At 42.1% G+C, this 72,089-nt stretch overlaps 1 protein-coding gene across 1 annotated transcript; it reads left to right on the top strand.

Annotated features, from left to right (window-relative positions):
* Positions 1–649: 649 nt before the first annotated feature.
* LOC124775621 (chymotrypsin-like) lies at positions 650–32,809 on the top strand. The gene is made up of 8 exons (XM_047250450.1): positions 650–694; positions 4,136–4,193; positions 13,985–14,126; positions 19,802–19,983; positions 22,517–22,609; positions 29,515–29,627; positions 31,817–31,966; positions 32,669–32,809. The coding sequence occupies exons 1-8, from the start codon at positions 650–652 to the stop codon at positions 32,807–32,809; spliced, it is 924 nt and encodes a 307-aa protein (XP_047106406.1).
* Positions 32,810–72,089: the final 39,280 nt, after the last annotated feature.

A 72,089-nucleotide genomic window follows, 5' to 3' on the forward strand; every position in this document is an offset into this window, starting at 1 on the left:
CAAAATAAAAGAGGAAATACGTAATTTAAACTAGTTTAATGGACGCCAACGTTGTGATAGAGACAAACCACTATCACTCACTTAGGTTTTACAGCAGCTCTAGATTGTAACTTCGTCTCATAGCATTATGGTTTCGGTTAGATGCAATATTTGTAATTTCTGTATTAAAACGAGTTAGTGTAACGCGTTGCACATGAAACTCACAAGATTACAGATTTGAAAATGATTGTACCTAGGAAAAAGGCATAATGATGTGATACTGCGATCCACATGACTAACAGAGTAATTGGAAAATAATATTTTTATTATTCCAAGAAGTGGTAAAGTTAGCGGTGGAGATACAGATTAGACGTGCATCGTCGTCTATGCAGGTGGAAGTGATAAGACAGCAGTACATCGATTCTTTGGAGACACTGTTGCAAAATAATCTAGTTTGACACAGATATTTATTGCTGGATTATCCATTGATGACACAAAGACCCAGAGTCCAAATAGCACCTGCCATTGATGTTAAGCCGCTGTTACCTACCTCAGCTGCAGTAGCTGCTACACGGACAGAGATAAAGGCCACGAGCGAGTACACGTGACTGGAGCTATATGTGGAGCGGCTTCAGCAGGGCGGCGCCGCAGTAGCGGCAAACCATCGACCATGGCGAGGCTGGTGGCTCTGCTCCTGACGCTAGCTGCGTCTGTGGTGAGTCCTGTCTCTGTCACAAGTGCCTCGGTTACGGTTATGCGACCACCACGGTAGTAGTAGAAGATAACAACGTTTTTAAATGTTTTCAGTATGGGTACATTTAAGTACAATGATATGTTACATTAAAGCTGTTAGACAAGCAGGGCCCTTTCGGTAAATAACTTTAACAGAGGTCGAAAATAAAACCGTTCCGTTATAACAAAGCTCAAATGGCAACCAATTCAAACTTCAAAAACTGGCTCTGAGCACTATAAGACTTAACATCTGAGGTCACCAGTCTCCTAGAACTTAGAACTAGTTAAACCTAACTAACCAAAGGACATCACACACATCCATGCCCGAGGCAGGTTTCGAACCTGCGACCGTAGCTGTCACACGGTTCCAGACTGAAGCGCCTAGAACCGCTCGGCCACACCGGCCGGCTTCAGACTTCATATTGACCAATGTTACAATTATGTATACAGTGTGTCTCAAACCTTTTGGGTCATATTCAGACAGGTGATAATGGGTCCGCAACCGATTATATTGAGACAGGAAACCAATGGTTGAAAACGCGTATTTATTGTGTTACGAACAAACACAGCGTATACCGCATTACAACGTAGCTCACAGTAATAGTTGAAAGTGACAAACGCCACTCTCAGGGCATGCATGGCAATGGCGCATGAAATTCTACCGCACTCTCTCAAATATTCCTAGTGTTTGTTGTACCAGGAGGCAGGCAGCATGGACCCTGCCAAGCAGGTCTTCATCCGCTTCTACAGGGGTTTGTCACCCCAACGTCTTGACTTAGCGCCCGAGGAAAAAAATCCAATGGTGTGATATCAAGCGGCCGCTCTGGCCGTGGGACAAGACCTCCCCTTCCAATCCAGCGATGAGGGTACATGTTGTTCAGGTGTTCGCTGACAACATCGAAGTGAGTTGGTGCACTGTTCTGTTGAAACCGTATCCTTTCCTGGACAAGAGCTCAAATGGCTCAAATGGCTCTTAGCACTATGGGGCTCAACATCTGAGGTCATCAATCCCGCAGAACTTAGAACTACTTAAACCTAACTAACCTAAGGATATCACACACATCCGTGCCCGAAGCAGGATTCGAACCTGCGACCGTAGCGGTCGCGCGGTTCCGGACTGAAGCGCCTAGAACCGTTTGGCCACAATGGCCGGCTGACAAGAACTGTGGCAGCACATCTAACGCTAACACTAGGTAACGTGGAAGAGTCAAACGGGGAAGCAGCAAATAAGGTACAATCAGATGCTCTTGGACAATGCTCACCCCTGCGTTGTCAGAGAATCGTTGCTGGCGGCCATCGATGTGGGTGGCGTGAAGGTTGTCCTCACTGCAGACATGGTTTTTGCAGCTGTTGAAAATACCATCACCGGTGAATGAGACCACATCCGAGAACAATACAAACTGTACGAAGTTCGGCACCAGAACAGTGTGGTGGATAATCCACTGCCAGAAGTGAACGCAGGACTCAAAATCCGTTGAGCCCAATGCTTGCAAACGTTCTTCATCGTAGGGGTATGATACATGTTCCACCAGTATTCTCCACATCGTGTCATTCGAAGAGTGCTTTCAAGGGCAAGTTGAAGGGTGTTTATTTCTGTGTGGTTGGACACGCGATGCAAGTCTGGTATTCGGACATGTCTTTGGTGGGAACCTTGGCTTTCTCTTTGTAGCGTGAACGACCCCATCCCTCGTAAGCTGGTATCCACTGAGATAAACCTCTGCCATTTACGAAGACGCCTGTTGGGAAAGCGTTCTCAGTACATTCGTTCTGCTATATCCTGCCAAATCTTGTGACGAGGAACGTTCCATATTTGGCTATGCGTCACGCACTGTACACTGTAATACACCTCCATGGACACATCGCAGGTTGTCTCATGCGATGAACAACTGACACCAGGGATACTGGTATGCTTGCGGCACAGGTTACTGCACCAGTGCGATGATGATGTCTGGTTTGTGCAACGCTCAACTGCGCGCTTCTCAGCGCCCCTACAAATTCCCAATCTTTACTCAGTTCAATATCGCTACTTTCATGAATGATGATGATGATGATGATGATGAAATGATGATAACACAAACACCCAGTCCCGTGGCGAAGAAAATCCCCAACCCGGCCGGGAATCGAACCTGGGACCCAGGTAGGCAGAATTGCTGGCCACTTTCTTTTATTTCATTTTGTTCTATACTGTTCGTTGAATTTGTTTAGGTCGGACGTCCTTTGACACCAGTTCAGTTTATTCGTTGATACGTTTGATGAGTTTTTTTTTATTACAAAAAGTAGCTAACCCTCTGACCGAACACGCTGAGCCATCGTGCCGGCTGTCAGTAGACTACGAGCTGCGGATAGCCGGTGCGATGCATAAGGTCGTCACATGGCACACGTACTGTGGGGTAAGCTGTATACACTATATTTGTTTGGTGGGTAGAGGTGTACGCTGACACCAGGGATCTTTGTGAGAACTGCATGCTCCGTTACAATACAACCACTGAGACAAGTGGTAGTCGGTTTGAACAGGTACCATGAGCTACGCTGTAGTTATGCCGTGTAGACTCTGTATGCAGATAGCAATAGATATGCGTCTCTGTCCACTGGTTCCCTATCCCAATATAATCAGTTATGGACCCACTATCACCTGTTCCTATTTCACGCAAAGGATTGAAACACACTGTAAATGAACTATAAATGCTTAGCTTTGGTTGCGATTAACTCTGGAAGCATGCTTGCGCGCATAAAATTCAAAGGGTGGGTCGATACCTGAGCGACACAGAATTTCATCTGGTAGTTAACATGGCTTTCACTGTAGATAATTTTTTCACTTTGATTAGAATTTAACATTAAATTGTCGACCCTTTAAAACCATCTAGGTGACCCATAAGGTCGTAGGAAGGCAAGAGGAAACCGCCTACTACATAACCAAACCTTGTACATGGCAGTCGAGTTCAAATCGTACGTTCGAGTAATAACTACTTTGCTATTAACTTAGAGATAAATAGGTGTAATGTGACTGAATACTTAATCTATAAAGGACAGTCTCTTGAGGGCTGCGACTGTTGATAAATACAAGTAAAACAGTTCTCTGCCTCAGTCACTTATTTGTTTTGCCACCATGGGTTTCAATGGCTGACACCGTCATTCTCAGGTGGCAAATTGTTTAGTTACATGGAAAATAATTCTCCACTTGAAGGTGAACCATCGAAACGTCTAGTTTCAGAATAAATGACTGACGCAGAAAACTTTTATATGTAGGAGTAATGTAATATTTTCAGTGTTAACTGTCCATCGAATTAATTACCAGAATAACCAAGAGCATTAAACTCTGGTTTCCGAGTAGTGTTCTCGTGTTGTGTTAACCCCAATTAAATTTTGTAAGAAACTGCATATATTATTACACTCAAGAATAAGTGTTGACTGTTTTTTCCATTAGGTGGCGATGCAGATGCCCGAAGGAAGAGTGGCAGCCAACAGCAGCTACGTGCGTGAGGGTAAGCGTGGCAGCTAGATTGCCGATACAGACAGCAATTTTTATACTACCTTTGTTTCTACCTAGTACCAGATTCTTTTTGGGCCATCAGTCTTTTGATTAGTTCGATGCGGGTCCCACGAATTCCTCTCCTGTGCCAACCTCTTCATTTCAGAGTAGCTCTTGCAACCTACGTCCTCAATTATTTGCTAGATGTATTCCAATCTCTGTCTTCCTCTACAGTTCTTGCCCTCATGTCCCTCATGTCTTAACAAATGTCCTATCATCCTGTCCCTTCTTACCAATGATTTCCACATATTCCATTCCTCTCCAGTACCGCGCAGAACCCCATCATTTCTTACCATATCGGTCCACCAAATTTTCAACTTTCGTCTGTAGCACCACATCTCAAATGCTTCGATTCTCTTCTGTTCCGGTCTTCCCACAGTCCATGTTTCACTACCGTACAATGATGTACCCCAGACGTATATTCTCACAAAATTTCTTCCTTAAACTAAGGCCCATGTTTGATACTAGTAAATTTCTCTTGGCCCGGAATGCCCTTTTTGCCATTGCTCGTCTGCTTTTAACGTCCACCTTGCTCCGTCCGTCATTAGTTGTTTTACTGCCTAGGTAACAGAATTCCTTAACTTCATCAGCTTCTTCACCATCAATCCTGGTGTTAAGTTCCTCGCTTTTTTCATTTCTGCTCCTTCTCATTACTTTCTTCTTTCTTCTGTTTACTCTCAGTCCATATCCTGTCCTCATTAGATTGTTCATTCCGTTCAGCAGATCATGTAATTTTTGTCCACTTTCACTCAGGATAGCAATGTCATCAGCGAATCGTATCTACATCTACTACATCTACATTTATACTCCGCAAGCCACCCAACGGTGTGTGACGGAGGGCAGTTTACGTGCCACTGTCATTACCTCCCTTTCCTGTTCCAGTCGCGTATTGTTCGCGGGAAGAACGACTGCCGGGAAACCTCCGTGCGCGCTCGAATCTCTCTAATTTTACATTCGTGATCTCCTCGGGAGGTGTAAGTAGGGGGAAGCAATATATTCGATACCTCATCCAGAAACGCACCCTCTCGAAACCTGGACAGCAAGCTACACCGCGATGCAGAGCGCCTCTCTTGCAGAGTCTGCCACTTGAGTTTGCTAAATATCTCCGTAACGCTATCACGCTTACCAAATAACCCTGTGACGAAACGCGCCGCTCTTCTTTGGATCTTCTCTATCTCCTCTGTCAACCCGACCTGGTACGGATCCCACACTGATGAGCAGTACTCAGGTATAGGTCGCACGAGTGTTTTGTAAGCCACCTCCTTTGTTGATGGACTACATTTCCTTAGGACTCTCCCAATGAATCTCAGCCTGGCACCCGCCTTACCAACAATTAATTTTATATGATCATTCCACTTCACATCGTTCCGTACGCACACTCCCAGATATTTTACAGAAGTAACTGCTACCAGTGTTTGTTTCGCTATCATACAATCATACAATAAAGGATCCTTCTTTCTATGTATTCGCAATACATTACATTTGTCTATGTTAAGGGTCAGTTGCCGCTCCCTGCACCAAGTGCCTATTCGCTGCAGATCTTCCTGCATTTCGCTGCAATTTTCTAATGCTGCAACTTCTCTGTATACTGCAGCATCATCCGGGAAAAGCCGCATGGAACCTCCGACACTATCTACTAGGTCATTTATATGTATTGTGAAAAGCAATAGTCCCATAACACTCCCCTGTGGCGCGAGAGGTTACTTTAACGTCTGTAGACGTCTCTCCATTGAGAACAACATGCTGTGTTCTGTTTGCTAAAAACTCTTCAATCCAGCCACACAGCTGGTCTGATATTCCGTAGGCTCTTACTTTGTTTATCAGGCGACAGTGCGGAACTGTATCGAACGCCTTCCGGAAGTCAAGGAAAATGGCATCTACCTGGGAGCCTGTATCTAATATTTTCTGGGTCTCATGAACAAATAAAGCGAGTTGGGTCTCTCACGATCGCTGTTTCCGGAATCCATGTTGATTCCTACAGATATCCTTCCTACTGATATACTTTCTCCTTGTTCTCCTTGAATTTTAATTCCACTCCTGGACATTTCTTTAATTTCTGTCATTGCTTCTTTGGTGCATAGATTGAACAGTAGGGGGAAAGACTACATCCCTGTCTTACACCCTTTTTAAACAGAGTACTTCCTTCTTGGTCGTCCACCGTTATTTTTCTCTTGTATGTAGTATATATTACCCGTATTTTTCTCAGAATTTCGAACAGCTTGCACCATTTTACATTGTAAAAGGCTTTTTCCAGGTCGACAAATCCTATGAACGTGTCGATTTTTCTTACTTCCATTATCAACCTCATCGTCAGAATTGCCTCTCTCGTGCCTTTGCATTCCCTAAAGCCAAACTGGTCGTCATCTAGCACACCCTCAATTTTCTTTTCCATTCTTCTGTATATTATTCTTGTCAGCAACTTGGATGCATGAGATGTTAAGCTGATTATGCGATAATTATCGCACTTGTAAGCCCTTGCAGTCTTCGGAATTGTGTGGATGATATTTTTACGAAAGTCAGATGGTATGTCGTCAGATTCATACGTTCTACACACCAACATGAACAGTCGTTTTGTTACCACTTCCTCCAGTGATTTTAGAAATTCTTAGGGAATTTTATCTACCCTTTCTGCCTTATTTGATCTTAAGTCCTCCACAGCTCTTTTAAATTCTAGTGCTGGACCCCCGTATATTTACTATTCGAACGGTATCTGAAGGGAGTGATCGCTCGACACGAAAATTAGTCTTCTTTACTTATTTTCATTCCCTTATGTCGTATGGTATTATATTTTGGGGTAACTATTCCCATTCTAAAAGGATTCGGGTAATAAGTGGTGTAAGTTCACGAACCTCTTGTCGACCCCTGTTCACGAGTCTGAGTATTTGACGTTGGCCTCTAAATATATATATTCCGTACTGTCATTTCTTGTTAACAATATTATCTTATTTCCAAGAATAAGCAGCTTTCACTCAGTTAATACTCGGCAGAAATCAAACCTGTATTTGGATCGGACTTCTTCAACCCTGGTGCAGAAAGGTGTGCAGTATATTGCTGCATCCATTTTCAATAAGCTGCCACTCGAATTCAAAAATCTTAGAAGTAATCCACGCGCTTTCAAATCGAAACTGAAGAGTTTCCTCATGGGTCAATCCTATTCTGTCGAGGAGACCCTTGAGAGATTAAGCTGATTCTTGTTGTATTGCTGATTGTGTTTACTTAAACTTATGGACGGACGTTTTTCGGGTTCATAAACAATTATTTTTATCTATTATTACTTTTATGCTGTAATTTCATGTACTGACGCTTTCCATGACCTTGGAGATTTGCTCCTCAATTTTGTCCTACGGAACTTAACGTGTAAATAAAACAAAAATAACAAATCTCTTCTAAATCGATTTCTGTTTCCTCTGTCACTTCATACAAATCTTCCCCCTCATAGAGGCTTTAAATGTATTCTTTCCATCTATCTGCTCTCTCCTCTGCATTTAGCAGTGGAATTCCCGTTGCACTCTTAATGTTACCTCCATTGCTTTTAATGTCACCGAAGGATGTTTGGACTTTCCTGTATGCTGAGTCCGTCCTTCCAACAATCATTTCTTTTTTGATTTCTTCATATTCTTCATGCAGCCATTTCGTGTTAGCTTCTCTGCACTTCCTATTTATTTCATTATTCAGCCACTTGTATTTCTGTATTCCTGAGATTCCCGAAACATTTTTGTACATCTATCTTTCATAGATAACCTGAAGTATTTCTTCTCTTACCCATGGTTTATTCGCAGTATCCTTCTTTGAATCTATGTTTTCCTTCCCAACTTCTGTGATGTCCCTTTTAGAGATGTCCATTCCTCTTCAGCTGTACTGCCTACTGAGCTATTGCTTATTGCTGTATCTATAGCCTTACAGAACTTCAAGAGCATCTCGTTATTCCTTAGTATTTCTGTATCACACTTCTTTGCGTACTGATTCTTCCTGACTAATAGCTTAAATTTCAGCCTACTCTTCATAACTACTATATTGTGATCTGAGTCTATATCTGCTACTGGGTATGCCTTATAATCCAGTATCTGATTTCGATATCTCTGTCTGACCATGATGAAATCTAACTGAAATCTTCCTGTATCACCCGGCCTTTTGCAAATATCCCTCCTCCTCTTGTGATTCTTGAACAGAGTATTCGCTATTACTAGCTGAAACTTGTTACAGAACTCAATTAGTCTTTCTCCTCTCTCAATCGTTGTCTCAAGCCCGTATTCTCCTGTAACCTTTTCTTCTACTCTTTCCCCAACAACCGCATCCAGCCTCCCATGACTATTAGATTTTCATCACCATTTATGTACTGTATTACCCTTTCAATATCCTCATATACTTTCTCTGTCTCTTCATCTTCAGCTTGCGACGTCGGCATATATACTGGAACTATCGTTGTCGGTGTTGGTGTGCCATCGATTCTCATAAGAACAACCCTATCACCGAACTGCTCACAGTAACATACTGTCTGCCCTACTTTCCTATTCATAACGAATCCTACTCCCGTCATATCGTTTTCTGCTGATGTCGATATTACCCTGCACCCACCTGACCAGAAATCCTCGTCTTCTCTCTATTTCACTTCACTGCCCCTTACTATATCTAGATCGAGCCTTTGCATTTCCCTTTTCAGATTTTCTAGTTTCCCTATCACGTTCAAGCTTCTGACATTCCACGCCCCGACTCGTAGAACGTTATCCTTTCGTCGATTATTCAATCTTTTTGTCATAGTCACCTCCCGATTGGCAGTCCCCTCCAGAAGATCGGAATGGGTGACTATTCCGGAATCTTTTGCCAATGGAGAGATCGTCATGACACTTTTCAGTTACAGGCCACATATCCTGTGGATACACGTTACGTGTCTTTAATGCAGTGGTTTCTATTGCCTTCTGCATCCTCACGCCGTTGCTCACTGCTGATTCTTCCATCTTTAGGAGGAGTTTCCCACCCCTAGGACAAGAGAGTGCCCTGAACTTCAGTCCACTCCTCCGCCCTCTCTGACAAGGCCGTTGGCAGAACGAGGGTGACTTCTTATACCGGAAGTCTTCTGTCGCCAATGCTGATTATTAATCAAAATTTAAGTAATGGCAGGATTCTAACCCAGGACCGAGAAAGTTTTGATTACCAATGAAAGAAGCTACCCCTAGATTACTGGTGCTTTCCAAGTAAAGGAATAGTCCAACTAACTTGCAACCTAAAGATACTATAATTCCCTCTTCTGCGCTCAACCCTAATTTCGTGCAAGAATATGACTTATTTCTCGACGCCTGAGAAACCAATACGAGGTGTTTTCAAAACGTGACAGGTGTCATCGCACTCTGAAACGATTGCGCAACAAAAGTAGCGCGTTGTCAGAAGAGAATAAATTTCAAAATTTAAACATGGCTGCAGCAGCAACTTTTGAAAATCTTCACGGTAAATGATGGCAGCCAAGAAGAATATGGCTTGAGGTTTGCAGATGACATGGCACTTCTAACAACAGATATAGTGGACGTGGCTAAAGGAAAGATTTAAGGAATGAAAATCAGTACAAACAAAACGAAATAATGGTGCAAGGAGGAAATAAAAGGGTAAAGGTAATATAAAATGGAGAAGTATTAGGATATGTGCACAACTTTAAACATCTCGGAAGCAGGATAGAAACCCACTGAAAGAGTAGCACAGAAATTAAAACACAATGTCGAAGGCGAAAGAGGAATTCTATAAGAAAAGGAAAAATTTTCTGCTGCATGATGGACAAAGATTTGAGAAACAGACTAACAAAATTCTTTGTATGGAATGTCCTCCTGTATGGTGCTGAAACGTGGGCACTGAGATAGAAAGATAGAGCAAGGCTGGAGGCTTTTGAGGTGTGGACATGGCTGAGGTTGGAAAGGATAAGATGGATGAAAAGGTACTGAGAAGAATGGGAGAGCAAAGGCAGTTACTGGATGCAACGAAAAGACGGAATCGAAAATGTATTGAGCATATACTAAGAAGGAAGGACTACTTCCGGAGCAAAAACAGTCTTTTCATTAAGGCAGAAGGCAGTTTAAAGGTAGACAGAGATTTCATTTCAATTAATTTTTGTTTTTGTTAAGCCGTTACGCGGCGTACAATAACGTGAGTCACCAGTGGGAAGCAAGAAGGTGCTTACAACATCAATGTAGGCCTGTGCTGTGACAGTGCCACGTAAAAAACAAAGGGTGCAAGTCTCCTCCATGAAAAACACGACCACGCCATAACACAACCGCCTCCGAATTTTACTTTTGTCACTACACACGTTGGCAGATGACGGTCACCGGGCATTCGCCATACCCACACCGTGCCATGTGATCGACATTGTGTACCGTGATTCGTCACTCCACACAACATTTTTCCACTGTTCAATAGTCCAATGTATACGTTCCTTACACCAAGCGAGGCGTCGTTTGGCATTTACCTGCGTGTTGTGTGGCTTATGAGCAGCCGCTCGACCATGAAGTCGAAGTTTTCTCGCCTCCCGCCTAACTGTCATAGTACTTGCAGTGGATCCTGGTGCAGTCTGGAAATCCTCAGTGATGATCTGGATAGATGTTTGCCTATTACTCATTACGACCCTCTTCAACTGTCGGCGGTCAGTCAGCAGACGAGGTAGGCCTGTATGCTTTTGTTCTGTACATGTCCCTTCACGTCTCCACTTCACTATCACATCGGAAACAGTGGACCTAGGGATGTTTAGCAGTGTGGAAATCTCGCCCACAGACGTATGACACAAGTGATACCCAATCACCTGACCACGTTTGAAGTCCGTGAGTTCCGCAGAGCGCTCCATTCTGCTCTCTCACGACCTCTAATGACTACTGAGGTCGCTGATATGGAGTACCTGGCAGTAGGTGGCAGCACAATGCACGTAATGCGAAAAACGTATGTTCTTGGCGGTCTCTGGATACTTTTGATCACATAGTGTGCCTCGAAGAAAACGATTTATACATGATCAGCATGGATTCAGAAAATACCATTTTTGTGAAACGCAACGGTTCATTGGCACGAAGTAATGAGTGCTATGAGCAGAGGATCTCAAGGTGATTCCACATTTCTAGATGGTCAGAAGACTTGACGCAGTTTCTCATCAAACTGTGTGCCTGTGGGGTATCAGCACAACTGTGCGTCTGGATTCGCGATATCCTATGAGAAAGGTCACAGTTATTAGTAACTGAGGGGAAGACATCTAGTGAAACTGTAGATGAATGGCAACTGACACCGAATAATAAAAAGTGCGACGCCCTCCAACTGAATATAAAAAATTCCTTTCAGTTTCAGATGTACGATAAATAACGTAAATTCAACGGCTGTCCATTTAGTTAAATGTCTTACGAATAACGTAAGTTGGAAGCATCTCATAGAAAATGTTGCAGGGAATGCGAACAAATGACTACGATGTACTGGCAGAAAACTTAGAAGATCTGTTGATGAGACTGCCTATACCACGATGCTCCGTTCTCTTCTAGAGTTTCGTTACGCGATCCTCACGAGATAGGACTGACGTAGGACATCGGGAATTTCAAAAAGGGCAGCTCGTTTTGTATTGTTACGAAGCTGTGGAGAGCATGTCACGAATACGATAAGCGAGTTGGGATGCCAATCATTAAAACAAAGCCGTTTCTCGTTGCAGCGAGATATTTTCACAAAATTTCGATCACAGACTTTCTCCTCTGAACGCCAAAATATTTTTTTGACTTCCACCTACATAGGGAGAAAAGACCATAGTGAAAAAAGAAGAGAAATCAGAAGTTGGACGGAAACTTTTAGGTGTTCATTTGTCCATCGTGATATTCTAGAGTGAATTGGTCGAGAAATTGTCTGGATGTAGTTCTATGCACCCTCTACCAAACAATGAAAGGTGAATTGTGAAGTGTCGATGTACATGTAGACCTGAGCTACTGCTGCGTGAGTCAACGATGCCGGCACTACAGCAATCGCCAATCTCACTTTCTTCACATGAAATGTATTCGCAGTTGCAAATTGGAACAACCATCAGCTGTACAAGGGAATGGTGGCAATGAAAACCAGTGGCAGACCAGGACTCGAACCCGGATAACACCAGCGGTAGCCTTTGCCGATTTGGCTATCCGTGCACGATTCACGGCGAGACCAAACCGTCCACATGTCGTCGTATCACTACCTGTATTCGTACACACGCTATGTAATTCTCGTACAGGGGAGGACATTTTAATTGAAGAAGTGAATTTTCTCATGTTGAGAAATGGTAAGGAGCGACCTGTTTAACTTCGAAGAAAGCTTTGTAAAGCGAAGATCGCAAAAAAAATTCTATATTTTCAACGACCCGTTTCGACAGACTTTGCTGTCATTTCCAGGTATGTAACATAGTGCACATCGATGGAAAGTGTCTCATGTCATGAGTTACGATGTAATATTTGACAAAGATTTTTGTTGTATTACAAGAAACAGAAAAAGGAACTGGACATGTAAATACCTTCAAAATCTTTGTCATCAAACGTGTCCATTGTAAGTTGGAACTTCACGCTAAGTTTCATGTTAGTGGATAAAATGTAGTAACTTATACAAAGGTTTCTCAGAAATAAAACATTTCCAATCAGAAAGCGCTTGTGTACATGGCCATGCCCGTGTCCGTACCATTCAAAGATGATTATTACGTCATAAACATCACGACATGCAATAAAATGCGCAGTAATCGAACGTGTCAAGCTAACGTAAGCAGATGTGCTACAGTGTATTTTACTATATACTGTGATTTTTATGATGTAAGAATCATTTGTGAGCGCTACATATAAAGACAGGGCCATGTACACTGTAAATGTTTTATTACTGACAAACCTTTGTATAAGTTACTACATTTTATCCACTGACATGAAACTTAGCGTGAAGTTCCAACTCACAATGAACACGTTTTGTGTCAAAGATTTTGAAGGTATGTACATGTCCAGTTCCCTTTCTGTTTCTTCTAGTACAACAAAAATCTTTGTCAAATATTACGTCGTAACTCATGATATTATCCACTAACGTGACAATTTCTCGTGAGGTTCCAACTCACAATGAATACTTTTTGTCACAAAGATTCTGAAATTTTGTAAATGTACAGCTTCCTTTCCTGTTTTTTTTTGTAATGTCAAACAAAAGACTTTTTTTCAAATGTTACGACTCACCTCATGATATAAGATACATTCCACCGATGTACACTATATTACAAACCTGAAAATGACAGCAAAGTATGTTGAAACCAGTTGTCGAAAATAGAGAAATATATATGCTATCTTTGCCATAGAAAGTGCTTTGAATTGAAAGTCACTGCCTGGTATCGGCGGATAAATTCAATATTGTAGTGCATGTTCTATTAAGAAGAACGATGCAATGTTCCTTCGGACTTGCATGCATGTCCAAAGGAACAGGCATATCGGCGACTACAACCGCTGTGAAGTACATGAAATGTATTCGCAGTTGTACGAACAACTGGGTTCGAGACCCGCTCCGGCACAAATTTTCAGTGTCGTCGCCATTATGCAGGTGATGGCTGTTCTTATTCGCAACTGCGAATATATTTCACGTATTTCACAGCGGCTGTTGTCGCCGATATGCCTGTTCCTTTGGACATGCATGCGTGTCCGAAGAAACATTGCATCGCAATTCGGAACAACACAGATGCAGCAATGTCGAACTCACTTTCTTTGTTTGACATACACTGGAAGAAAATGTTTACAAGTTGTGACCACGTTGCAGGCGTGCGGCCGGTGATCGGCGCTGCTCCGTACCGCGGCCAGTTCCCGCACACGGTGGGCATCGTGGCCGACGGAACCACCACGTGCAGCGGCGCCCTGCTCTCCAGCAGATGGGTGCTCACCGCCGCCGTCTGCTGCTACGGGTGAGACTCTGCACCGCAGCCCGCACGCGCGGCCGTCGTTCAGCTTCCGCAACTGGGGCCAGTACATGCCGGTCAACTGGGAAACACTTCTTAGCATTGTTGCTGTTATTGCACTTGCTACAATAGTCATCAGACCGAAGACTACTTTTATGTAGACTTGCACGACAGTTTTTCTTCAGCAGCTCTTTTCATCTCTGCGTAACTACAGTAACTTTCACTGCCTGACAAAAAAGTGAAGCACGCTAAGGATAGGAGGTTGAGAGGGTATGCGATGTTATTTCAGCGATTACAAAATCGAGTCAAACTTGGGAGAACTTGGGAGCATGAACCCACTCATCAGCATGATGTTGCACCCCCTCTTGTCTGGATGCTTGCACTGATTCGGTTGGGAAGGCTGCCATAAGACAGTTGTGTCCTCTCTCGAGACATGCTGTAACTGTAATCGTTGTAACTGGTCCTCCATGCCTGCACACTGGCACTGGGACCGAATTGACGTTGGAGCTGCTCCCACACACATCCTATCGGGAACGGGACCGAGCATCTTCCTGGCCTTGGGAGTACTTCACCATCACGGCGCTAGTTTACAGATACTCTTGTCATGTGTAGACGAGCATTATTCTTTTGAAAAATGGAGCAGCGCTATTGTCGCGTGTGGGGTGCACATGACCACAGGATGTCCGTGGAATGTTACAGTGTCGTCTGCGTTCCCTCAAGCACTATCAACCACGACCTCAAGTCATACCCCAGACTCTTTACTGCAGACACTCTACCACAGGCAGCACCGCTGAGCCTCTCCAGCACACTCGAAGAATGGGACCTCTCCCCAGATCGCCGCCATAATCGCTAAAGATGGTCATCTGGGATAACGTAGAACCCCAGTTCACCACTGAACACAATGCGACGTCATTTATCAGCAGTCCGTGCATCCCAGTCAAGGCACCACTCCAGACACAGCCGTTTGTGTTGTGGTGTTAACGGCAGCTTAAGCAAGGGCAGTAATTCCCTAGTACGGCTGCTACTATTCTCCGATCAATGCTGCAGGATGACACAGCATGTTCTTGGATGTCAATCGCAGATGTGAAGGTATTACAGTGTTTTTTGTGCAAAATATGGCGACCTTCACTTGTAGTGATCAGACGTGATCGACCGGACCATGGCAAAGAGTGTACTGGTCCTCGTGTTCCCATGCAGTCCAACATCGGGCGACTGGTTACGCCCCAATGCTCCACAGATCTGGATCCTATCGATTTGTCAGCCAACCAAACGGAGGCCGACAACGACCCCCCTTTCAAACTCCACTGGGCGCGGATAACGCTGTCTCACATTTGTGGCCTACGTATCGAGTAGGACCGTCACTTCAGCAAAGGTTGGTTATTGCTGTGGAACATGATCTGCTGGCAACAGTAGCCAGTAGAGAGCGTGGAAGAGGAATCACGCGTTGACTGCTGGCCTCCATCAGAGAGCGTCGGCTCTAAGCCAAAAGCTCTCTCTGGCACTAGTTTCCAGTTAACGATGGCCTGATTCCGTTTCTAGAAGTATTTTCTGGCTTTGTTCCGACATACCGGCTGTAGGAGTATGAAACCGGTATTTCCCTATATATATGGTGCAAGCCGTCAGTGTAGGACCCGTGAAACCGCTTCTGCAGCGCCATCTGCTTCCTTTAACCGCTGACGACAAATATAAATACACAGTGTCCCAAGTTCCATACACAGGTATCTGTTTCAATCCCGTAAACATGTCGACTTTTGTGCCTATGAACTACGATTTGCGGACAGCATTGGTTTTCTGTTACCATTTGAAGAAAACTGTTGCTGAATCGCATCGAATGCTTGTCGAAGCTTTCGGAGAACATGTGCTTGGGAAAACAGTGTTTCGAGTGGTTAAAAAAATTCAAAAGTGGTGATTTTGAAGTGAGAAATGACGAGCGCGGGAAACCACCGAAAAAGTTTGAAGTCAACGAATTGCAGGCCTTATTGGATGAAGATGATACTCAAACTCAACAGGAACTCGGGGAACAATTGAATGTGACGCAAAAAGCTGTTTCTCTTCGGTTGAAAGGTGCAGACCACTTGTGAAATGCTGCTCGCCAGATAAAAAAGGAAGTCGTTTCTTCATCGAATAGTGGCAGGTGATGAAAAATGAATATATTTTGAGAATCCTAAGCGTCGTAAATCATGGGTGAATACAGGCAAACCGTCGACATCCACTGCAACACCAAATCGCTTCGGAAAGAAGGCAATACTCTGTGTTTGGTGGGTTCAAAAGGGTGTCATCTATTATGATCTGCTAAAACCTGGCGAAACCCTTAACACTGATCGCTAGCAACAGCAAATGATCGATTTAAATCGGGCATTACGTGAAAAAGACCGGTATATGGAAAAAGGCAACACAAAGTCATGTTTCTCCATGATAACGCCCCATGATACATAGCAAAACGGGTCAGGGAAACGATTGAGGCGTTCGGTTGGGAAATACTAGGGTATGCGGCTTATTCTCCAGGCTTGGCTCCGTTGGATTATCATCTGTTTGCATCACTTGGACACGCTTTAGCTGAACAACGCTTCAATTCGTATGAGAATGTACGAAAATGGCTCCCTGACTTGTTCGCTTCAAGAGAACGTGTTTTTTTTTTCATGGTGTTCATAGCCTCTCGGAGGGGAGAGAGAAATGTATAAATATCAATGGAAATTATTTTGAATAAAATATCGTTTATCAGTTTCAAACAACACGTATAATTATTGCAATCAAATTGCAGTTTCATACTTCTACACCTGGTACATGTTAACGTCATTTCATGGGCTGCCAATATTGGCTAATGCCATTACAGACCGGCCTGTGAACGCCATATGGATACCGTGCCTTGAATGTAGGAGGAGGAGGTTAGTTTTTAGTGTCCCATTGACAACGAGGATATTAGAGGCGGAGCACAGGCTCGGAGTAGGGAGGCACGGAGAAGGAAATCGGCCGTGCCTTTTCAAAGGAACCATACCGGCATTTGCCTTAAGCGGTTTAGGGAAATCACGGAAAGCCTAAATCTAGATGGTCGGACGTGGCTTTGACCCATAGTCCTCCCGAATGGGAGTCCAGTGTGCTAAACATAGCGCTACCTCACTCTGTGCCTTGAATGTATCTGATTTTGTTACTTATTGACCAACCCCCATTTATTATTCCCTACAGAGATGCCCACACTCTCGTCAACCTGATCAGATTTTTACTGCTTATCTACCAACTGTCTTTGCATGCCACTTTCATTGTGTTCTAATTTTAGTGGCTAGCAGCGTAGCTTTCTGTCTCGGAGCCATCAGGGAAATGACTAAATACTGGCACTGTAGGTGACGATCGTTTCCGTCAACAGCCGGCCGCTGGTGACCGAGCGGTTCTAGCGCTACAATCTAGAACCGCGCGATCGCTACGGTCGCAGGTTCGAATCCTGCCTCGGGCATGGATGTGTGTGTTGTCCTTAGGTTAGTTAGGTTTAAGTAGTTCTAAGTTCTAGGGGACTTATGACCTCAGCAGTTGAGTCCCATAGTGCTCAGAGCCATTTTTTTCCGTCAACTGTCTTGATTATAAGAAATAGTACGTGGGCCCCATAATGCACATCAATTTATGACAGACGGCAGTGTGTGGCGGAGTCCAGCCCATCCTTAAAGCCGTGAAAAGGGCTACTACACGCTACCTGGAAACTGTTTATAGTGTACGACGCCGCAAATCGATTGTGCATTTTGTACTTTGCTGGTTGATGATCAGATCAGTAGAAAACAGTTTACTAGCATTATCGAAAAAAGGATTTATTAGAATTATATTAATACCTTCAGCTGTAAACAGGCGTTGTTATACACCATCCGGGACATGTTGCAATTGTGTATCCCGACCAGGACTCGAACCCGGGATCTCCTGCTTACATGGCGGACGCTCTATCCATCTGAGCCACCGAGGGCACAGACTACAGGGATTACAGGCACTATCTCGCACACGCCTCCCGCGAGACCCACATTCTCACCTTGTATGTCCACACACTACATTCGTAGTGTCCCACCGCAACACAATCATTACTCGTGGAAGGCTTTTTTATCAACTCCCGTAAGAGTTTGGGGAATATGTGTGTATCCGCACAGAAGATGAAGGTTATGGTCGGTATTGCCAGAAATATATACTTGTAGTATAAGTAAATATGATATATTAAAGCTGTTTCAAGCATCCTACAGATGAAGTACAGTGAATAATATTTTTCCCTTAAGATACTACTTCCACCCCACCCCAAATTCTTTAAAAGTAAAACGCCTGCTTGATTTACAAATGAGTTAATGTCTGAAATATTTGACAATAAGCTTTTTAAACCTTAATGGTTGAAGATGAAAAACCTAATTATCTTAATTTTATTAGTTTCAGATAATTTACTGGATGAGTGTAGTCTCGATAGTTTGGGTTCCGTTTTAACAAAAGCTAATTTTTCATACTTATCAGTGTTTATGAAGTCATATTCGTGAATTGTGTATCGTACAATGGAACAATTTTGGAGCTACATTCAGTGCTGTATGTGGATACTATCTGCAAAATGTGTTGCGAATAGAATTAATATTACACAAGTAATAAACTAAAACGTCGTGCCTGATGCTGAAATTTTACTGTATGAATAGCGAAAATGTAATAAGCGATAATTTATTTCTATCATTATTTTTTGGGGTGTCAGCGAGAAATGTTACAAATTGGTTTGAAATTATGCGTTAAGTTTTGTGGAAATCACAAATATTGAATGATTATATTCTGGGTAAACTACGCGCTGTGAGTCTCAAGACATATACAAAGTTACTAACTTTAAGGCTTGACTTAGTGTGTTAAACTTTTTACGTAAGGTTCAAAATGGTTCAAATGGCTCTGAGCACTATGGGACTTACATCTTAGGTCATCAGTCCCCTAGAACTTAGAACTACTTAAACCTAACTAACCTAAGCACATCACACACATCCATGACCGAGGCAGGATTCGAACCTGCGACCGCAGCAGTCACGCGATTTCGCACTGAAGCGCCTAGAACCGCACGGGCACCACGGCCGGCTTTTACGTAAGATTACACATTTCAATGAGCAGGTTACGAGAACATTTGAAGATTTCAGATTTGGTCAGTAATTATATGAAGTACTGAAAACCTAATTTTGTTGTCCCTGGAAGCTGTTAGATAGGCAACATCACAGCTGGGACTGGACGACCGTTTTAACCGTTTAGTAATATAGATTGTTCGAATACTAATGCTTTTTGTTGCGGAAGATTCGTGTGCCCCTTTTCAAATAGGCATTGTGGGTCATTAGAGATGTCTTGTTTTTCTTTTTTCCCGGTGACCTGGGAAGGGAACTAAGAGAATCCAAACTGAGAATGTTTTGGAAGGTATTACCAGTTATGATATTTGCTTAATATACAAAGGAGGTTTCCGAAAACTTTGGTCAGAATCAAGGGATTGGAAATATTGTGACACATAGTACCAAGGGGGACCTTCCAAGTGCACCACATGTTAGCGGGAAAGTAATATACATCTCTCATCCAACGAATTTCCCAGTTATAAGATGACCTGCGTTTATGGTTCCACGACTGCAGTTGTAAAGGGACTACAATGTGCAACATACTAACTGCATCTTTGCTACGGATCTCTACGTATCTTTAGGTGAGGATGCGTGTTGCAGGTACACATACTGGGATGTGTGGATCGGCGTGCAAGACATGGACACACTGGAGGACGAGCGGGTCACCATCACTAGCAATATATGCACCATCCACCCAGGCTTCGACGCCAGCACCGTCAACAACTGGCCAAAATACAACATGGCCATCGTGGATCTCGACTGCTACGTCACAGGCGCCTCCAGTAAGTCCCACAGCATACTTGACGATGATTCCTGATGCACATGTCTAACATGTTCAGCTACTCTCGTTACCCTGTGGTTGGTAGCGCAGTTCTCCAGTCATCTCGTTTAGCAGCTGTCCTCATTTCAGCGTAACTGCTGCCTTCTGCATCACTAGCAGTTTGCCTTATACTGTATAGAGCTGACAACTAACATAACGTTCTTTCGTACTTACCAAGACATTATACACAAGAGGTTGTTGAATAATTGCTTTCCAGTAGACCGTTTACTTCCTATAAAGTGGTCGCAACCGTTATGTTGCCTTAAAAAGTAGAAGGCTCCGTGTTAAACGCGTGATCAGACGAGAAATTCCATCAAAATTACGGCATGACAGCTTAATAGCGGGAGCAATGAGGACTTACTGAATTTTACTTTTAACCATGTTGACATAGTGATCTTTTTGTTGTTAATTTGACTTTGTTAAAGCCGGCGAATAGTTGATCCCTTCGCAGTATCTATCTCCACTCCATTTTCGAAACGTAGAGCATGCTAGGAAGAAGGATTTTTTTATGTGTGTTTGTTTGAGTAGCCGATGTTATGAAGATAAAATAATATGTCTAACGCTTCAAAAGTTGGATAGTAGCTCATGAGGCAGTCGCCTCCATGAAGAATGACCCAAATCTTCGTTGATGGATAGTGAAATATACTCATCAGCATAAAACAAACTATGGATGGTGCACAGTATATAATCCGACCATTAGCTGTTCTTCAGAAATTTCAAACGTCTCATATACAAGGCGCTTCAAAATTAATAGCGGAAGCTGGTACATCCGAAAAAATATGATAATAACATAGAAGAAAGAAAAGTTCACTAAGCATTGGTCTGCAAACGACCCGTTTGCTAGAAAATTGCGAATGTATGGTTACGAATGGCCACTGATTTCAGTATGGTGTACACTGAAGTGACAAAAGTCATGGAATACCTCTCAATATGGCGGAGGGCATTCTTTTTTCCTGCGTATTGCTGCATCTCGACGTGGCATGGTTTCAGCAAGTCGTCGTAAGTCCCCTGCAAGAAGTCCTCTCTACAGCTGTCAATAATCGCGAAAGTGTTGCCAGATCAGTATTTTGTGCACCAACTGACCTCTCGATTATGTCCCACAAATGTTCGGTGGAATTCATGTCGGGCAATCTGAGTGGCCAAACCACTCGCTCGAACGGTTCCGAATATTCTTCAAACCAATCGTGAACAATTGTGGTCTGGTGAGGTGGCGAATTTTCATGGGGACATGAAGTCCATGAATCGCTGCAATGGTCTCCAAGTAGCCGAACATAACCATTTCCAGTCCATGATTAGTTCAGTTGGACCAGAGGACCGTGGCCATTCCACGTAATCACAGCCAACACCATTATGGGACAAGCACCAGCTTGCAAAGTGCCTTGTTGACAACTTGCGTCTAAGGCTTCGTTGGGTCTGTGCCACACTCGTACCCTACCACCAGCTACTACCAACTGAAATCGGGACTCATGTGAACAGTCCACTGTTTTCCAGTAGTCTAGGGTCCAACCGACATGGTCACGAGCCCAGGAGAGGCGCTGCAGGTATTGCCGTGCTGTTAATAAAGGGAGTGGTGTCGGTCGTCTGCTGCCATAGCCCATTAACGCCAGGTTTCGCCGCACGTCCCACATTGATTTCTGCGGTTATTTCAAGCAGTGTTGCTTGTCTGTTATCAGTGACAACTCTACACAAACGTTGCTGCTCTCGGTCGTTAAGTGAAGCCCGTCAGTCATTGCGTTGTCCGTGGTGAGAGGTAATGCCTGAAATTTGGTGTTCTCGGCATACTGGGCATTTCGGAATACTGAATTCCCTAACGATTTCTGAAACAGAATGTCCCATGCGCCTAGCTACAACTAACATTCCGCGTTAAAAGTCTGTTAATTCCTGTCAGTAAGCTCTTACACATTAATCACCTGAGTACAAATGACAGCTCCGGCAATACTTTCCTTGCCAACGGTCACAGTGGTAACACCGGTTCCCGTCAGATCGCTTGGCTAGCACAGAAATGGGTGACCGTCCGGGTCTGACCGAAGCTACTGACAAGTGGGGTGAACTCAGCCCTTATGAGGCCAATTGAGGAGCTACTTGACTGAGGAGTAGCGGCTTCCGTCCCATAAACTGACAATGGCTGGGAGAGCGATTTGCTGACCACATTCCCCTCCACATCTGCTTTTGGTGACGCCTAAGATCTGAGGATGACACGGCAGTCGGTCGGTACCGTTGGGCCTACAAGGCGTGTTCGGACGTAGTTTAGTTTATATACTTACCTTGCCGTGTCACGCAACCCTAATAGGCGGCACTCAACCTTTCGGTGATCATCTACCCTAATGAAAAAATTGATTTCTACATTCTTCTTACTGCGTTCAACAAAATAACGAGGAAATACATGACTGATAATTCTCATTAAATGAGACGTAGGGTAATGTTTATGAGTCAATAGTCAATAATGAGACAGCTATTTCTTGCTCTCACATAACAGTATTTTTCTTCTGTTCCAGATTACATTAGACCTGCCATACTACCAACGTTTGCAGACGCTGGCAATTACTACGCCAATCAAGTTGGCTATTTCACCGGATGGGGGGCGGCCGGTAAGTGTGATATATCCTCTCAATTACCGCGATAGTTATCACTAACACTCCCAACAGCACTGGAGCAGGCTGTAGAGCAGTATATCACTGCGTTTCTCGATGTACTGGAAGTGTCTAGTACAGAGCTCTTCCATGAGATGATGGTTCAAAAGGTTGATATGGCTCTAAGCACTATGGGACTTAACATCTGAGGTCATCAATCCCCTAGACTTAGAACTACTTAAACCTAACCAGCCTAAGGACATCACACACATCCATGCCAGAGGCAGCATTCGAATATGGGACCATGGCAGCAGCGTGGTTTTGTACTGAAGCGCCTAGAACCGCTCGGCCACGCCGGCCGGCTCATGAGATGATATTGATGTGAAAGCAATGTCTTATAGTCCAGCAGGGAATGCTTTTGAATAATTTCCTGCACATATCTTATCAGGGATTGCACCTACCCCCTAAGACATTTTTTCGTACAGAAAGCGTCCGAAGCACGAGAGTGAGCAGAGCATTGGAGAATGCTTAGTTAAATGAATTTTCATTTCACCCCTCATCATCGTGTATTTTTGTTAGGACAAGGTATTGTATTGTATGTTAACCGGGGACCTAGAAACGACGGAGAGGCTCCGTACCCGCCGCAGCCGCAGTGGTCCACAACCCCACGACGACTACCGCAGTCCACTTCATCCCTCCGCCGCCCCACACCGAACCCAGGGTTATTGTGCGGTTCGGCCCTCGGTGGACCCCCCAGGGAACGTCTCACACCAGACGAGTGTAACCCCTATGTTTGCGTGGTAGAGTAATGGTGGTGTACGCGTACGTGGAGAATTTGTTTGCGCAGCAATCGCCGACATAGTGTAACTGAGGCGGAATAAGGGAAACCAGCCCGCATTCGCCGAGGCAGATGGAAAACCGCCTAAAAACCATCCACAGACTGGCCGGGTCACCGGACCTCGACACAAATCCGCCGGGCGCATTGGTGCCGGGGACCAGGCGCTCCTTCCCGTGCGGAAAGCCGTGCGTTAGACCGCACGGCCAACCAGGCGGGCTAAGACAAGGTAATTGATAAAAATATAATATTTTACGAGTAAAACATGAGGAACCGTGGAATCAAATCAACAAGACTTAGGATGTAAACGTCTCCTTCTTCGTCTTCATTATCATCTTTCAACTGCTTGACGGTTCTCCTTTTGCATTTATTAAAACTAATTTAGAGAGGACAGCTTCAGCTGCACTAGTATTGGAGGGCCACGCCGGAGGTCTGACACCTCGCTTCCAGACAGCAGATGTTGCCGTTCCTGCCGTGCTGCTGCCCTGCGGCGGGCAGTTTCCACCAACGTGCAGTGATTTGAGCTCGTGCACTGACTGACCAGACCGCGCGTTATGTGTCACCAAATACAATAATTTCATATATCTGAAGGTAGGATTTTAAAATTCCGAAACCGGTAGTGAACTGAATAAATATTAGCGCAAATGAAGGGAATCTCTGTAAATTAATTATCATGCCTCTCAGTCGCGGATGTCCTACGTACCAAATCTTGTGATTTATTAAAAGCTAACTTCATATCTGCGTAATTAGATCTCCACATCATATACAGACTGATTTCAGAACGTTAGTCGCGTTCATCCTCGTGCTATCTTCCCTCCCACATGTTCCTCTAGGATGTTTAGAAAGAGCTTGTTGTGTTACGCGCGCAACCCAGTGGTGTCTTCTTCGTTCTGTTGACATCTATACAACTTTTCTTCGTCGATTCTTTGCACGTCTTCCTGGCTGGTGGTTTTGAGTGCCCATTTTATCTTTTAACAGACGTCTCCAACACTGCACCTTAAATGATTCAAGAGATTTTATTTCAGTTTCGCTTATTGCCCATGTTTAACAAGCATAAAGTGCTACGTTCTAAATGCAGCTTTCAACCACCTTATTCCTCCAGTATTTCTGTCGTTTGAACAAAGCCATTTTTTAAAAAAATTCATGGACTGTGTGTTTGCTGCTCTAAGTCTTTGCTTCCTTCGTCTTCAGTTATCTTACTTCCTAAATATTTCTATGGTCTTGTTTTTGTGTCCCCTTCAATTTTAAAACATCCCCTTAGAAAAATTAATGAATTACTGTGCTGGTAAACCCTTTACGTTATTTGATTTTCAAACAGCTGAGCAAAACTGAACGTACTCAGACATTTCTCTCTTTACTTATTATGATCATCACTAAACTGACACACAATATTTTTAGCGCAAGGCAATCTGACTTTCAATAATCCCTACAAAAGAATGGCCGTGACTAACAGTAACCTATACCTTTCATGAATCACTTACCTCACAAAAATCTTCGTTACTCGAACTACTGCAATACAGCGAGCGCCAATACTGCCAGATAAATAAAGGGTTCTAACTACTGAAGGCATTAAATACTGATAGGCATAGTTAGCAAATGAAAGATTTTGATGGAGAACAAATAATGTATTTACCTTAATAGTGTTCAAAAGTCATAATATATATATTAGTTCATGACATCCAGTCTTTCAAATTTACTCTTTCTGCTGGACACACGTCCAGATCATCCGCTCTCAAAACTCCGCCATCTCTCTCCCCACATCCGCCACTGCTGGCGGCTCACCTCCAACTGCGCAACGCTACGCGCTGTTCACATTCAACTGCCCAACACTACAATAACGAATATTCCAACAATGCCAAACAGCCACAGACTGCACACAGCACAGTCAGTGATTTTCATACAGAGCGCTACGTGGCGTTACCAACATAAAAACCTAAACAGCCTACTTACAATTTTTATTTTTACATCTTGTAATCGTGGGCTTTGCTAGGAACCCAAAATTCAATAGCACTGTTTTCTGAAAGAAGCTGCTGGAATGGATCCAACTTACTATGTGGTATACATGTCTTAATATTAACTATGAAGAAGGTTTGGTTGTTCATCATGACAACGGTGCTCGTTGGATTCCAAACATGTTTATCGACATGTCGATATCCACAATACCTTCAGACATACGCTTATGGTTCGCAGCTACCAATTTTTTGGATTTATGCATAGCATTAGTCTGATCCAAACAGCAACAATTTCTTGATGTCATTATTCGGCAAGAGATCATCTACCGCATACAGTACGAATTCATCAAGGCTTCGACACGCATTGGTATGGACAGATCTACTGGTATTGATGCCTGGAGGATGTGATCAAACTAAAAATAGCTTTCCTGTTATTCTCACTATCCGTGCCATTTATTCGAATCCAAAGGTCTTTAATCAGTGGCGGCAATGTGCAGAAAATTCTAATCCATCTCGATATCCGACATGATTTTCAGTTCTGAAAAACACTGTGTACGTAAAAACGTCTAAACTCCTCTGTGATTCGCGTTCTACGTTAAGCTATAGATGTACCCATAACGAGACGCTTGTAGCTGAGTGATTACAGGCACATGAGTTCATTTCATTTCCTGCACCTTACGCCTAGTGACACACTGTGGTGATCAAACAGACTTACGAATTAATTGCCTTTTGTCTAGCATTTTTGTTTTAGTGTTAATAATTATGACATACTTTTCACTCGTTTCTAACAATTTACCCTTGTGATGTTTATTTTACATAGTAACGCCCACTGTACACCTTATTGCAAACTTTGGAACTAAAGATGTGCCAAGCCGTGGATGCATATTATCGACAACATCGGTTTGTCATTGCCAGTCTGCTTTCATCCGTGATAGATTTCAGTTCGGAATGTTTAGTACTACGATGACCTCTGAACTGTTCATTGGGACATAAAAAATTGATTGTTTTTAAAAATGTTTATTGCACGATTTCAGTCATCACCGTCAGTCTTCATACAGTCAGAGGAAACAACAGCTAACTTAGAAGGACAATAGGAAAACCACATTAAAACAAAAAGGGTCAACAGAACTTTCGAAGTATTGTAAATATTGTATTGTACATGTCTAGTAAATGGGATAACACAGAATTATGGTCTGTAAACTTTTTTCCCTATGTTGAAGGATTTTTACTTCGTTGCTGGATAGTGAAATATACCCATCAGCAAAAAACAAACTATGGATGGTTTACAGTGCTTATTCATCTCGCGATTTTAAGCTCTCTCTGAATTTATACCACTCGGTCCAGCCTGATGCCTGATTCTTTATACGATCAATTTTCTAAAAGAAGAAGCACTGGCACAAGTTGAAACTTTTCTCTTTTTGCACTGGTGGGAAGCGCCAAAGATGACCTCGGCTTGAGGAAGGCCGGCGTGTACCTGATTCCGTGGCAGTGTGGCAAGTCGTATATTGGTCAGACGATGCATATCGTCGAGGATCGATGCCGTGAACACCAGAGGCACACTCGACTGATGTATCGGAGCAAGTCGGCGGTCGCTGAACGTTGTTTGTCGGAAAATCACGCTATGGAGTACGAACGCACGAGGATTCTGGTACAGACGTCGAGTTACTGGGACAGCGTTGTTAGAGAGGCCATCGAAATTCGCACCAATGACGACCTCATAAACCGTGACTGTGGCTCTAATCTTAGCAAGGCTTCGGAACCAGCGATTGGGTTAATCAAGAGTAAATCGAGCAAACGTATAGTTGTGACGACCACGGCGGACAGAGACATCACACCGACGTCATCTCAGACACCGTCGCAATCTGTTCCACCGCGCGACCGTGGCGCGGGGCGCGGACGGCGGAGGGAGTGCGCCGCGTGCGGAGGGTATTTAAATCGGCCGCCGCCGCGACTGAACCCAGTTCCCCCTGAGCAGCCATAGCGTACGGATCTCCGTACTGGCACGTTCACAGGATCTCAGTCCGTCAGTTCACCTGATGATGGCGACATGTATGATCGCCGAAATATTGTGCCCGTTGGACACTGCAGACTGGCAGTACACCCGTGGATATTTTGATCGTTATTCTGGGTGTTTTCCGTATTTCTTATCACAAAACAACACGTCCTTCCTGGTATTTCATACATCTGAACATAATGTGACCACTGGTATAGAACTTTTAAGTGTTACAGGGTTTAGGTTAGCATCTCACTTTTGTAGATCAGAAATGGAGAAAGGAAGAGTTGCCACATTCATCAGGAACTGTCATAAATTTAAGAACATAGACATTCATAAATTTTGCCTAGAACAACATATGGAAGCATCTGCAACAGAAGTAGAATTTCACAAAAAATCCTTCATAATGTTAAGTGTATATCGAGCACCTGCAGGTAACTTTAATCTGTTCGTAAACCACCTTGAAGCTGTACTGGCCCATTTAACAACTAAAAACAAAGAAATAGTGGTTGCTGGTGATTTCAACGTAGATATCCTTAAAGACACTCCCAATAAGAACTTATTTGAGTTAGGAACACTATCATTCATCTTATTTCCCACTGTAAAGTTCCCCACTAGGGTAGCCAATTGCTCACAAACAGCCATTGATAATATCTTTATCTAAAAGTCCAATGAACAGAATTATATTACAAAACCAATAGTCAATGGCCTCTCAGACCATGACATGCAGTTCCTTCTGTTAAATGTTAATACTGAACAGGATATAAAATCTGTTAAATCTGAGCTAAAGAGGGTAATCAATAAGCAAAAATTGGTTATTTTAGGACACTCCTCAGAGACATTCACTGGACTGATGTTTACAGTGCTCATGGCATGAATGAAAAATATAACACTTTTGCTAATAAATTGCTTGCCTTATTCGAACACTATTTTCCCCCATAACTTACCAGGGTTAGAGCAAAGTCTACAAAGAAGCCATGGATAACTCAAGGAATAGGGGTATCTTGTAAAACAAAAAGAAAACTGTATCTGTCAATCCGAAACAGTTCTGATGTTGTTGCTATAGCACATTACAAGAAATACTGCAAAATATTAAAGACTGTAATATGGACATCAAAGCAAATATATTAGAAGGAAAAGATAGTCATATCAGATAACAAAATGAAGACTATATGGGATATAGTCAAGGAGGAGACCGGTAGAACCAGACATGAAGAGGGACAAATAACATTAAGAGTAAATGATACACTGGTGACAGACGTGTATAGTGTCGCAGAACTTTTTAACAAACATTTTATAACTGTTACTGACAAGATGGGGTTGTCAGGTTCTGTAGATGCTGCTTTGGAATACCTCAGACCAGACATTTCAAGTAACTTTCATAATATGAATTTGACCCTCACTACCCCAGCAGAAATAATATCCATCATAAAATCATAAATTCAAAAACGTCTAGTGAGTGTGATGAAATATCAACAAAGTTAATTAAAGAATGTGATTCTGAGTTAAGTAACATATTAAGCTATCTGTGTAACCAGTCATCTATCAGTGGAATATTTCCTGGATGGTTGAAATATGCTGAAGTTAAGCCATTGTTTAAGAAGGGAGATAAAGAAATAGCATCAAATTTCTGTCCGATTTCACTTTTGCCAGCATTCTCAAAAATTTTAGAAACAGTAATGTATTGTTGTTTCTTGACATGTTCTACATCCTGGAGGACCTCCTCACTACGGGTCAATTGGAATGAAAGTAAATCTAATCTAATACTGGGAGCGTGTCAGCAGTACAAATTCTGCGACCGTTCTTTCGCAAGAAATTGTTCTCTGAGCCTTGGGCTTGCGTTACGCTGGTAGGGATCGTTAGACAAAATTTTATAAAGAAGGGGACCGACAGCTTTTATAAACCATCTCACGAACGTGTCTAAGTACAATGTTAAAGTTTTACTAAGCGTATTTTATAAAGATCTGTTAGTATTTAATATGGTTGTTATTCGCAACATGACACTGTCAGTTATGCTTTATAAAATAATTCCAGAGTGTACTGTAATTCTGATTACACACCAGTTGAAAATTTTTGCTGCATCGTGATTGGTGAGAATGATTTAAAACTCTTAGTTCATCGTGGAATATCTTTTTGTTCGCAGGAGGGGGATTTTCTCGACAGTTGCTGTACTCGGAGATGACAAGCATTGGAAATTGTGGAGCTATTAGCTTCTTCATATGCGGGACAACCGCAACTGGAGAGGTGATCGGGAACGTGAGTATCAGAACTCTGTTCCTGTCTGATATGCCTCAGAAATATGAAGTAAGTACTTACAGAGCGCACAAGTGAACTTTCTTGATGGAAAGTGACGAATTAGAGCATGAGCGTTGACAGTCATCCTTTTTTTTTACCATGGAATCTTTAGATCTCTGATACGTACCTTGAAGAAACGATAAAGAGATACAACATGTTGTTGAAACAACTGGGACACCGACTGCTGTATGCTCCAAAGACTAATGTACATACGAGCACCTTCTGCTATAAATTCAGTGTTAAATCTTCCAGTCTTCCAACAAAACAGCACATTTTCAGAAATAGCCTACGTGTCTCGAGGAAATTGAGCTACTCTGCAGTTCATTTCAAGGATGTTCGATGAAATTCAGATAGAGTATTTGAGAACACAAGTCCATGGGTCGGGAGGAAGAGTGAGTAACTTAAGTCAAAAAGAAATTATCATCAGTTTTTGTATCCAGGAGGCAGTATTCCTGAAATGACGAAGTGTTTAGATTTCTCGTATGATTTTTAGTTGAAAGTGTTTCGTGAACTGACGAAGGCACCTCGGGGAATAACTGCAAAGTTCCACGTTCCGTTGATGGCCGAGACCAACGCCGACTACGGTGGTACGTCAACGGGAAAATACATGCTATAGAGTAACAACACACCAGGCAAATAAACTAGGACCAGAATGAGATTTTCACTCTGCAGCGGAGTGTGCGCTGATACGAAACTTCCTGGCAGATTAAAACTGTGTGCTGGACTGAGACTCGAACTCGGGACCTTTGCCTTTCACGGCGAGATACTGGCATAAGTAAAGTTGCGAGGACGGGGCGTGAGTCGTGCTTGGGTAGCTCAGTTGGTAGAGCACTTGCCCGCGAAAGGCAAAGGTCCCGAGTTCGAGGCTCGGTCCGGCACACAGTTTTAATCTTCCAGGAAGTTTCATATCAGCACACACTCCGCTGCAGAGTGAAAATCTCATTCTGGAAACATCCCCCAGGCTGTGGCTAAGCCATGTCTTCGCAATATCCTTTATTCCAGAAGTGCTAGTTATAAAAGGTTCGCAGGAGAGCTTCTGTGAAGTTTGGAAGGTAGGAGACGAGATACTGGCGGAAGTAAAGCTGTGAGGATAGGGCGTGAGTCGTGCTTGGGTAGCTCAGTTGGTAGAGCACTTGCCGGCGAAAGGAAAAGGTCCCAAGTTAGAGTCTCGGTCCGGCAAACAGTTTTAATCTGACAGGAAGTTTCAAACTAGGGACCAGCCAAACTCATGGCTGTCACAGCTAATCAGCCAACCATACTGCGAAGCCTACTAATGATTTCTGAACACTAATCTGATGATGATGCATCAACGAAATGTATTTCCGAAACGATATAATAGGTAAACTGTTCACTTATTTCTGTGGCAATGGTAAAAATGTATGTATGTAGATTCATAGCATGAATGTAAAAAATAATTATTTTATAATCATCAAGCAATCCCTTCTTTAGTCTGTTTGTGTGGTAATTTCCTTTCTACACAATTCAATATCTCTTTATTAGAATGTATCAGCGTCTTCCTGTAGCAGCTGTAAATACTACGAACTAGAGATATACCTCCAAAGATGACTTCAATTTTTATTTGATGATAAAAGATTCCTCTTCTTCTTGCTATTACGACTCTGCACTTTATATCATCATTACTTCGGTCGTCTTCAGTTATTTGGTAGCCCAAATAGCAAAACCAATCTACCAGTTTTAGTAGCTCATTTCGTATCCTGTTACCCTCAATATCCATTCCATTTTTTTGTTTTACTTTTGATGATACTGTCATCTTATAACATCTTTTGAAGACAACCGAATCCGTTTGTCTTTCAAGTCCTTTGCCTTGTGTGACGGAGTTAGGCTGCAATATCATCAGCAAACGTCAAATATTTTTCTTCTCTGTTAACTGTAATATTCTTTCCATATTTCTCCTTGGTTTTCGTTACTGCTGTTGCTAAGTAGGTCTCTATATTTCAGTTTTTCATGGTGACGCTAGTGCACCGTGACGTATTATGGATGTTGTTCTTTCTGTAAATGTTGCTTGTTAATGAAATCAGGAAACTACGTTCGCATTGCTACATTTTTGTTTGTTCCCGTGGTTCTCCCATAAGAAATCATTTGATTATTTTTATGTGTTAAGGATGGAATCCTCTCCTGCTTTTTTCTAGGGCGATTACGGAGGCCCGCTGGTGCAGCAGAGTGACAGTGGATACACGCTCATCGGCATCGCCGGCTTCTCGGTGCCCACCAGCTCGTGGACCGTCTTCACGCTGGTCTCGCCCTACCTCACATGGATAGAGGTGGTTACTTCCATCATGGTATCCTGAACGACTGCTGGCTGCCTGAATGCCTCCGAGACGTTGGACGACAGACAGTGTGGCAGCGAAAACGGAGAAGAGTGTCTGCCCAGCTTGTATCCGCACAGACATATACGCGTGTGTACATGTTCGTGCAATGATATTCGTTGTGAGAGACAGTCAGCCGTTTCATGCAGCGATCAGGACATTCGCGCGGAGCATCTCAATTTCGATTTAGTCCATTTGTTAATTGGTGATGTGGAAAACTGAAAGAAAGACAAAGAAAAAGCGTTTATAGCAATGTCCCTTCTTTATGTATCATTTAGCTTTTTAAGCCTTCTTGCAGGGACATTTCGGTTGACCTAACTTCAGAGATTGTGCTGATAGTGACATCTGGAAGAATTTGCTGAGGGGACATTCTGTTGAATATGAAGTGTTGTACTGTACGTAATTTATCCTCTGGATTACAAGCTTCCAGAGCCCTGCCAGTCAATCATCTGCTCTCTAATACAATGAGCATATTCCAAGAGAAGACCGCCGCTATCATAGTTGAAGGAAGTGGTTATTCCTGAAGAATTCCGCATCAACTTCATGTAACGAATCACTTCTTGTCCACAACTTAGTGCACCTCTGCAACATCGCTTCCAGTGTTTTCGTGTGTAATTTCATAAGTTTATATACAAACAAATAAATAATATAAATATGTTGTTTGTTAATTTGCAGAAATTTAATAATAATCCTGAAGATTTCCATTTTCCCGCCGAAGAGACTCTACAAAAACAGTGGCTGAGTGGTTTTACGAAACTCATCGCTTGCAAATATGAAGGTGTTGTAGATGATAAGACGCGACTGTTAGCTGCATAACTATGTCACCGGCGTTCGTCATGGATTTGGTGTTTCCTTACCGGCGAAACTACTGTCAAAAGGAGGAAACAACACCTTGCTGGAGGAAGCCGCAAAGAAGAACAGGCAGCGTAAAAAAGTTGTAGTCGTATCACCGTTAACAAATCATGTCAATAGTTACATCAAACTAGCACTATATCTAGTAAGCTGTATCAGAATTGTTGTATTCAGTTTTGGATGAGGCGAGTCAGTTTTGCACAGCAATAGGTTAAACATCGTTTTTATTCATCGTTCATCTTCAGTATTTCCATAAAATCTCAATAATCGAGCATTAATCATTAGTGTATTAACGACAAAAAAGGAAACCGTCAAAATTCAATCACATAAGTGGCGTTATATTGCTGTAAGTATTGTAGTTCGCATTAAAAACCATGTATTGTCCTGTGTTTCTTGAAGTTTCCCGGCGTATCGAATATTCCATCAATTTTCAGGAATGTATCCGGGGTATTACTAAGTCGCATACGGATACTTCGGCTTACAGCCTATCAGCCATTCTCAAGGTGAGTCGCTTGCAAGAGTTTTAACGCCGTGGAGAAAACGCGCATACGTCGAGGATAATACTGTTGTACTCCCAAAAAACGGTGGAATACATGTATTATCCTGTTTATCGATTTATTTGTTAACTTTGTCTCTTCAAGGGTAAGTGCCCAAGTTCAAATTTCAGTGATATATGGACTATTAACCGCACTCACGTACTCAGGATACCGTACCGTCCCTTAGCTTCTCGACGTAGAGCATATGGAACGACAAAATGATAGGGCATATCGCGTGTTACAGTTATGAAGCGAGACGACTACAGGGCGGGAAGAGGGAAGGAGAGAGAGATGGCGTGTCCGTGTGCGGCGATCTCTGTAGGGAGCATTTACTAAATAAAGCTACACTGACTTGTTTTGATGGCAAACTGTCAACTGGTCGGCGCAGAAGTTGTGTATAATGAAGTAACGATGCTGCTATGTTATTACCGACTCAGTTTGCATATAAGGCGGAGGATATGCTTTATTAGAGAAGAAACACGATTAAAAACTCTGTCTGCACATAACCGCGTGAACAAATGTTGCGGAAACAACGTACACAATTTCCAAGGAATACGGAAAATCAAAGCAAAAATTGCAGGTGCATCATTCTAACCATACAATGACACATAAATAATCACGTTTTAGATACACCACACACGGATTATGTTAGAACACCATACATGATGATACACACAGAACTGAGAAAAATAAAGGAAATCCGTAGATATTATAAAATGGTTAAATACGAGTATGTGTGTATGTTCCACATCTACTACTAAACCACTGTACCGTTTTCCACCATACTTGGTACATATCCCTTACTGTCAGGAAATAATCGCTTGGAGTAAGAACCACCTACTTATCACAGTTCAGGAGTATGATGTCATAAACAATAAGCTGCGTGGCAAACTGCCGCATCATGCGTGACGTTTAAATGTATTACTCCGTGCTACTACTTGTGTTAGCAATAAATTTCGCTGACGGTACCTACAGATGTAGCTAAATGCACATACAAAATTATATCACGGTACCACACGAAATTCAGGAGATGTGACGTCATAAACAATGAGATGCTTGAAAAAGTGCTGCATCAAGCGTGAATTATTAACACATTTGCTCTTTGCTACTAAGAGCCACGACACCTGGCAGCGTTTTTCACCACTTACAACTGCGAAGCGGAAAAGGTTCAAAAAATGGCTCTGAGCACTATGGGACTTAACTTCTGAGTTCATCAGTCCCCTAGAACTTAGAACTCCTTAAACCTAACTAACCTAATAACACCACACACATCCATACCCGAGTCAGGATTCGAACCTGCGACCGTAGCGGTCGCACGGTTCCGGACTGTAGCGCCTCGAACCTCTCGGCCACTCTGGCCGGCGAAGCGGAAAAGGGCTATAGGCGAAAACAATAGCTGCCCATAGAGCTATGAAGAGGCGTTGCCATAGGGACGCTCAGAAATGCGCGTTGTGGACACATGAAGCAGCTGCGTCGAGCGTACCGAACATGTACAGGATGCTGTACTTGCAAATGTGTACATTGTGCATGTTTCTTGCACGACTGTTTCATAATTTCAAAGGTGCTTTAAGGAATACATGGGCACGAAATTTTACACTAGAAACACAGCTTTTTTTTCATATGTAGTAGAAAATTAGCGAAATGAATACCCTGGCAATGCCGGGTTTGGCAGCTAGTAAAGTCATAAAATGGGCTGAGTGAGACAAAATAAACAGACAAATCCTAAGTTCTAAATGTTGTAGCTATACTCAAACGCCGTTGAATTCGTCTCTTTTGACCTGAGATACTCGCAACAGAATTTACTATATATAGTTCTACCTGAAAAAATGACCTTAATACGGAAGTTATTGTATTTAATATGCAGGGTGAGTCGCGTAAGACGTAATACCCCCTTTACTCCGGGGTCGATTGCACGTATCGGCATCCGGTTTTCGACGAATCATAGCGGACTGTGGGGCACATATGTTGGTACATGCACAATAATCACAACGTTTATATTGTCCGAGATAATGAGGCACGTACATGTTTTTTAAATGGGGCGCTTTACTTTTTTTTACCATCATTCGAACGCTCTGGAAAAGACGCGTATAGTGATGTAACGCATGTTGCTATTGTGATTCAAACTTTGCTTAAAAGAGGGCGGATGAGGATTTACCTACGTAGCGTAGGCCGTGCATGCTGCATAGAGCACGGCAACTCAGCCTGCGGGTCGCGCGAGGCGTGTTTACGGTTTGCGGCCGCTTCCGACCGCCTCGACCTCCAATCGCACAATATTTCCCATCGTCTTTTAAGCGAAGTTTGAATCACAATAGCAACAGGCGTTACATCACTATACGCGTCTTTTACAGAGCGTTCGAATGATGGTAAAAAAAAGTATAGCGTGCCTTTTAAAAAACATGTACTTACTTCATTATCTCGGTCAATATAAACGTTGTGATTATTGTGCATATACCAAAGTATGTGCCCCATAGTCGGCTATGATTCGCCGAACACCGCTTGTCGATACGTGCATTCGACCCCGGAATAATGGGGGTGTTACGTCTTACGCGATTCACCCTGTAGATACGAGAAGAGACTAAACGTCGTTTAGTGAATACCTGATCACGAAACATATGTGTGAAAACAGAATTACGGTATCTTAAACACTACCGAAAACTGTGTAGATGAAAAGCAGATAAAACACAGGACAAGGATACATCGAAGAACCATAGGTATTACAGTATTAAATTATCGTAGTTGGGAAAGATTCAGAGCCCCAAGCAGTAATAGACAGAACCGAAGCTCAAATCGTTATAGGTACCGAAAGCTGCCTAATGCCTGAGATAAGTTCAGCGCCGGCCGCAGTGGTCTAGCGGTTCTAGGCGCGCAGTCCGGAACCGCGCGACTGCTACGGTCGCAGGTTCGAATCTTGCCTCGGACATGGATGTGTGTGATGTCCTTAGGTTAGTTAGGTTTAAGTAGTTCTAAGTTCTAGGGAACTGATGAGCACAGATGTTAAGTCCCATAGTGCTCAGAGCCATTTGAACCATTTGATAAGTTCAGCCAAAAATTTTGCGGAGGAAGTAACGGCGTTCGGAAAGGATAGTTTAAATATAGTTGGTGGTGGCGTGTTTATTGCCGTTAGAAACAGTATATCTTGCAGCGAAATTGAAGTTCCTTTGAGTTACTGTGGATAGAGGCTGCAATGGACAATCGAAATAAATTAATAATTGACTCCTTTTGCCGATTCCCTGTCTTAGAGGATACAGTTCCTGAAAGGTTCAAAGAAAACTTGAGTATCATCTGATATAGCTATAGCATCTCTCATATAGCTGTAGTTCCATATCTACGCGAACATAGCGGTTTACACTCCCCAAGCCACCCTGCGGTACATGACAGAGGTTACCTTGGACTACGCACACCGAGTTTCTTCCGTTTTCCACTTACAAATGGAGTGAGCGAAAACGACCGTCTATATGTCACAAGTACGAGACCTAACTTATCTTTGTGGTCCTTGCGTGAAATATGCGTTGGTGGAAGTACAAACGTTCTGAAGTCAGCCTCAAATGCTGATTCACCAAAATTTCTCAATAATGCCTAGCGAAAAGAACGTCGTCTTCTCTCTACGAATATCCCCATTTGAGTTCAGGAAGAAGCTTCGTAATACTTGCGTGCTGATGGAACCTGCCGGTAACAAATCTAGCAGTACGCCTCTAAACTGCTTCGATATCTTCCTTCAACCCGACCTGGTGGGGATTCCACAGACACCAGCAATACTCAAGAATGGATCACACTTGTGTTCTATAGGCTCTCTCCTTTATAGGTGAGTTACACTTTCCGAAGATCCTCCCAATGAAGTCGACCATTCACATTCACTACTACCGTCTCTGCCTGCTCGTCCCATTTTATATGGCTCTGCAACTTTGTGCCTAGATATTTAATCCACGCGACTATCAAGCAGCGCACGACTAATGCTGTATTCGAACATAACGGAATTGTTTGTCCTTCTCATCTGCATTAACTTACATTTTCCTACATTTAGATAAAACTGCCATTCACCACCACAACAAGAAATTTTGTGTAGGTGATCTTGTATCCTACATTCACTCAATGACGATTCTTACTCGTACACCACAGCATCATCGGCAGCAAACAGCCGCAGATTGCTGCTCTCCCTATCCGTCAGATCATGTATGTGAACAGGGAATAAAATCTGTCCTATCACACTTCCCTGGGGCACTCCTGACGATAACCTAGTCTCTGGTGAACACTCGCCGTGGAGAACAACGTACTAAGCTCTATTACTTAAGAAGTCTTCTAACCACTCACATACCTAGGAACCTATTCAGTGTGCGCTTAACTTAGTTAACAGTCTGCTGTGGGACACTGTATAAAATGCTTTCCGGAAATCTAGGAATATTGAATCTACCTGTTGTGCTTCATCCATAGTTCGCAGGATGTCGTGTGAGAAGAGGGTAAGCTGAGTTTCGCATGAGCAGTGATTTCTAAATGCGTGCTGATTTGTGGACAGAAATTTTTCTGTGTCAAGGAAATTTATTATACTTCAAATCAGGATATGTTCAAGAAATCTGAAAGAAATAGACGTTAAGGATAATGATCTGTAATTTTGGGGGTCCGTTCTTTCACACTTCTTATATATGGGAGCCACCTGCACTTTTTTCGAGTTTCTTAGAATTTTAAGCTGGAAGAGAGATACACGATAATTGCAAGCTAAACAAAGGGCCAATCCCGCAGTGTACACTCTATAAAACCAATTCTAGTATTCCATCTTGACCTGGCAACTTATTTGTTTTCAAGTCTTTCAGCTGGACTCTGCGCGACAATCAAACGCCGTTATGTTTGTACACTCCTCCTGCGTGAATGATTTCTTAAAAGCGAAATTTAAAACTTCATCTTCCTTTCGCTGGCTTCTGTTGCCAGACTGGTCAACGAGTGACTGAATAGAATCCTTCAACTTATCGCCACAATTTTCTCGGATTCTCTGCTAGATCCTCCGCTAAGGCATGACGATGGAAGTAGTTGCATGCTTCACGCACAGACCTTTTTACAGACGCACGAATTTCTACTACCTTTATTAACTAGTTCGTGGTGACTTCTTCCTGCCCTCAAGATGTTGGCGAAAATAAATGTTAGAAGTAGGTGGTAAGAATGAACATTTCCCGAAATTTGTTCTGAATGCTTTCGCTGAAAAGTACTTTAAGCAATTATTTCAGGAGACCACTCGAGATATAAATGGTTGCTATAATATACTTGACCTCTTAGTAACAAATAATCCCGAGGAAGTAGAGAGCATCATTACGGATACGGAGATCAGTGACCACTGAATACCGTATAATCTACCAAAAAATACACACAAGTTATATGTATCTAAAAAAGCTTAACGCCTTCCTAGGAGACAATACCCACTTCTTCCAAACTGACAATGTAAGCATAGTCCAATTGTGGCTGAAATTCACCGACATAATAGTGACAGCAATTGAGAGATTTATGCCTAATAAATTTATAAGTGGTGGAACTGATGCTCCATGGTACACAAAAAAAGTCAGAATGGGAAATAATACGCCAAAATACAAAACCATGCTTCATAAGCAAATGAAAATAAGCAAAGTAGACTACTTTTCGGGTCGAACTATCACTTACTTCACATACCGTTCGAATGGTAAAAATGGCAGCATTAATTCTTTGGACATAACAGTGAACGTGGGATTCCCACAACAGATTATTATGTATCTGAGCACCTACATATTTGAACTCTTCAGTTTCACTAATCATATACCCATCCTGTGAAATTAAAATGTTTGATTTTGTTGAATTGTGTGTTAGAAACTGTAAAAACAGAGTCTTACTATGATTTAGCGTAAGCTTATTTTCTACAAGCCGCGAACTTATGTCTTTAACTGCAGTATTTGAAACAGTGCCAACGTTGCACACATCACCCATTACTACCAAGCTAGTGTCATCAGCAAACAGAAATATTTTAGAATCACCTGTAATACTAGAAGGCATATTATTGATGTAAATAAGGAACATGAGTGGCCCCAACATTGATCCTTGGGCTCCCCCCTTTCACTATGCCCCATTCAGACCACACATCATAGTCTTTCTCAACACGGTGGAGAATGATCTTTTGTTGTCTGTTATTGAAGTAAGAGGTGAACCAATTGCGAGCTACTCACCGTATTCCATAATGGTCTAACTCCTGGAGCAATATTTTGTCATCAACACAATTAAACGCCTTAGTTAAATAAAAAAGTGCCTAGCGTTCGAAACATTTTGTTTAGTCCGTCCAGTACCTCTCAGAGAAAATAGAATATAATACTTATCAGTAACAAAAATATTTTTGCTACGAACTGACTTCATATCGTAGACTTTGTGCGGCTGACTAGACAATTCTTTCATGACTGACCACGTGGTTTTAATTTTATCCTGTGAAGTAGCTACTCTATTTGCGTACCACATGCTCTTTGCCTCCCTAATAACATTTTTAGCACCTTAAAATATTTTTTGTAATGGGCTACTGTAGCTCTATTGTGACTACTTCTAGCATTTTGATATAATTCCCACTTTGTTCTACACGATGTCCTTATCCCACTACTCGGCCACCCAGACTCCATTTTACTGCTAGTACCCTGTTCAGAACGTTCTAATGGAAAGCAGATTGCAAAGAACATGAGAAATGTGTTAAGGAAAGAATTATATTTGTCATTTATGACGTTGGCGCTATAAATATCCTGACACTCGTGTTCCTTAACGAGGTTTAGAAACCTCTCTAGTGCCGTCAGATTAGCTTCTTTATATAGTTTGTAAGCGGATATAACATTTGTTTGCGTACCTTCTAGTGTTAAAATTTGTGCTTCAGGGCCTGAAAGGTCATTCACCCTTTTACTAACAGAACGTCCATCAAGTAATGACGAATGAATACAAATATTGTCTACGGCTGTGCTACTGTTCCCCTTCACCCTGGTTAAAAAAAAGACAATCTGCATCAGATCATACGAGTCTAGAAAATCTACCAATATCCTTTTTCTTGCACAATCATATACAGAATTAATATTGAAATTACCACATATGATTAATGTTTGGTACTTCCTATAAAGTGAACAAAGAACCCTCTCTAGTTTGAGCAGAAATGCTCTGAACCTATAAACAACAAGAATGAGAAGTTTAGTTTCACTTAATCCAATCCTCCTGCAATACATTCAAATACCTGTTCAGTGCAGTGACGTGATGCGTCTACAGACTCCAATGGCCAATCCCCCATTCCACAAAGAATTCCTTGAGAAAAAGCCAGCTAACCTGTATCCTGGTAAAGGAAGCCTCTGAATTGTCCAATTATTTAAGTGGTGTTCCGATATTCCAATAATGTCAGAATCAACATCTATAAGCAGTTCACTAACTTTATCTCTTTTATTTTAATGAAATAACTAATTCCTTCACTACTTGGGGTAGTAGGGTAAGGGCAGCATGAGTCCACTTTTGATATAAAATTGATATGCAGATTAATTAAACTGATCACTTAATTACGTCCCTCATCTCCTACCCCCCCTACCCCAAATGACATAATGTGTTTTCCTCAGCTGGCACGTGGGCCCTTGGCCCCTCCTTCTCCCTTTCCCACCTACCCCATTGGTGGGAATTCCGAATTACAGTGGGAATTTTGAAGTTTGGAGGGAATTTCGAATTATGTCTTTGTCCAACGGTTGTGCTGATATACCACCCCACCCCACACCTCTCCTGGGAATTGGCAAGAAATTAAAAATAGTGGTGCCATTTCTAGGACTCGAACCCTGGTCCTTCTGGACAGAAAACCTAAGCGCATTCTCCACCACATGGATACTGTCGAGATGCAGGATAGGGAGGTTAGGTTAGCGTATTTTAATTATTTTGGCTGGGAAACTGAAATAGAGATCGGTCCTAATTACGTGATAAATCAAAAAGATTGGTTCTATATGCGTAGTGCTGCACAGGGAGATCCTAAAATGGCTATACAGCTCAAAAATTGACAATGCCATAGAACTTGTTATTATCCTGATGGGAAGAAATTTTACAATGTGACTTGAAAGCCTTGGCAGACGTACTCAAACTGTACCCTTCACCTACATTCTTGCAGGAGAAAGGTTGGGTGTAAAGTACTATCTTCCTCTTTTAGAGGGAAATATATTCAACTGACACGATGCTGGTGTTGGACAGAGAGGAGTTTATGAAGTGTATTAACTGTAAGCATACTGCTGAGGACTTTATCTATTGCTGTTTGGTGTCAGAGTTCGCTACAAATGCCTGCTTGATAGTCGCCCTGCAGCCCAAGTAATCGAAGCCAATACACGCTGTCGCAACTGATGGGCAATGCATCACTTTTCTAATTAAATATCGAAATTGTAGTTAAAATATAGCACTCACAATGAATAGTTTATAATGCATCACATGTATCAGGGAAAAACCTCATCCCAAAAACTGCAAAGGGGACAGTTGTCGAACATGCATCCTTTTCAGTGTACAATCACAAACCGCTGACATTAGAGGCCCCCTGACCACCCCTCAGCCCTCCATCTTCCTCCATTTCTCCCTTCCTCCACCTATGGTGGGGACACGGGCCTTTTAAAACGGCCAAAGAATACCGCATGCCACGCATTTGTCTGTGGCCTACCACCTCGCTGCCCCTTCATAAGGCGACAGTCTAGCATCTGCCCTTTACCAACACAAAAGGATGTAAAGTCAACTAAACAATATGAGATAAATTATGGCTGCCCACCCCACATGCCATGCCCCGGTCAGGGCATATCTGCCTAGGGCAACCGCACATGAAACACTGTACTGTAACAATTGTATTTAATGTCAATGCACCTCCTATAATCGAGCATCTATTAAGAAGGAGAAGACAGTTGCTACGATAATAAATGTCCTATTTCCACGAAAATGAGTGCAATCCATTTTGTTTTAACTATACGAGCAAAATCGGTATACCTTTTATGTTCGACTGGCAGGACACAATTTTCATCTCATTATTTTGCGGCATCCAATGAAGTGCGCCACCACAAATTGCAGATGTCCAAAATTCAGAGGACAGGCCAATCACTCCCTGTGTAAAATTTGCAAAAAGAAGCTTCCACTATTTTGCTGTGAAAACTATCAATCACCGCAGAATATGCTCACTGTATCAAAACAATCATCGTAGTAAAGAAAAATCGAAAATTTAAACTGCAAAGAAAAAACATATATCTTAAGCAATTTCTTTCAGCCTGGTGGACAAATTACATAACATGAGAGCGTGTTTCACGTTCAAATCTATGTCCCTAAATAAACTGTCACACATGTATGTATTACAAACATTTCAGACACATGAAAAAAACATTAAAGAATACAATCGTTCATGCCATTTGCTTACATGTTGAAAAAAAAACATAATCAACAAGCTATAATTCAAGGGGACGTTGCTGTCTTGTACACTATGGCACGTTCCGTTTTACCAACGCGAAGCTATATCATATCTGCATTTATGAAACAAATCATGAAGGCTGTCTTGTAATAGAACCTCATATAAGATTTTACCACATCTTTCTCTCTTCCGTTACATTGAAATCAAATAAAGTCTGATTGTTTATGAAACTTCCTGGCAGATTAAAACTGTGTGCCGGACAGAGACTCGAACTCGGCACCTTTCCCTTTCGCGGGCAAGTGCTCTACCATCAGAGCTACCCAAGCACGACTCACGTACCTCCTCACAGCTTTACTTCCGCCAGTACCCCGTCTCCTGTGAGGACGGGGCGTGAGTCGTGCTTGGGTAGCTCAGACGGTTCACCGGCACGGCAGCTCAGCGTGTTCGGTCAGAGGGTTTAGCTACCCTCTTCAATAAAAAAAAACTGAGTGAACGGATCAACGAACTACCTGAACGAATGTCATCGGACGTGCGTCACGAACAAATTCGACGACCAATACAGAACAAAATACATACAAAAATAAAAAATGGTAGAGCACTTGCCCGCGAAAGGCAAAGATCCCGAGATCGAGTCTCGGTCGGGCACACAGTTTTAATCTGCCAGGAAGTTTCATATCAGCTCACACTCCGCTGCAGAGTGAAAATCTCATTCTGATTGTTTACATTAACATTTTTAATCCATAACTCCTCTATACTGAACTGCGTGTAAAATTTCTACGATACAAAAGGCAATCAATCACAATAGCAGCAGATTCTTATGTTCTATTTTTGTAAGCAGTTTGATCAATACAGCCTGTTTCACTCAATCTGCTCACATGTTGGGAAAAAATGCTCTCATTTCTAGGTACCACAATGAGCTATAATTGAAGTGATGTCTATTTCATAATTAGAGATTATAAAGTATGAAATAACATAGAACTTGCGGTAACACCTACTTTTATACACACAATCGTGACAATAATAATAGAAACAGTCATGATTCCAAGAGAATGGATACAGCCAATTACAATTAGTCTTCTGGGCAAAATAAGTGTACTTTTGAGAGAACTATCTGCATGCAAACTTTAACCACTTATACTCTGTCCTGGATATACTGCATTGCGGACCATCCTCCAGACACCGTTTGGGATAAATTGTGTGGCTGAGCCCCCACGGATAAGACTGGGTCAGATTTAGTGGAGCCATCATTGACATTCCCATAGACATACACATACAAAAAATAGAGCAGTTGCACTTCTTCTGTGAATATTTGGTTGTAAGTGACTGGTTGCATTCGATTACAGTACTGTACTATCTGACTAACGTGCTGTTCTGTAACATACATAAGAAAAATACTCACGGAAGACTGTGTTCCTCCATCCAACGGACGTCCATCAGACAAAACAGCAGAATTGGGAATGTGGCATCATGGTGGATCTTTAAGAGTATAAAAGGTGGTGAGACAGGCGTACCTGGATTCTCTGGTTTGATGTTATTACTGGAGAATCTAGACGATATTGTTACGAAATATCGGTAATATAACTTGCATCGAATATGTTATCCTCTTTAGCAGGATTAATTTAAAAGTGCTTACATCCCCTGCAGAATCGCTTCGAGAAGAGTTTTTCGCTATTTGCGGGGCTGTAAGACTGTCGAGAATAACATATAAGCGGATGAAATCGAGACTTCATGATTCACAATATGCATGCATAGTCTCTATATCTACATGTGTAGAGCTGTCAGTGGCGGATAGTTTCGGCTCGAATGCATAACTTGCTAACTGTTCATTTCTAAATTACGTTGCCAGTGGTGCACACTCTGCAGGCAGAGGGAGGGGAAACTCTCACATTCCAGGATGCTTCCCACCGGCAGATGAATGGCACCAGGCCGATCTTAAGCTGTCAGGCCATCATAGGCCTTTCACCACCACAAAAGGATGCAAAGTCAAATAAACAATATGAGACAAATTAGGGCCACCCCACCCCACATACCGTGCCACAGGCGGGGCACAATTGTCTAGGTCGACCACACACATATACACACTTGACCGTCACCACACCAGCTCCACAAAAGCCCGCCATTTTGAATGTGAAAACACTGCCCTGAAACAATTGTATTTAATGTCAACGAAGGAATGGACAAGGTACAGGGACACAGTACTAGAAGTGGCTAAACAATGTCTTGGAACAGTAGTGTGTAAAAGTAGGATGAAGCAAACAGCTTGGTGGAATGATACAGTCAAGGCAGCCTGTAAAAGGAAAAAGAAGGCGTATCAAAAATGGCTACATACTAGAACCCAGGTAGACAGAGAAAGTTATGTTGAAGAAAGAAACAAAGCCAAACAGATAATTGCAGCATCCAAGAAGAAATCGTGGGAAGACTTTGGAAACAGGCTGGAGATTATGGGTCAAGCTGCTGGAAAACCATTCTGGAGTGTAATTAGCAGTCTTCGAAAGGGAGGTAAGAAGGAAATGACAAGTATTTTTGACAGGTGAGGAAAACTGCTGGTGAATACTGTGGATGCCTTGGGCAGATGGAGGGAATATTTTGAAGAGTTGCTCAATGTAGGTGAAAATGCAATCAGTAATGTTTCAGATTTCGAGGTAGAATGGGATAGGAATGATGATGGAAATAGGATCACATTTGAGGAAGTGGAAAAAATGGTCAATAGATTGCAGTGCAATAAAGCGGCTGGGGTGGATGAAATTAAGTCGGAACTCATCAAATACAGCGGAATGTCAGGTCTTAAATGGCTACACAGGATGATTGAAATGGCCTGGGAGTCGGGACAGGTTCCATCAGACTGGACAAAAGCAGTAATCACACCAATCTTTAAACATGGAAACAGAAAAGATTGTAACAACTACAGAGGTATCTCTTTAATCAGCGTTGTGGGTAAAATCTTCTCAGATATTGTTGAAAGGAAAGTGTGAGTATTAGTTGAGGACCAATTGGATGAAAATCAGTGTGGGTTTAGGCCACTTAGAGGCTGTCAGGACCAGATCTTTAGCTTACGGCAAATAATGGAGAAGTGTTATGAGTGGAAATGGGAATTGTATCTATGCTTTATAGATCTAGAAAAGGCATATGACCGGGTTCCTAGGAGGAAGTCATTGTCTGTTCTACGAGATTATGGAATAGGAGGCAAACTTTTGCAAGCAATTAAAGGTCTTTACATGGATAGTCAGGCAGCAGTTAGAGTTGACGGTAAATTGAGTTCATGGTTCAGAGTAGTTTCAGGGGTAAGACAAGGCTGCAACCTGTCTCCACTGTTGTTCATATTATTTATGGATCATATGTTGAAAACAATAGACTGGCTGGGTGAGATTAACATATGTGAACACAAAATAAGCAGTCTTGCATATGCAAATGACTTAGTTGTGATGGCAGCTTCGATTGGAAGTTTGTAAAGTAATATTTCAGAGCTAGATCAGAAATGTAAGGACTATGGTACGAAGATTAGCACCTCCAAAACGAAAGTAATGTCAGTGGGAAAGAAATATAAACGGATTGAGTGCCAAATAGGAGGAACAAAGTTAGAACAGGTGGACGGTTTCAAGTACTTAGGATGCATATTCTCACAGGATGGCAACATAGTGAAGGAACTGGAAGCGAGGTGTACCAAAGCTAATGCAGTGAGCGCTCAGCTACGATCTACTCTCTCTGGAAGAAGGAAGTCAGTACCAAGACTAAGTTATCTGTGCACCGTTCAATCTTTCGACCAACTTTGTTGTATGGGAGTGAAAGCTGGGTGGATTCAGGTTACCTTATCAACAAGGTTGAGGGTACTGATATGAAAGTAGCTAGGATGATTGCAGGTACTAGTAGATGGGAACAATGGCAGGAGGGTGTCCACAATGAGGAAATCAAAGAAAAACTGGGAATGAACTCTATAGATGTAGCAGTCAGGGCGAACAGGCTTAGATGGTGGGGTAATGTTACACGCATGGGAGAAGCAAGGTTACCCAAGAGACTCATGGATTCAGCAGTAGAGGGTAAGAGGAGTCGGGGCTGACCGAGGAGAAGGTACGTGGATTCGATTAAGAATGATTTTGAAGTAATAGGTTTAACATCAGAAGAGGCACCAATGTTAGCACTGAATAGGGGATCATGGAGGAACTGTATGAGGGGGGCTATGCTCCAGACTGAACGCTGAAAGGCATAATCAGTCTTAAATGATGATGATGATGATGATGTCAATTGATCTCCTAAAATCGAGCATCTATTAAAAAGGGAAACACAATCGTGACAATAATAAATGTTATATGACCAAAATTGGTATAGTTCTTACATTCAACTGCAGGATACAATTTGAATATCATTATTTTGCGACATCCAACGAAGTGCACCACCGCCAAAGACAGATGACCAAAATTCAGAGGTCGGGATATAGGCCTTCTCTACATGTCCACCCTGGAAAAAATTGGGGAAAAAAGCTTCCACTATTTTACTGCAAAGACTACCAATCACCGCAGAATGTCCTAGCTATATTAAAACCGTCATCGGAGTAAAGAAAAGCTAGAATTTAAACCCCGATGAAAAAACATCTATCTTAAGCTATTTCTTTTAGCTTGATGGGCAAATTACACGACATGAGGGCATCTCTCGCATTCAAATCAGTGTCTGTAAATAAACTGTCATGCATGTGTGTATTACAAACATTTCAGACACGTGAAATATGATTAGAGAATACAATCTTTCATTCCATTTGTTCACTTGTCGGAAAAAACACAATCACTTTACGTTTGACAACAATCAAGCTATAATTCAAGAGGACACTGCTATTTTGTACACTATGGCGGGATCTGTTTTATCAGTCCGAAGCTATATCACATCTGCATTTACGAAACAAATCGTGAAGACCCTTCTTGTAATAGAACCTCCCGCAAATTTTCCGCGTCTCTCTCTCTCTCTCTCTTCCATTACGTCGAAATCAAATACAGTCCGCATTCTTACATTTGTCATTTCTGATCCATAGCTCCCCTCTACTGACCTGAGGGTAAAATCCTATCATACAACAGACAATCAATCACAATAACATCAGATTCTTGTATTCTAGTTTTGTAAGCACTTTCATCATCACAGCCTGTTCCACGCAATCTACGCACATGTTAGGAAAAACCGCTATTATTTCTAGGTTCCACAACGAGCTATAATTGAAGCGATGTCTACTTTTAATTAGCGGTTATGAAGTACGAAATAACTCAGGGCTTGCGGTAATACCTATTTTTAAACATGCAGCTACACATTACTACACTTTTCATGATATTATCCAAAACGTATGCATGTAGATAATTGCGAAGATGGGAATTCTTAGGATTTTTTGGTAGTCTGGTGTGTTGGACACACAAATACCCTTGTATAAAATCAAGTGACGCATGGGTATGCAGACTATATGACGTATAAATACCCAAAAAATCAAAAAAAATATGAAAAATGACATAAAATCTGTAAAAATCGACGAAATCCTGGTATAATTACGATAAATGAAGGGAAATACTTAAAATTGAGGGAAATACGATTATGTAAAATCTTGAAACAAATTTGCAGAATTACGTAAATTTACTGAGAATACATATAATTAGAGATAATGTAGTATGATATGCGAGAACTGGGGTGGGTTGGGAGTACTCAGATACTCAAGACCGACAAAAGCTTAAAAATTACGCTCTGGCTGCATTCACTTTTACTCTCCCCCTCCCCCTGTAAACTATGTGAGTTTTTGTAACACACACTTCAACAAAGGTGACATAAGTATTACACAGAGGCGCCATATTAAAGCAGTGTCACATATGACACCTTTAATAGGGCGCAATTGCTATATTATTCTGCACATGGTCAAAACTACCTAACATGAGACGAGGACTTCATTGTGCAAGAGGAATGCTAGCAGGGCTGTGGTGATGCTACTGTAAGCAGCAATAAGACTGTTACATCTCATTTGGCTACTTATCATGGTGCTTGCTCCCTCATAAGAAATTGCTGCTTCTTCGTGTGCATCTTCGTGCTGCAGGCCGTGGGTGATACCTCAGTGTATCAGCTATCGAATAGGACGAAATTGCTATATTGTCCTGCACATGGTCAAAACTACCTAACATCAAATGAGGATTTCATTGTGCAAGAGGAATGCTAGCAGGGCTGTGGTGATGCTACTGTTAAGCAGCAATAAGACTGTTACATCTCATTTGGCTACTTATCATGGTGCTTACTCCCGCATAAGAAATTACTGCTTCTTCGTGTGCATCTTCGTGGTGCAGGCCGTGGGTGATACTTCAGTGTATCAGCTATCGAAAATATTCACGTCGGTTTTTTTCTAGCTATATTTCGTTGAGAGACACAGCACATCCGACAAAACTGCACAATTGAAGTGCTAAGTTTGATAGAGGGTACATACGTTTCCGAATGAAAAGGACGTATAAAATCCTTTAATTTCTTAAGAGACAGAAAAGCAGAACTTAATTCTAGTTGATTTACAAGCAGCTCGAGCGGCGGATAGACACTGACATTGCCTTCTTAGGACACCAGAATAGTGTATAAGAAAGTAGTTTTGTGATTTTAAAGTTTATCACTGTAGGGTTTGGGATAGGAAACTTGCAAGGGGGTTGTATGTCTGATGTTGGACAAATATATCCTGCAGTGGAGTATTAAGAGAGTTGCATTCCGCGTGACTAATGCTTCGGAAATCATACGGCTTTAACAATATAGTGTTTTAAGGTGCAGAACCATGTAACCATAGAAGTGTATGTTTACACACTACGATTATTTCTCTCTTGCTGGTATCTTCCTGGTACTCCAGACAGTGGAATAATGCTTCAGAACTGGTAGCATGGTTGATTTACGTGAAATGTTTGAAACTACATACACCCGGAGATCTATCATGTATAAACCACACTTTTGTTCTTAACCATGTGTTATAGCACCACATCACTCTCATGTCTACTATACACCGATACATCTACTTCTACATGAATACTCTGCAAATCACATTTAAGTGCCTGGCAGAGGGTTCATGGAAGCACCTTCACAATTCTCTACTATTCCAATCTCGAATAGCGCTCGGAAAGAATGAACACCTATATCTTTCCGTACGAACTCTGATTTCCCTTATTTTATCGTGGTGATGGTTCCTCTCTATGTAGGTCGGTATCATCATCATCATCAACATCATTTAAGACTGATTAAGCCTTTCAGCGTTCGGTCTGGAGCATAGCCCCTTTATAAAATTCCTCCATGATCCCCTATTCAGTGCTAACATTGGTGCTTCTTCTGATGTTAAACCTATTACTCCAAATCATTCTTAATCGAACCCAGGTACCTTCTCCTTGGTCTGCCCCGACTCCTCTTACCCTCTACTGCTGAATCCATGAGTCTCTTGGGTAACCTTGCTTCTCCCATGCGTATAACATGACCCCACCATGTAAGCCTGTTCGCCCTGATTGCTGCATCTATAGAGTTCATTCCCAGTTTTTCTTTGATTTCCTCATTGTGGACACCCTCCTGCCATTGTTCCCATCTACTAGTACCTGCAATCATCCTAGCTACTTTCATATCTGCAAACTCAACCTTGTTGATAAGGTAACCTGAATCCACCCAGCTTTCACTCCCATACGGGAAAGTTGGTCGAAAGATTGAACGGTGCACAGATAACTTAGTCTTGGTACCGACTTCCTTCTTGCAGAAGAGAGTAGATTGTAGCTGAGCGCTCACTGCATTAGCTTTGCTACACCTCGCTTCCAGTTCTTTCACTATGTTGCCATCCTGTGAGAATATGCATCCTAAGTACTTGAAACCGTCCACCTGCTCTAACTTTGTTCCTCCTATTTGGCACTCAATCCGTTTATATTTCTTTCCCACTGACATTACTTTCGTTTTGGAGATGCTAATCTTCATACCATAGTCCTTACATTTCTGATCTAGCTCTGAAATATTACTCTGCAAACTTTCAATCGAATCTGCCATCACAACTAAGTCATTTGCATATGCAAGACTGCTTATTTTGTGTTCACATATCCTAATCTCACCCAGCCAGTCTATTGTTTTCAACATATGATCCATAAATAATATGAACGACAGTGGAGACGGGTTGCAGCCTTGTCTTACCCCTGAAACTACTCTGAACCATGAACTCAATTTACCGTCAACTCTAACTGCTGCCTGACTATCCATATAAAGACCTTTAATTGCTTGCAAAAGTTTGCCTCCTATTCCATAATCTCGTAGAACAGACAATAACTTCCTCCTAGGAACCCGGTCATATGCGGGTTCCTAGGAGGAAGTTATTGTCGGTATCAACAAAATATTTTCGTTTCGAAGGAGAAAGTTGGTAATCGGAATTTCGTGAGAAGATTCCGTAGCAACGAGAAACGCCTTTCTTTTAATGATTTGCGGCCCAAATCCTGTATCATTTCTGTGACACTCTCTCCCATATTTCGCGATAATACAAAACGTGCTGCCTTTCTTTGAACTTTTTCAATGTACTACGTCAGTTCTATCTGGTAAGGATCCCACACCGCGCAGCAATATTCTAAAAGAATACAAGCGTAGTGTAGGCATTCTCCTTAGTAGGTCTGTTACATTTTTTAAGTGTCCTGCCAATAAAACGCAGTCTTTGGTTCGCCTTCACCACAACATTTTCCATGTGTTCCTTCCAATTTAAGTTCTTTGTAATTGTAATACCTAGGTGTTTAGTTGAATTTACGGCTTTTAGATTAGACTGATTCGTCGTGTAACCGAAGTTTAACGAGTTCCTTTTAGCAGTCATGTGGATGACCTCACACTTTTCGTTATTTAGGGTCAACTGCCACTTTTCGCACCATTCAGATATTTTTTTCTAACTCGTTTTGCAGTTTGTTTTGATCTTCTGATGACTTTATTAGTCGGTAAACGACAGCGTCATCTGCAAACAACCGAAGACTGCTGCTCAGATTGTCTCCCAAATCGTTTATATAGATACGAAGCGGCAAAGGGCCTACAACACTACCTTGGGGAACGCCAGAAATCACTTCTGTTTTACTCGATGACTTTCCGTCAATTACTACGAACTGTGACCTCTCTGACAGGAAATCACAAATCCAGTCAGAGAACTGAGACGATATTCCACAAGTACGCAATTTCACTAAGAGCCGCTTGTGTGGTACAGTGTCAAAGTCCTTCCGGAAATCCAGAAATACGGAATGGATCTGAAATGTCAATAGCGCTCAACACTTCATGTGAATAAAGAGATAGTTGAAACTTCCTGGCAGATTAAAACTGTGTGCCCGACCGAGACTCGAACTCGGGACCTTTGCCTTTCGCGGGCAAGTGCTCTACCAACTGAGCTACCGAAGCACGACTCACGCCCGCTACTCACAGCTTTACTTCTGCCAGTACCTCGTCTCCTACCTTCCAAACTTTACAGAAGCTCTCCTGCTAGTTCTGCTAGGTTCGCAGGAGAGCTTCTGTAAAGTTTGGAAGGTAGGAGACGAGGTACTGGCAGAAGTAAAGCTGTGAGTACCGGGCGTGAGTCGTGCTTCGGTAGCTCAGTTGGTAGAGCACTTGCCCGCGAAAGGCAAAGGTCCCGAGTTCGAGTCTCGGTCGGGCACACAGTTTTAATCTGCCAGGAAGTTTCATGTCAGCGCACACTCTACTGCAGAGTGAAAATCTCATTCTGTAAAGAGATAGTTGTGTTTCACAGGAACGATGTTTTCTAAACTCATGTTGACTGTATGTCAATAGACCGTTTTCTTCGAGGTAATTCATAATGTTCGAACACAATATATGTTCTAAAATCCTGCTGCATATCAACTTTAACGATATGGGCCTGTAATTTAGTGGATTACTCCTACTACCTTTCTTGAATATTGGTGTGACCTGTGCTACTTTCCAGTCTTTGGGTACGGATCTTTCGTCGAGCGAACGGTTGTATATTATGGTTAAGTATGGAGCTAATGCACCAGCATACTCCTAAAGGAACCTAATTGGTATACAGAAGACTTGCTTTTATTAAGTAATTTAAGTTACTTCACTACTCCGCAGATATTTACTTCTACGTTACTCATGTTGGCAGCTGATCTCGATTCGAATTCTGGAATGTTTACTTCGTCTTCTTTTGTGAAGGCATTTCGGAAGGCTGTGTTGAGTAACTCTACTTTGGCAGCACTGTCTTCGATAGTATCTCCATTGCTACCGCGCTGAGAAGGCATTGATTGTTTCTTGCCGCTAACATACTTCACATTCGACCAGAATCTCTTTGGATTTTCTGCCAGGTTTCGAGACAAAGTTTCGTAGTGGAAACTGTTACAGGCATCCCGCATTGAAGTCTGCGCTAAATTTCGAGCTTCTTTAGAAGATCGCCAATCTTGGGGATTCTGCGTCTGTTTAAATTTGGCATGTTTGTTTCGTTGTTTCTGCAACAGTGTTCTAACCCGTTTTGTGTTACATGGAGGATCAGCTCCGTCGTTTGTTAATTTATTTGGTATAAATCTCTCAATTGCTGCCGATACTATTTTTTCGAATTTAAGCCACATCTGGTCTACACTTATATTATTAATTTGGAATGAGTGGAGAATTTCTCTCAGGAAGGCTCCAAGTGAATTTTTATCTGCTTTTTTGAATAGGTATATTTTTCGCTCATTTTTCGAGGATTTGGGGAGTACAATATTCAGTCTCGCTACGACAGCCCTGTGTTCATTTATCCCTGAATCGGTTTTGATGCTCGTTATTAACTCAGGATTATTTGTTGCTAAGAGGTCAAGTGTGTTTTCACAAGCGTTTACTATTCGCGTGGGCTCATGAAGTAACTGCTCGAAATAATTTTCAGGGAATGCGTTTAGCAAGATTTCGGATGATATTTTATGCGTACCTCCGGAATTAAACATGTATTTTCGCCAACTTCGATCGATTGATGCTCTGGAAATATGAAGATAATCTAATTGCATCGGTGTGGGACGCTGTCTCGTATACCCTGATGTATGGCCGAATAGACGTTCTACACAGTCATCTATCTGCACTTACAATCTAATATATTGTACCTTCAAATTATTGGAGGGGTGATTTAGCGATGATACAGAAACTGGGAAGCAATCTGCCGTGTCATTGGGTGGCGTTGAAATTACAGAACAACTGATTTACTTTGATGTATATGGCCGAATGGCTGTACTGCACAGTCACCTATCTGCATTCGCAATCTAGCATATGGTACTTGCAAAGTGGTGGAGGGGTGATTTAGCCATGATGCAGATATCGGGAAGCATTCTGCTGTGTCATTGGCTGGAGTTGAAATTATGGAAGAACTGGTATACTTGGTTATATATGACTGAATGGACGCACTACACAGTCATCTATTTGCATTCACAATCTGTGTGTGGTGGTTGCGGAGTGGCGATTTAGCGATGATATAGAGGTTGGGGGGCGGTCTGCTGTGTCACTGGCTGCATTAAAATTGCTAACATGTCCCTTGGCCTGTGCTAGCCGGTGGGGATGGGGGGGGGGGGGGGGGAGGGGTCGATCAGCTGAACGGCCAACGACCTCCCAATTGTTATTTTTTTTTTTTTTTTAAAAAAAAATGGTTTGAAGTTAATATATATCGCGACGTGGCGCGTTTCGCCTGTGCGAGCGAAATATTTATTTCTTGACTTAGTGTTGCTCCATGATGAGTGAAGAAAAGTAAGAAAATCGGAATGTGACTGGATTTTATGACGAGACAGCCATATTGTATAATTCGTGTTTTTTGAGATTCACAAGCGATATGTAATGTTAATGTGGAGTTTAGTAACGGTCATAATGCAGTCTGTTGTGTTTCAAAGGTAATTGCGCGTATTTAATTTTGATCGAAGGATTGTGTGATGAACTATTATGTACCACAAGCTTGTATAGGACTTCGAACACTTGGTGGTCGGTGTTTGCAGAAGAATCTGCTTCAATAACACAGTAAAAAGTTTTCTCTGCTAAAAAGAAACCAAAAGCGAATGGCAGTGTTCGAAGCCGAGAAGATCCTATAGAAGTTCTCTTACATTTCAAGAATTTTAAAGGCAACCATCAGAGTCAGCAGCTGCTTCTCCACCACGTGAGTGACTTGTCTACGGGTACAAAATTATGTACGCTGTGAGAGAAGTCAACGGCGTTTGGGATAATGTCCTTCACGGAGATACAAACAAAGACACTGCACACACTAGTTCAATAACAACGAGTTTAATATTACCAGCTTAAAAAACTTAATTTCTTCTTTTGAGCAATAATATTATACCATCCATCTGCTGGTATGCTGTTGATTACCACATAATGATTGACTGAAGCCACTTGGTTGAGATGGAGGGAGCCCTGGATATCTGCTGCTTGTCACTGCCGAGTATTGGATTAAATGTAGAGGTCATCACCTTCAGACAATTGTTTGGAACCATTCCTCAATGCTGCAGACCCATCCTATTGCCATATAGTGTGACGCCTTCCACATGTTTTTTTTTCACCAATAACATAACTATATTTGTTTTTATCTCTAGTACCTCATGCTGTGAGCCATGCATGTTGTGAACAGCAACTTCCAGTAATGGTCAACACTGGAACAGTAATCACGTACGTGATTGAAAAATGAGGAAACAATGGTTCTCGAAATGGAAAACCGAGACATCCGCTACCCTGTCGCTGTGTAAGATGAGATTAACTGTATACGTCATCACCTTTGGATAACTGTTGGAAACACTATAAAGTGCGACAAACTATTCCAATTTCCATATGTTGCGATGTCTTCCATATTTTTGTGAATGATAATCTTTGCCTTTGTTTTCCTTCTACAAACATGTGTAATGTAGAAGCTGCATAGTTTACATTATGCGATGTTCAGCTTTCTGTGAGAGACAATGGATCGAAATATGTTAATGGCAGTTTAGCATCTGACACAGACCTCGAAATCATGATAGAAAAAGAGAGTGAATGTCAGTGTACAAAGCTGTAGTCGTACACTGCTTGGGTGTGTTTCAGGTGAAAAAACAATGTTTTAAACTGTTGATGAAGGAACAATACAGGAACACTCTTGTAATTGATAGTGTGTTGGATGTGGTCTTCTTCCAGTACACTCAACAAAACTTTACACAGAATTGTGCAGCTGACTCTGAGCGCTGGCCATCTACTCCCATTGAGCGATATGTGTATATGTAATACACTCGATGTCAACACACAGACAGCATTTGTTTTTAGATATATCAGAAGAGAGAGAGAAACATGGCAAAATCTTCTAGGAGGATCTATTAGAAGCGATGGTATAACTGGTTAAAGTTCGGATACAGACAGTTCTCTCAAAACTACACCGATTTTGCCCATAAAACTAATAGAAATTGGCTGTATCTATTCTCATGGAATCATGACTGTTTTTATTATTGTCATCATGATTGTGTATCTCTGGCACGGGGTATGGGCGCCCTCCACTGGCTGTCACCTAGCTGGCCACGTGGTCCTTGCCTCGTGCTGAGAAGGGAAAGTGTTCATTTTGAAAGCCGTGTTTCTCTGGGTACTCTCTGGCCAGCAACTCCACCACATCCCTCCACCACCAGCCCTCCTGCACCGAAGCCACCCCACCAGGCCTGAGATTAGCTTTAAGGCAAATTGTGGGCTGGTCCCCAATTCCAGTCTCAGAAAATATGAATACAGTTACAATATGACCATGTACACAACAAAGTTTACCAGGATCACAGACAAGTGTCATACACGACTTCCCTCTCTAGGTAACTGAAAACAGCAGTGACAGGAGGGTATCCGGTTGCAAATTTAAATAAAATAAATTTGCAAATCTTGTACACCGAATTAACATTAAGTAAAAGAAGAAAGGGAACTGTTTAATGGCATGTGTATTTTTATAATGAGTAGTGAAGTAATATGAATGCTGTCAGTGCACGAGAGTGAAGGAATGGATGAATTTCACATAATTTTTTTGAAAACAAAAATAATGCTGTACACAGTGAACATTGTGTCTACAAATCACGGTCACTTGCAAATTAAATTAAACTGTGCAGGTACGTGCATAATTTGGATTTGTATGTGCAGGGTGTTCCATTTATCTGATGACTGCACACACAGCGCAGTAGACGGTACGTAGCGAGCACGCCATGCCTGGTGAATCAGATGCTGCGTCGCTTATCTGCTACTGAAGCAATAAGTTTAAAAACCACACATCAAAAAAAAGTTTTGCATCACCTCGGTTCCGACAGTTCCGGAACCTGTACAGAAAATTGGAATAGGGTCAACATAAACATTATTTCCACCCTTTTTACTGCTCACGAAAACCACACATTGCATCTTGCACCACCATGTAGCAAGACCTTCAGAGGTGATGGTCCAGATTGCTGTACACCGTCACCTCTAATACCCAGTAGCACGTCCTCTTGCATTAGGTATGCCTCTATTCGTCGTCGCATACTATCCACAAGTTCATCAAGGCACCGTTGGTTCAGATTGTCCCACTCCTCAATGGCGATTCGGCGAGGATCCCTCACAGTGGTTGGTGGGTCACGTCGTCCATAAACAGCCCTTTTCAATCTATCCCAGGCATGTTCGATAGGGTTCATATCTAGAGAACATGCTGGCCACTCTAGTCGAGCGATGTCGTCATCCTGAAGGAAGTCATTCACAAGATGTGCACGATGGGGGCGCAATATGCTGCCGATATCGACGCACTATCGGTCGGAGGATAGCATTCACGTATCGTACAGCCGTTACGGCACGTTCCATGAGCACCAGTGGCGTATGTCGGCCCCACATAATGTCTCCCCAAAACAGCAGGGAACCGCCACCTTGCTGCACTCGCTGGACAGTTTATCTAAGGCGTTCAGCCTGACTGGGTTGCCTCCAAACGCGTCACCGACGACTGTCTGGTTGAAGGCACATGCGGCATGGTGTCGTGGTTGCAAAGATGGACTTCGACATGGACGTCGGGAGTGAAGTTGTGCATCATGCAGCCTATTGTACACAGTTTGAGTCGTAACACGACGTCCTGTGGCTGCACAAATGCATTATTCAACAATGTGGTGTCTCTGTCAGGGTTCCTCCAACCCGCAATCCGTAGGTAGCGGTCATCTACTGCAGTAGTAGCCCTTGGGCGGCCTGAGCGACGCATGTCATCGACAGTTCTTGTATTTCTGTATCTCTTCCATGTCCGAACAACATCGCTTTGCTTCACTCCGAGACGCCTGTACACATCCCTTGTTGAGAGCCCTTCCTGGTGCAAAGTAACTATGCGGATGCGATCGAACCGCGGTACCGACCATCTAGGCGTGGTTAAACTACAGACAACACGAGCCGTGTACCTCCTTCCTGGTGGAATGACTGGAACTGATCGGCTGTCGGACCCCCTCCGTCTAATAGGCGCTGTTCATGTATGGTTGTTTATATCTTTGGGTGGGTTTAGTGACGTCTGTGAACAGTCAAAGGGACTGTGTCTGTGATACAATATCCACAGTCAACGTCTCTCTTCAGGAGTTCTGGGAACCGGGGTGATGGCAAACTCTTTTTGATGTGCGTATATGCAAAAAAATTTTTTGCTCATCAGTGCGATGCATGAAAGTGCCAGAACTGCCTGTCATTGTTTTCCACACATTTCTGACGTCTACTCAAGAAAGTATTCATTACACAATGTAATTCTGTTTGATAAACTGAATTAATTGACTCGCAGATATTACCTTGTTCTTGTAACGTGTGCGGATTTGTTGTGCACACTTTACGCTTTAATACTCCCCCCCCCCCTCCCCCCGTGAACCATGGACCTTGCCGTTGGTGGGGAGGCTTCCGTGCCAAAACGTCCTTGCTGTTGTGGTACTGCGAACGGCTGAAAGCAAGGGGAAACTACAGCCGTAATTTTTCCCGAGGGCATGCAGCTTTACTGTATGGTTAAATGATGATGGCGTCCTCTTGGGTAAAATATTCCGGAGGTAAAATAGTCCCCCATTCGGATCTCCGGGCGGGGACTACTCAAGAGGACGTTGTTATCAGGAGAAAGAAAACTGGCGTTCTACGGATCGGAGCGTGGAATGTCAGATCCCTTAATCGAGCAAGTAGGTTAGAAAATTTAAAAAGGGAAATGGATAGGTTGAAGTTAGATATAGTGGGAAGTAGTGAAGTTCGGTGGCACGAGGAACAAGACTTTTGGTCAGGTGAATACAGGGTTATAAATACAAAATCAAATAGAGGTAACGCAGGAGTAGGTTTAATAATGCATAAAAAAATAGGAGTGCGGGTAAGCTACTACAAACAGCATAGTGAACGCATTATTGTGGCCAAGATAGACACGAAGCCCACGCCTACTACAGTAGTACAAGTTTATATGCCAACTAGCTCTGCAGATGACGAAGTAATTGCAGAAATGTATGATGAAATAAAAGAAATTATTCAAATAGTGAAGGGAGACGAAAATTTAATAGTCATGGGTGACTGGAATTCAGTAGTAGGAAAAAGGCGAAAAGGAAACGTAGGAGGTGAATATGGATTGGGGCTAAGAAATGAAAGAGGAAGCCGTCTGGCAGAAATTTGCACAGAGCACAACTTAATCATAGCTAACACTTGGTTCAAGAATCATAAAAGAAGGTTGAGTGCATGGAAGAATCCCGGAGATACTGACAGGTTTCAGATAGATTATATAATGGTAAGACAGAGATTTAGGAACCAGGTTTTAAATTGTAAGACATTTCCAGGGGCAGATGTGGACTCTGACCACAAACTATTGGTTATGAACTGCAGATTAAAACTGAAGAAACTGCAAAAAGGTGGGAATTTAAGGAGATGGGACCTGGATAAACTGACTAAGCCAGAGGTTGTACAGTATTTCAGGGAGAGCGTAAGGGAACAATTGGCAGCAGTGGGGGAAAGAAGTACAGTAGAAGAAGAATGGGTAGCTCTGAGGGATGAAGTAGTGAAGGCAGCAGAAGATCAAGTAGGTAAAAAGACGAGGGCTAGTAGGAATCCTTGGGTAACAGAACAAATATTGAATTTAATTGATGAAAGGAGTAAATATAAAAATGCAGTAAATGAAGCAGGCAAAAGGGAATACAAACGTCTCAAAACTGAGATCGACAGGAAGTGCAAAACGACTAAGCAGCGATGGCTAGAGGACAAATGTAAGGATGTAGAGGCTTATCTCACTAGGGGTAAGATAGATACTGCCTACAGGAAAATTAAAGAGACCTTTGGAGAAAAGAGAACTACTTGTATGAATATCAAGAGCTCGGATGGAAACCCAGTACAAAGCAAAGAAGGGAAAGCAGAAAGGTGGAAGGAGTATATAGAGGTTCTATACAAGGATGATATACTTGAGGACAGTATTATGGAAATGGAAGAGGATGTAGATGAAGATGAAATGGGAGATATCATACTGCGTGAAGAGTTTGACAGAGCACTGAAAGACCTGAGTCGAAACAAGGCCCCGGGAGCAGACAACATTCCATTAGAACTACTGACGGCCTTGGGAGAGCCAGTCCTGAAAAAACTCTACCATCTGGTGAGCAAGATGTATGAGACAGGCGAAATACCCTCAGACTTCAAGAAGAATATAATAATTCCAATCCCAAAGAAAGCAGGTGTTGACAGATGTGAAAATTACCGAACTATCAGTTTAATAAGTCACAGCTGCAAAATACTAACAAGAATTCTTTACAGACGAATGGAAAAACTGGTAGAAGCCAACATCGGGGAAGATCAGTTTGAATTCCGTAGAAATACTGGAACACGTGAGGCAATACTGACCTTACGACTTATCTTAGGAGAAAGATTAAGGAAAGGCAAACCTACGTTTCCAGCATTTGTAGACTTAGAGAAAGCTTTTGACAATGTTGACTGGAATACTCTCTTCCAAAAAGGTGGCAGGGGTAAACTACAGGGAGCGAAAGGCTATTTACAATTTGTACAGAAACCAGATGGCAGTTATAAGAGTCGAGGGACATGAAAGGGAAGCAGTGGTTGGGAAGGGAGTAAGACAGGGTTGTAGCCTCTCCCCGATGTTGTTGAATCTGTATATTGAGCAAGCAGTAAAGGAAACAAAAGAAAAATTCGGAGTAGGTATTAAAATTCATGGAGAAGAAATAAAAACTTTGTGATTCGCCGATGACATTGTAATTCTGTCAGAGACAGCAAAGGACTTGGAAGAGCAGTTGAATGGTATGGACAGTGTCTTGAAATGAGGATATAAGATGAACATCAACAAAAGCAAAACGAGGATAATGGAATGTAGTCGAATTAAGTCGGGTGATGCTGAGGGAATTAGATTAGGAAATGAGACACTTAAAGAAGTAAATGAGTTTTGCTATTTGGGGAGCAAAATAACTGACGATGGTCGAAATAGAGAAGACATAAAATGTAGACTGGCAATGGCAAGGAAAGCGTTTCTGAAGAAGAGAAATTTGCTAACATCGAGTATAGATTTAAGTGTCAGGAAGTTGTTTCTGAAAGTATTTGTATGGAGTGTAGCCATGTATGGAAGTGAAACATGGACGATAAATAGTTTGGACAGGAAGAGAATAGAAGCTTTCGAAATGTGGTGCTACAGAAGAATGCTGAAGATTAGATGGGTAGATCACATAACTAATGAGGAGGTATTGAATAGGATTGGGGAGAATAGGAGTTTGTGGCACAACTTGACGAGAAGGGACCGGTTGGTAGGACATGTCCTGAGGCATCAAGGGATCACAAATTTAGCATTGGACGGCAGTGTGGAGGGTAAAAATCGTAGAGGGAGACCAAGAGATGAATACACTAAGCAGATTCAGAAGGATGTAGGTTGCAGTAGGTACTGGGAGATGAAGAAACTTGCACAGGATAGGGTAGCATGGAGAGCTGCATCAAACCAGTCTCAGGACTGAAGACCACAACAACAACAACTCCCCACAAACAGAAATTGCACGGAGTTAAATCGGGGCTTCGAGCGGGTCAGATATTGTTGCTAATGGTTCTGTCATGGAACAGGTCGAACCCTGTTGAAGAAAACGCGAAGCTTCGTTCTGTTCCACTCAGTTCATTTAAAAAAAGACTGCGAAATGTTCTGCACATCTCTTTCACTGTTGACTGACTCATTAGAAAAATTAGGCCTATCATTCTGTCACCACTAACTGTGCATCACGTTCCTATCTATTTTCTGATCGTGATGACTTCCTCAAAAAGCGCGAAAGGGGTATCGCCCCTCCAGTGTCTACGATTTTGGGAAATAAAACGCTCGATTACATGGAGTAAAGCCTTGCCTGAAAACAGAATTAGGTAAGAATCCATTTATCGCTATGCACTTGTTTCAAAATCCGTTCGCAAAACATAGCTGCGTGCTCGGGATCACCAGATTTAAGTTCTTCCCTTCTGTTATTTTATGGGGCCTTAGCCCAAGCAACTTGGCAACTCTTTGTGCAGAGGTGCAAAATATTTGCGGTTTGTGTGAAAGACGTCTAAGAGACTTTTTGGGGGAATGTTCCAGGCGCAACACTTTCCGTTTTACGAAATTTATTCACTGATGTATGAAGAGCATGACGACTCGGAATTCTAACACCTGGAAGTTTCTGCTCAAACAATCTCCGGACAATAAGAGCTGACTTTGTACGCACATGCGAATCGTAAACAGGGGCGCTGACAACCAGGACTGGTCCCGGGACAAGATATGTGATTGGGCCCATCTAAAAATATAGCAACCCGATTTTACTGTTATTTTGAAGAAGACCCGACATGATTTAAAGATATCGAAATTCAGGGAATATTGGAGATACGCAAAAGATACTAATTGCAACAGAATATTGAATAAATGTAATTTCTTATTAAACACTAAACAATTCTGTACGAATGCAGACGGGTCATGTACGACAGTGCGCAGTACCCATTTGTTCAAAAAAGATGCGTGCTAAAATGTGGTTTTTCAGGGCTGCATATCTCGGGTTATATTGATTAGCACAGAAACAAGGGGTCAACTATATTGGGTAGCCTTCGGCCTGGCGACCATTTGTATGCCGATCGGAAGAACTGCTGTACTGCAGTTATCGTAGAGAACCGAAATTTAAGCGTGACACTCTTTCTCCAGCACAGGTAAATTGAGAAAGAGGTTGGTTCCTTAGCGTTAGGTGTGGTTTAGAGCGTACTAAGGTGGCTTATAAAAGCACCATTTGTTCATGTAGGATTCCTGAGATAACCCCAAAAATCACGATTTTTTGGTTATGAAAACTGCGAATTGTGGTGATGGCTTTGCAGATTGTCGAAAATATTTAATGGTTCAAATGGCTCTGAGCACTATGGGACTCAACATCTTAGGTCATAAGTCCCCTAGAACTTAGAACTACTTAAACCTAACTAACCTAAGGACATCACACACACCCATGCCCGAGGCAGGATTCGAACCTGCGACCGTAGCAGTCCAGCGGTTCCGGACTGCAGCTCAGAACCGCACGGCCACCGCGGCCGGCTCGAAAATATTACAATACGTTCTTAACATAATATTCTCCGAGAATGTCGAAACTGTTATCGAATCATATCCGTTGCCAAGATTCAAAGCTGTTGTATTTACGCAGTAAAATGTGCACATAATAACCGGTCTAACACGTAAATGTAGTTTCACGTGACGTTGTGGACCCGTGGCAAGGATTCTAGGGTCATCGAAAACTTTTCAGGTCACCACACTATGTTTTTAGTCGGCATTTTTTCACCAGTATAACTTTATGGTGCTCTATCTCCGTATAATGTGCACAGTAAAACAAACGACTGTGTGTTAATCTTATTTTTTATGCGTATTTGTTGTTTATATGTGTCAATGCATATAAATATGTCGAAGTACCTAACAAACTGTCAAAACTTTACTTATGTACAGGATTCGTTTTGTATAAGCTTCATACGCTAGTTCGACAGCAAAAGAAGCTAACCAGGGAAAATACCCCTGTTGGAGCCCAAAATGCGAATAAGTTCCTCTTGAGAAAACTCACAGAAAAGCTGCCTCATGCTTCAACCCCCGTTCCTCCTTCGTCGATAAAAATTTTAAAATGCGTACATATTCACGCTTTTTTGTACTGAAAGTGAGTAGCGGAGAGACAGTGATGGTGAAAGATGGAGTAGTAGTGCCAGTAGGGGAGGGAGGGGGAGAGAGAGAGAGAGAGAGAGAAAGAGAGAGAGAGAGAGGGATTAATGATCTTTCCTTTCCGGAGGACCACAGTCATATAGAATTTTTTTAAACAAATTTCCGTCATTTGACTGTTAATTGTCCACTTATTTTACACAATAATGATTTCGGATTTATAGCTGTGTTTGAGTCCATACTGAAATATTAAAATATATCCGACCTGCTTGTGATGTATTTCTAGTCTTGAAGACAAGTTGTGGTTTCTCACTATGCACAGTGTCAGCCATACGATGCATCTTCGATACGTACTCATATCCTGCAATACAACTCATGTTATAAGATCAGAAATATGATTTTTCGACAATAGCAAGGCACAGACAGGTCAGACCTATTTTAACATTTCAAAATGAACCTGAGAATGGCTATAAGGCTGAAATTATGACTGTGTATAACAAATGAGGAATTAACAGTCAAATGGCAGAAATTTCATTTAATGGGACATTGTACATGAAATTCGTTGAAATTTGACATTTTCTGTTTTCCGCTTCATAATGTACTTTGGACTTTCTTGAATATTTTTGTATACAATACATTAAAATCAGACAATTGTGAGACCTTCAAATAATATTTTAAATTTTGATGTGTGATTGTGGAATTTCGTGACTCTGCATATACCGCCACAGTTGAGCAGTCATGCCTTGGGAACCACGCAGTCTAGAAGTCTGTGAATTACTTTGTTTTGTGCCTACTGCTACGTCTCAGAAGCTGGCATTGTGAATAAACAAATCAGTCCTTTGGTTTTGATACTAGTTTTCGTTGAAAGTGGAAATGTGCTGGAAGACTAACGGACAAAGTAATTGATGAATTACAGGCATATTATGGAAAGGCCATTAGAGATAACTGTGACAATTTGAAGTAGATGAAAAGAGCTGTGCAGAGCACTTTCTTTCACCGAATATCAACCTACGAAAAGCCATGTCATGCTTTGTGTCCACCTCCACCAAACACTTGGTGTAAATTTAGGCAAGCTGAATTTTCTGGCACCCTATATGAATTTACACATAAACATTCTCTTCCGTTGGTAGTAAGGGAGGCAATCAAACCTATTTACAGAGATTTGGCAAATCCTGAGCTACTAAAGAAGTGTTTACATGGGAAGACCTAGAATGTGAATGAATCCTTCAATAATGTTGTGTGGTACCATCTCCCTAAAAATGTATTTGTTGGTCTTATGACTCTAAAGTTAGCAGTGTCTGATGCTGCAATAACTTTTAAAGGTGGGAACTATGAAATACTTCAAGTTTTGGAGAAGTTAGGGGTAAGATTTGGACAGAACACAGCTAAAGGACTGCGGCAAGTGGATGAGCTTCACGTACGCGAGGCAGAGTTAACTGCTCAGCAAATAACAAAAACAGCAAGAAAGAAAAGGAGGAGGCAAGCACTGGGCTTTGTGACACAGACTATGGGACAGGGCAATTCTAATGTATAAAAGAAGCAGAAATGTAAGTCGGTATAAGAATTTGTAATAAAAAAAGTTTTAAACCTCAATATCTCTGAACTACATTTTTTGCAATAAATAACCCGTTTTCTAAAAAAGTACTGATGGAGAGACATGAAGTTTCCACAGCATGCCAAGTGTGAGATTCAACGCATATGGAACTAGAATAACTAAAATATCTTGAGTTGTTTTGTTTTTATGTTTATTTATTTACAAAATTCTGCAAAAAATTGAGGGTTTGAAAAAGAAAAATAACATGCCCCACAATAGAATTTTAGTAATAATTCCAGTTCAGTATATCTAGAAAGGTGCATTCAATAATTATGGAAAATTGTAAGTTGTGTCTTAAAACGTTTCCAAGATAATGGGTCACAAAATTCGATAATTTAACATTGGCGGCATAGGGCATACAATGTCCCCTTAAAACAGAGAGGAGATGTTGATGACCAGTAAGTAAGTGGCAGCAAAAGAGGATAGATGGATGGAGATAGAAACAGTGGAAGGAAAAGAGGGAGGAGACAGTATAGACGGAAAAAGATGAGTGGGTGCCATACACAGCCTTTGGAGACGGAGGAGGAGAACATTTTTTCAGTGCTTTTCGGCCTAATAATGTCATGTGTCTCTTCAGCCTGGGGCGGGCTGACACCACGTCGGCTGCTTACACGGCAGTCTTACTACTTTATTTACGAAACAGCTTCTCATTTTACCTCACGGGGCTGTGCCTCCATTCCTAGCCGTTCTGCCACAAGAAAATCTGAAATACTCGCAGGAAGTCGAACATAGAGTTTCCGCGTCAAAAGCCGGCAATGCCAGCCGATATACCAAATCGGCATCCCTTTTTGCTGTGGAAGAGAGTGCCAGTTTTCACAGCTTTACCTGACTGCTTCGTCAGTTCGCTTAAGGGGAGGTTTACTATCTTTAGCCCGAAAAAAGCATGTTATTTGAGAATTTTGTTCTCGGTATGTGTTATAGATATCAATGTCAAATTTGTTCAAAATGTTTATTGATATTTCCTCTACAAACTGGAATTTTTTCGATCGGAAATGTCGAAGAGTAATCGCGGAAGTGCCTTCAGAACGAAACAAAATTTCGATATAGACTTCCACGCGCGGTATGTCACAGGTCAGCCGGCTCGTCTGAAATCAAAATTGAGTTTACGTTAGCGAAGTATATAAGATTCTTTGGGAATTGTACCTCGCTTAAGTTATTTCGACCACAGGAAACAAAATGGCGGCCATTTGAAAAAAAAAATAGGGTTTTTTTCATCGATTTTTCGACTTCGTCGGCCAAGTAAAAAGATTTATAGTTGATGGATTGGAATAAAAGTGGTACAACTCCTAGACAATTTAGTTAGCTTCGTTGGAAACAATAATGCCAATCGTTTCAGTAAATTTGAAGTTACCATACCGCGCGTTAAAAAAAGTCATTTCGAGAAAAACGCTTTTGAAATTTTGACTACATATAAATGCAATATTATGCAACTTACGTTCAATCTGATAATCCGGGTCCATAAACTAGTCCTTCCTCTTCCTCATAGAGGGCGTTCTGATCGATCTGGGCCATCGTGCTCTGCTCCAGAGCCGCTCGTACGGCCGGTGACAAGCGGTTTTCGGCCGCTTCAGTCCGGTGGTCATCCGAATGCTTGGCGAACTGCGTCGAATAGAGTCCCAGAGTGACGTCAATCGTTGTCATGGTCTTCAGAATTGCTGAATACCCTTCGTTGAAGCTGTTCACTGTCAGGAAAGTCGCAATCTCCACAGTCTTCGCACCAGAATGCAAATGCTCGGGGTATAACTTCCAAACAGACGAGTTCAAACTTTCATTTGAATTTTGTGTTTCCTCCCAAGCACCGGTAAAATAACTCGTCCTCCGAAAGAAAAAAACTGGCGCGTGAAAAGGCCGATTTCAGGCAGGTGCATTATTTTGCTCAACCGCGAACAACAAACATTTCCGTTCCGTATTCGGAAAAACCGTTTCATGGGTGGATTCTAAACACTTTTATGGAACCCAAATTGCAACTTAAAAAATCGATTTTTTAACCAAAAGATAGTAAACCTCCCCTTAAGTCCAGTCATAATTTTGTATAAGAGGCAGTTAAATGAAGACGTGACACATGGAAAAGAAAGAAGTAATCTGTTTATTATTCCAAAATTAATCGCCGTAAGTGTCTATACATTTATCTCATTGTGGTACAAGACAGTCAGTGACCTGCGGTACCATGAGTGAACCCTGGCTTGCACCTCTTTAAGCGAAGCTAATAGACGACCACGAATGTCTTTACTCAGGCTTCCAAAAATATGGAAATCTCATGGGGAGAGATCGGGATTCTGTGGAGAATGTGTATGGTTCCCCAGCGAAATTTCTGCAGCGTACCTGAAACAACCTTGGTATCTTGTGGACGGGCCCAGACGACAAACATTTTTCCATGAAGGCCCTAACCGTTTTGTCTCACAATGGGATAAATGTATTAACAGTTACAGCGATTACTTATGAAATAATAAACAAGTTCCTTAATTTTTTCCATCAGTCTCAATTTCATTAGACTTCCCCTAATCGTTAATGATATAATTAGTTACGACCGCAACCGAACGCGTGGGTGACGTCTTTAAATAAAAAAAATACATGTATTTGCCAATGAAATAATTGCAGTATAAAGACAGTTTCTCACATTGGTACTTAAGTGATGCAGTATGACTAGTGCCATGTTAGACAGAATAATATTGCATCTGTCGTAAAGTTGCTGTGGGATTGAGTCCATCATTTACAAACGCTTCACATTCAGCAATACACGATCCCTTCAAAATTCGCTCTTTTTTATTCCGTAATTTTAATTCAGACAGTAGTTTCGCTTTAGATTTTTTCAGTCTACGAGAAGCGTAACCACGAGTCCGTCACTTATTTGTATCCCAGACTGCAGCCATTTGTCTGTTGTTGTTCAGGTAAGGATGCTAATGGACTGACAAATTTTCACTCTCACATAAAGAAATATGCAGGAATTAATATACGTCCCGATTTAAATAACAGAAATAATAACTGAAATGAGTGACAATTATTAAGTTCTCTCTCTTGATCAAAATTTATGTTTCGTTGAGCTAAAAACCGTATGTGGTGCATTTGGGTAACACTATAGTCAAATCACAAAAGTTTTAAAAAATTGTTCCAGAAATGGTTACACAATATCTTGTCAGATATGCACTTCCTTACAGTAACGTTATAGGAGTCCAGATAATCAATAATAGCATATTTCCGTTACTTCTTGTTTTAGAAGCTGATAAAATACAGAGTGTTACAAAAAGGTACGGCCAAACTTTCAGGAAACATTCCTCACACACAAATAAAGAAAAGATGTAATGTGGACATGTGTCCGGAAACGCTTAATTTCCATGTTAGGGCCCATTTTAGTTTCGTCAGTATGTACTGTACTTCCTCGATTCACCGCCAGTTGGCCCAATTGAAGGAAGGTAATGTTGACTTCGGTGCTTGTGTTGTGTTTCTCTACAGTACTATCAACAAGCACATCAGTACGTAGCATCAACAGGTTAGTGTTCATCACGAACGTGGTTTTGCAGTGAGTGCAATGTTTACAAATGCGGCGTTGGCAGATGCCCATTTGATGTATTGACTAGCACGGGGCAATAGCCGTGGCGCGGTACGTTTGTATCGAGACAGATTTCCAGAACGAAGCAATTGATCGGCGTCTTAGGGAGCACGGAACATTCCAGCCTATGACTCGCGACTGGGGAAGACGTAGAACGACGAGGACACCTGCAATGGACGAGGCAATTCTTCGTGCAGTTGACGATAAGCCTAATGTCAGCGTCGGAGAAGTTGCTGCTGTACAAGGCAACGTTGACCACGTCACTGTATGGAGAGTGCTACGGGAGAACCAGTTGTTTCCGTACCATCTACAACGTGTGCAGGCACTACCAGCAGCTGATTGGCCTCCACGGGTACACTTCTGCGAATGGTTCATCCAACAATGTGTCAATCCTCATTTCAGTGCAAATGATCTCTTTACGGATGAGGCATTATTTCAATGTGATCAAATTGTAAATTTTCACAATCAACATGTGTGGGCTGACGAGAATCCGCACGCAGTTGTGCAATCACGACATCAACACAGATTTTCTGTGAACGTTTGGGCTGGCATTGTTGGTGATGTCTTGATTGGGCCCCATGTTCTTCCACCTACGCTCAATGGAGCACGTTATCATGATTTCATACGGGATACTCTACCTGTGCTGCTAGAACATGTGCCTTTACAATTACGACACAACATGTGGTTCATGCACGATGGAGCTCCTGCACCTTTCAATCGAAGTGTTCGTACGCTTCTCAACAACAGATTCGGTGACCGATGGATTGGTAGAGGCGGACCAATTCCATGGCTTCCACGCTCTCCTGACCTCAACCCTCTTGACTTTCATTTATGGGGGCATTTGAAAGCTCTTGTCTACGCAACCCCGGTACCAAATGTAGAGACTCTTCGTGCTCGTATTGTGGACGGCTGTGATACAATACGCCATTCTCCAGGGCTGCATCAGCACATCAGGGATACCATGCGACGGAGGGTGGATGCATGTATCCTCGCTAACGGAGGACATTTTGAACATTTCCTGTAACAAAGTGTTTGAAGTAACGCTGGTACGTTCTGTTGGTGTGTGTTTCCATTCCAAGATTAATGTAATTTGAAGAGAAGTAATAAAATGAGCTCTAACATGGAAAGTAAGCGTTTCCTGACACATGTCCACATAACATTTTTCTTTCTTTGTGTGTGAGCAATGTTTCCTGAAAGTTTGGCCGTACCTTTTTGTAACACCCTGTATATCATTACAGGTAAAAGTTAATACATCGTTCCTGATTCAACTGCAACTTCCTTTTCATTTCTAGTAAGCGTGAAAGATGTGATGTCCAGTACCAGCTAGGTTACCTTGCAACTTATAATCAGTGAGGGAAGACCGCAAAAAATTTCTTGCATGAAACAGACACGCAACACTTGACATGTAAGGAACGGAGGTACCATACTGAAAGAAAAGTACAGGAGATGATTTCAGTGTCTTCTGCCTGTCATTTCTGATTTTATTTGAAAATACCACCTGCCAGAGTGAATGCAGCGGAATGTGCGGTTGTGAAACATTCTATCAGATTCAACCTTTGTGCCGAAACAAAAGAAACTGGCAGAATGTAAGCTGTGGGTAGTCCCTGGATGGTTTTTCGATAAGAGCGTTGTCCGTCAAAGAGAAGATTCCGGGTCTGTGCCACGCCGGACATAATATTTTAATATGTCAGTAGTTTTAACCTCTGCTTCATCCCTTTAGATATTGTCTCCAGATCGTTCCCACTTACGAAAAATTTGCCTTGTAATGATTCCTTAATTAGATAGTATTAAGACCGTGTTGTCGCCAGCTGGAAGTGGTCGTATAACACCGGAATCCGTGCTTCTAGTGCAAAAAGTAGACGCCCTCCACTTCATTATCATATCTTCCTCAGATCAGTAGGCTGTTCCTTTTTGCGACCAAAAGCAATAAGAAAAAGTCCCGGACGTAAAATACGTCTTGAAATTCGTGGATTGTAATTGTGAACGTTTTGAAAACAGCAGAAGTAGTTGTTAATCGATTATAGTCTTTCTGTTAATGTCTCTGGTTCCGTTAACAAGTAAGTTAATTTTCATTTACGTTCGTCGTGCCTGTTCACTCATTAATCACATGCTAGTGCTGCCTTTTAGACGTCAAGTGAAGAACACGCCTGCCTCAAAATTCCTCACAGTCCCTTAAAACTGCATTTGTGCAACACAATCAGCTAGCGATGACGTTGTGAGTCACAACCACACGAACACTTTTCTCCCTAAATAGTTATTAATACTCATCACAGTTCTCCTGTACTTTTTGACTACGAATATTTTCTAGGGTTTAGGGAATCTGGAGTCTATTAGGAGTATCTTTTACTGATGTCACATCAAAGTAGTAACACTACAATTCTGATCACCGATTTCATAGTTATGTATGTTATTACTTGACAACACAAATGAAATTCTCTCATAGTCGTTGACGTTGAATCATTATTCCTCTAATACGTCACTGAAACCTTTCGTGGCCAGACAACTCTCCAAAACCACGCAATGAGCTACATGCTTTTTACAGTTGTGAATTTCATTAAAGTCAGGGATATTTTTTTATATTTCACGCTACAATAACCCGCACCTAAAAATGTTTGTATTTCTGTAGGATATCAGTATGAGAGTCTTCTGCTAAAAGTTCAGGATGTGCGTCCGCCTTGTGAAAGTTGACACTAAATAATAATTTTCGTAATATATCCACAGTGCTTCGAATCTCCACATTACTTCTCTTCAAAAACCATCTTCAGTCACTGATAGTCATAGTACGATTATTATTTTTTACAGAGAACATCTGCTAACTGGCTTGGACACAAGAACATTCCCAACATTTTTACATTTCTTTTTTTTTAGTTTCAATCAAAGAAATAGCACGAAATTCTCTTCCAACTTTGTAGGAGCTTCCTGGCCCCGGTCGGACTGAAATATCGGCCAGCTGCCTCTGACGCAGATACGCCCATAGTAGTCTGGAACACCTTGTCGTCATTCATGATGGATATGAAACAGATAAAGCACTTACAACAAATCAATACAACAATTCCAGTAACATTAACAATGTAATTATACAAACATTTATCAAAACTTAGCTGGCATTGCTCAGTGTCAATTTTATACTTTATGTTTCATGAATGTTCCATTTGTAAACAAATGCTCT

This window comes from Schistocerca piceifrons, chromosome 2, assembly GCF_021461385.2.
Source record: "Schistocerca piceifrons isolate TAMUIC-IGC-003096 chromosome 2, iqSchPice1.1, whole genome shotgun sequence".
Taxonomy (NCBI): domain Eukaryota; kingdom Metazoa; phylum Arthropoda; class Insecta; order Orthoptera; family Acrididae; genus Schistocerca; species Schistocerca piceifrons.

Bases quoted from the DNA above. Each gene is read 5' to 3' on its own strand.
- LOC124775621 (XM_047250450.1), top strand. From the start codon at position 650: ATGGCGAGGCTGGTGGCTCTGCTCCTGACGCTAGCTGCGTCTGTG. The intron at 19,984-22,516 runs GTAAGTCCCACA...CTTCTGTTCCAG, and splicing joins CTACGTCACAGGCGCCTCCA to ATTACATTAGACCTGCCATA. The intron at 29,628-31,816 runs GTGAGTATCAGA...GCTTTTTTCTAG, and splicing joins CTGGAGAGGTGATCGGGAAC to GGCGATTACGGAGGCCCGCT.